Source organism: Panthera leo, chromosome B1, assembly GCF_018350215.1.
Source record: "Panthera leo isolate Ple1 chromosome B1, P.leo_Ple1_pat1.1, whole genome shotgun sequence".
NCBI lineage: Eukaryota > Metazoa > Chordata > Mammalia > Carnivora > Felidae > Panthera > Panthera leo.
This window is the reverse complement of record NC_056682.1, coordinates 134,818,121-134,890,209: the sequence shown is the minus strand read 5'-3', so window position 1 is coordinate 134,890,209 and position 72,089 is coordinate 134,818,121. Positions and strand designations below refer to the sequence as shown.

General features: G+C 38.0%; 1 protein-coding gene across 1 annotated transcript in view; it reads left to right on the top strand.

The window, feature by feature from the left end:
• Positions 1-71,742: 71,742 nt before the first annotated feature.
• ARHGAP24 (Rho GTPase activating protein 24) overlaps positions 71,743-72,089 on the top strand; it is a 512,696-nt gene continuing 512,349 nt past the window's right edge. Inside the window, exon 1 of the mRNA XM_042935991.1 lies at positions 71,743-72,089. This exon is cut by the window's right edge and continues 55 nt beyond it. The gene's annotated coding sequence lies outside the window, so the exon portion shown is untranslated.

Below are 72,089 nucleotides of genomic sequence, written 5' to 3'. Positions count from 1 at the left end.
CGTTCAGGATTAGTGTGGGGTCAGGCACAAACCTGTCTTGTTGCTGAATCACTGACGTTTCAGTCTAGGACTAGTCCTACATCATAAGCCTAGATTGAATCCAATTTTTTGAGGTTAAGATTCCCTTGCTATGGGAAATAAGGGCCACGGGAGCAAGAACTCAAGGGGGTCCTTTACTATGTCTAGGTTTCAGGCTATAGAATTGTATGTCCTTTGTAAATGATGCATTCATCTAAGAAAGGTAAAATATGCTCTCTGAATGCAGTAGTGAGCGCTATTCAGAACCAATTAGAGTGCAAACATATTTCAAAAAAGAGCTATATATTAAGAAAATAAACTCAATGAGTCAAACAGATTGAGCAAAAAAAAAAAATTAGCGTGTCCAGTTGGGCGATTATCTGGTTTTCAGACATCGGACACTATTTATTTTCCAAACCAGCAATGGACATGAAAATAAGCAAAAGGGCTAATAATCCAAAACAATACAAATATCCATAATATATCTGGGGACATTTAATGGCTACAGGGAAAGACATTACTTCTTTGGCTAATAATTACAATAAAACTCACTTCTTACTGGCACCAAAGCCCAGACGCCCTGGAAAAATACTAGGGTAAACAGTGAAAAAGATTGATGAAAGAATATTTTGAAATATCTACATACTAGTTTGTCTCAGAAAGACAACTGGCTAGTCTCATTGCAAATGAATGTGGCCAGAAGAGAGAAGAAAGCGATGAATTGTTATGAGGGACTGTGATGAGAAGTGACAGCCAGTAACAGAAATCCTCGCTAGGGAGGAGGCAGAAGAAATACCAATTAGCTGAATATAGCATCCAGAGGTTGTTTGTAGTGCTGGAAAGCATAGCTCAACCTCCGCTGACACCTTTACCATGTCGTATTTGGGGCGCTCCAACCAGCACAGGACAGGAGCCCGTGGTCATCTGACTGCCTCGACTCCCAGCAAAGCCTTCTGCATACTGCCTCCTTTATCACTATTCTATAGCCCTGCTTATATTTTCAGATTCTTAATTTTTGTTTTTGTAGTTTTAGAAGCTGCTCTGGGGAAAAAATAAATGTAGGAAATGCTGCTCATAATTTCTTCCTCTTGGAGATTCTCAGTGAACATTAACATGCCAAAAATACGTGAGATTCTAAGGAAGCCCTTTTAATTTTGCTTAACCCAGTCTGTCAAGCTACTTTGGTGCTGGGAACTTTCTATTTCTGTCTCAAGAGCATTCTTTGTTCTTAGGAAATGCTGCTGTAGTCACTGCAGATCAGACCAGATGTGTCGTGGAGTCACCTGTATCGATTAGGATTGGGTAACATAAGGAGAGTTTAATAAATGGACTGTTTGCCAAAGTGTGGGCTCAACTTATGTAAAGGAACAAGGGAGAGTGAGGAACATGGGTAGTAGCATCAGGGAGCCAATACTGTTCCCAGGCTAAGGAAACAACAGAGAGAGAGAGCTTGCAAGGCGAGAGGTAGCCTCCAGGAGAAAAATGCAGCCACTGTGAGGTGACCAAGTAGAAGGAGAGAAATGCATAGATGCCTGACCTTCTCTTCCTCCCTCCTTTTGACTCTGCTGTTGCCTCCTCTGTATACCAATGGCTGCCTTGTTATAAGCTAGAGGGCGAAGTGTTTCCCAGCACAATCCATGCAGGTCAGTGTCCCAGTGTCCCAGGGTGGAGAAGGGTGGGAATAGCCGTAAGGGGCAGAAAAGACACTCAGCACAAATTTCCATACATCAAGTTCAAGCTTCCTAACTTAAAGGCAAATACTCTGCAAAATATGTGTTATATTTAAAGAGAGGCACAAAGAGATATTTCCAGAATTTAACGAGCAGAAACATTGGGATGAATCAGTATAGTATTCCTTATCCATGCTATGTAAGACAGCTCACAAAGGACAGCTCCTGGTAGATTTTGAATCAAATAAATCTGTTGACTAACTTGGTTCATGCATGCAGCTAAATTAGTCTCAAGCTGTGTTTCATGTGAGTACTTCCCAGCAAAAATATCAGAAAATGTTGCTATCTTCCGTTCACTGATTGCTGAAAAGTATGCACAAAGTTGCTTTACTAGACTTTCAGAGTCAATCATGGCACTCCATGATAAAAATACAACGTGCACACTGGAAGCTGCAGGCAAATATTTTGATAAAGAACAATTCATTGACCTATTTAGAGAAATAATGCAGAGAATTTCTGTTTTGAACTATAGGTATATATTTTGTCATTCCAGGGAAGCAGTCTTTTAGAGTAAGCACAAGAATTTAGAGTCAGAGAGACAGGTTAGAGTCCTGATCCCCTCATTTAAATGGCAATACCCACCTGGTAAGTTCATCAGTCTCTGCTGGCATTATTGTTTTGGTTACATTATAACCTGATGATAATAGGAGCTAGTGTTCACAGAGCTCTCATTTTGTGGCAGGCACTTTATGCATAGTATCTCAATAATCCCTATAATAAACCTAGGGAAGGTACATATATTATTCTAATTTTCAGACAAAGAAGTTGAGTCACTTGCCCAAGGTCACATTGTTAACAGGTGCAAGCCCTTGGCACATTGCTTGGTAATGATAAGTGTTTGCTGAATGTTATATGCTTAAATTATTTATTAATATTATTGTTACTTTAAAAAAATTAAAGTTTATTTATTTATTTTGAGAGAGAGAGAGAGAGAGAGAGAGAGAGAGAGAACAAGCAGGGGTGGGGCAGAGAGAAAGGGAAAGAGAGGATCCCAAGTAGGCTCCGTGCTGTCAGCACTGACAGTGCAGAGCCTGATGCAGGGCTTGATCCCACGAACTGCAAAATCATGACTTGAGCTGAAATCAAGAGTCAGAGGCTTAACCAACTGAGCAACCCAGGTGCCTCTATTATTACTATTATTGTTAATATTGCTTGTCAACCTCTATTCTAGAAATAATAGGCAAATAAAGTGCATCTGGAATACAGTGAATGTGGCTACTTTGATTTTATATGCCTGACGATATTACCGGCCCCCATTAAAATAAAGTGCAATGATAATTGTTCTTTAGAAAATGTAATTATTTTGAAATTTTCAAATGTGTTACCCATTTACTTACTTTAGAGTGATTTAATACATGAAGGGACAAGTTATATCTATTTTTCTGTTTTGTTCCCTAGATTTTATATCCTTAAAAGGGGAATGTTTTAGCACCATCAAGGTTCCAGAGAAAAAGAAACACTTGACTGAAGCATTGACCTTGAAGATGCAGGTTTCTAGCATCTGGGAAAACACTAAATATCATTTATCCATTTACTCAGACATGCAAAGTTATTAAACTCCCATTATGTTTCAGGTAGACCAGAGATTTTGAAAAGATAGTACCAAAAATTGGTCATTGACCTGTTATATCGAAACAATATTTCAAGGCCTGCATGAGGCCCCTTAAAAAAGAGAACACCCTGTTTATTCCATAAGTTCTAGAATAGGTGAAACTAACCTATGGTGAAAGGACATGAAGGAAACTTCTGGGGTTCTCTAGGTAGAGATGTGTGTTGCATGCAGGATTTGTTACATAATTTGCAGGGGCAAGGCAAAATAAAAATTTGAGGCTCCTTATTCAGAATTTATTAATACTTTTGGCAATAGCAGAGCATTAAACCAAACACAGAGCCCTTTCAAACATGAGTCTCTGTGTGACTGCACAGGTCACACATCCAGGAGGCTGGTTCTTGATCATACAGGTGTATGCATTTGTCAAGCCACTGAACTGAACACTTAAGATCTACATGTAAATTATGTCTCAGTTGAAATGTGTAAAATTAGGGCACCTGGGTGGTTCAGTCTGTTGAGCACCTGCCTCTTGATTTTGGCTCAGGTGATGATCCCAGGGTTGTGGGATTGAGCCCACATTCAGTGTGGAGACTGCTTGGGATTCTTTCTCTCTTTCTCTCTCTCTCTCTCCACCCTCCCCCCACCCCTTTCACTTGCTTGCACATACACACACACACTCTCTCTCTTAAAAAAAAAAAGAAAGTGTAAAATTAAAATAGAATAAAAATAAATCAAGTGGAAGAAGACTGGAGGTTGATGTCTTGTTCCCAAGTAAACCATTGGTGCAATCATTTGTTCTTTGTCAAGCATTACCTGAATGACCATTCTGATGGGTGCTAGTGATTATCTCTCTCTCTCTTTATAGAAATAGGTCTATGCCTAAGTATGTCTCTGTATATGTCTCTCCCTCTATATGTCTCTCTCTATTCTTCTCTCTCTATATGTCTGTATATGTCTCTGTGTCTCTCTATATGTCTCTCTCTATGTGTGTATATGTGTGTGTGTGTGTGTGTGTGTATGTGTATGCTGTGACACACACACACACACACACACACACACACACACACACACAGCAATGCTTATGTAGATGTATAGGCATAGTTCTTACACTCAACACTGAAAGAACTTACCTTACGGTTGGAGGAACATTCTTCTCATCTTAAACTCTTGGTAAACCAAAGCTTTTATATCTGCTCATATACCCAATCTATGCTTTGCTGTACTCCTCATTCCAGCTTTCTACTCTGAAGGCTGACCTCAGCCATACTGATATTCGTTTGTTCTATCAGAGCTCAGGTCACTGGCCAGTGCTTCTGAGTTCCCAGCATCTGATTGCAGTTCCGTATCCTGGAGACTGATGTCCTTGGACTGCTCTAGGCCACCTGGCACTGAAGTACATCTGCTGTCCCCTAGTGCACGTGGAGCCTAGGTCCCCTGCTCAAATCTAAAAATAATATAGTACTTTGGGTAAATACCCAGTAGTGGAATTGCTGGATCATACGATAACCCTATTTTTAACTTCTTGAGGAACCTCCAAACTGTTTTTCCACAGTGACTGCACCAGTTTGCATTCCTGCCAACAGTGCCTGAGGGTTCCTTTTTCTCCACGTCCTTGCCAACACAAAGGGAATGAAGAGTACACTTATTGTGATGAGCACTGAATGATGTACAGGTTGTTGAATCATTATATTACACACCTGAGACTAATATAACATTGTATCTTAAATATACTGGAATTAAAAAATAGGTAAAAATGATGTGATATTTTTAATGTCACAGCAATACTTAGTCTGCATTTTAAACAATATCCTTTATGCCTAGAAATCTTTTAAAAGCCAAATGTTAAAGCTAAAAAAGTAGCCTGTTGATGTGTGTAAGGAGTCTCTTTTAGTGATGCTGTTGGATGAAGTTGAATAACAGCCTATAGGCTACATGAAAATAAATGCTATCATAAATGAGACGAAATGCACAATGCTTCTTCATTTAAGTGAAATATAAAGTAGTGAAGTGAGGGTGACGAGGCATGTACAAGTGGTATTTTTATTGCCCGTGGTCATATAAATGGACACTGACAATAATAAAGAAGGAGGGGGGGCAACGACCTGTCAGCCTGTGTCCTTGGAACCAGTGAATTCTGCATGCTGGGATCCAACCAGGCCGAAAGACAAACATTTGCTGAAACATTATATGGGGATTTTAAATTTTAGATGTATGTTTGGAGAACTTAAATGTTTTCTCCTAATCCAGAGATTCTATTAGTTTAAGATTTCCTGGGGATCAAACCAATTATTTGGGAAGAGGTTACTTTATTTTTTTAATTTGACAACTGATTGTGTTTTATAATACCCAGCCTATAGTTATTGTTGACGTTATTGACTATATAGTTGACGTTATTCACCAGTTCTTGGTTACTTACAAGACAGCAGCCATATTGAGGTCTATTTTAATAAAGATTACTCAATTTCCCACTTCCTGTCTCTGTTTTTTCTATGAATAAATCCTTTATTTTTTCTGATATGTGGTCTTCAACAAGATTATGGGCATATTACTGAATTTGAACTGCAGAAATCAACAAATGTTGAAGTGTTTGTCCAAAAAGGATTCTCCATCCATCATGGATACTGTTTATATCAACCATCTATTCACCTTTTTTATGTTCCTGGGTATATCAAATAATTCTTTTGAGAATGCTATTAGGACATTGTGTGAAAATGAAGTGTTTATGGGATTTCACAATTCGTCCACAGAAAGAGCAAAGGGTTATTCTGAAATATATAATCTTGATTTGTTTCATTGTGTATAATTTACCTGCTCAGTCAGACTTTAGATTCTCAGAGAACTAAGTGGTGCCTTCCAGTCCTGTTTTTATCCACAGAAATGCTTAACGCAATGACCAAAGGCCTGAGGCAGTGCCGGATTCAATACATTCTCATTAAATGAAGGACTAAATCTGGAGTTGATATTTTACAAAAACTGGGGAATTAAATTCATTTTGAGGTTCACAAGGTAAATGTGTTTCAAGATTAATCAATACTAATTTTCCTTATTTTTTTTAAACTCCTGGAAAAGCTATTGAGGTAATTGATTATTTCTACCTCCCTTTTTTAGTATTAATTTTTTTAATCTTTATTTTTGAGAGAGAGAGAGAGAGAGAGAGAGAGAGAGAGAGAGAGAGAGAGAGAATGCGAGCAGGTGAGGAACAGAGAGAGAGGGAAACACGGAATCTGAAGCTTGCTCCATCCAGGCTCTGAGCTGTCAGCACAGAGCCTGATGCAGCGCTTGAACTCACGAACTGCAAGATCATGACCTGAGCCAAAGTCGGATGCTCAACCGACTGAGCCACCCAGGAGCCCCTCCACCTCTCTTAGGTATAGGGAAAATTCCGATTCTCACTGAATTCACTATAAACTTCTGTGCTTCTTACTCTTGGAGGAATTTAACTCAGATAGACCAGGAGATATTGGTGAGCATCTAAAACCTAACAGGCACATTTCTGCTCCTCTCTCAGTTCTTTGCTTGATGGAGTGTATCTTGTAAATGATGGGTAAATATCACCTAACTGATGAGCCACCCCACTGTTATTTTTCTTAATAATTGTTTCTGTGAGTAAAGGTGATGTTTCTTTGCAATTACTCTGCCTGCAGAGATAACCATGAATATTTAATATTCTGGTTTCAGAAATGGCTTTAGTGATTTCGCTTGGGATTGTTTAAAATGAAGTGACTTCCTTTTGTGTGTAATACAAATAGGTATAGCCCTCACCAGTTTGTGATAATGCCCTGGTAGCAGTTGAATCCAAACTTTTACCGGGTAAAAGTTTGCCCTGGATACCAAGCACTGAAGGCCTGAAAAATTCTTCCCAAATATATCTGAGATTCTTCAAAGGCATTTCCCTTGTGCCCCCACATCAGTCCTGCTTGTTGATGCTGCCACTGCTGGAGGTCTTCTGTGGCTTCTCTCTATATGCAGAGACACACAGTCCATGCCATTGATTTAGGATTGAATAACACCACCACCCTTGCTTCTATTGCCAAGACCAGGGATCTGTAATCCCTGACGCTATCTGAGCTGGAGGCGAACGCCCGCTGCTGTGGTTGCCAGGCAGTGCGTAACCCTCACCTCTGCTGAATGGGACCCACTGTCAGGGTGGACAGCCAAGCTGTTGGCCACAACAACAGTGCTCTTATCCTTCCCAGTTCTGCCACGGAAGACTGGACATGGGAATGGCATCATCCCTCTAAAATATAATTGATTATGGGCATTCCTTAGCAAGATAGCTTAGACCTTAAGAGAGATGTTAGGAGGTTAGTGAACTGTTTCCTTAGTTAGCAATATTGGCCTTTTCTTTTCTAGGGTGTATACAAACCCACTGAGAATGTAGGTGGGGAGAGGTTCCAGGATTAGCTGTGTATCTGGAACCACATCTCTTCTCTCACCCTCACACTCTGTGCGAATTCTTCTCTACCTTTTCATATTTTCTCCTTCAGATTAATTCTTTCTTAAGTTCCTACTGACCTCGCTTAAAATTTTACTTTTGCTAGTCCCCTTTGCCTATGTCCCCAGTTTGCTAGACATGTTTATATGCAATCATACTTTGGGAGATTTATGCACCTGTGTAAATCAGCTGATACAATTTGATGTGGGTCTGGGGAGGAGTATGATGCAAAGGTGTCGCATAATTTAAAAATTCCAGTTTGCCCAACTCAGCTGGGATGGTCTTTATATGTGAAAATGTGAGCATTTACACTCTGATTCTTAGAATGTCTGATTTGATTGAAAAGTTCCCTCAGATGATTCTGATACACTGTTATGTGAGGACAGAGAGAGGGGGAATGAAGGGAGAGTGTGGGTATTGGGGGAGGGTAGCTCCCTTGTAGCCTATACCAAAGCATCACTGTCACTAATAGGATATAGTATACATCTCAAGTTATAAAATAATGTGCCTAACTTAGTTATACTTAAGCAAGGGTAAAAGTAGGTAAAACAGAATTCTCAGAATGGGTATGAGGGATTTGAGGAGTAAGAGTCTGGGAAGCCTCTGCTCATAGCTTCTCCAGGGCTTCAGTTTATACTAGTTTCACTGTGCTCTCTATTCTGGCTCCTGCAAACATCATGGTTTAATTATATAACTGTCAGTTTTCTGAGATCCTGTCTCAGGTGGGCTTTTATATTTTTCTCACTCTATAGGAGTGGTTGGTGTGATGATTTTTTACCCTCCTCCCCTTGAAAATATCTTTGAGATAGATATTTTAAACCTATCATTTAAGAGAATATGGCTGCAGCTATATAGTCCAGTTACTTTAACTCTATTGGTCAGTGGAAAATACCAGAATCAGCTCATAAGAGAAGAGGAGGCCACAGGGAATTGGGAGTGACCTTCTGGAAGCATAAATATTCTTCAGAATATGCTGATAATGGACACATCTGGTGCTTGAAGCTATAGCAAAGCAGGAACAAATTTGGATTAGTTAATGTCGTGTGGTGATTTGCAAGGTCATTAACAGGTGAGGTGAAGTCACAGAATTAGAGAACTTTGGAGCTAGAAGGGATCTTCTAACTCAGTGACTTTCCAACTGTGTTGGTTAAAACCTATAATAAGAAATGCATTTTATGTCATGACTCAGTGTCTACATAGGTATATCTGGAACAAGAGTTTTATGCACACACACACACACACACACACACACACACACACACTCAATAATACATACATACACTTACCAGAGGAAAGCACTTGTTCTCCACTCTATTTTTGAATCACTAAATTAATTATATATTTTATATATGGTTGTGAAAAGAAGTTGGAAAGTACAATTATAGATCACCTTGACGAGCCTTTAATTTTACAGAAGAATTGGAAAGTTCTAACAATTAAGTGAATTTCACAACCTGTATGTCCAGTTAGGCCTTAGAACCCATATCTTCTGATTCTTCTGGGGTTGCTCTGTTCTTGATATGAGTGTGTAATTAGTAGTGCATGGCATTAATTTTTATGTTTAGTTGGACAGTGTATATGTTAGGCTGCATAAGGATTATAATGAACTATATAATAGCTTTGAATATAAATATATATTAAGATACTATTGTTCAGTTGTGATACATTCGCTTTTATCATTCATGCAAAGAAGGAATAGGCAGAGGCTCAATAACGTGAAGAATGAAATTGGGAGCTAGAATTTTGGGTTCCTTGTCCCTCATAGTACTCAGATTTCCTTGATTCTCAATCAGTCAGCTCCATAGCACATCACTGCCCTGCATGGCCTTGAGAGGAATTAACTAGGGGATACCTTTTATGTGAATAGCAAAAGGCTTTCCCTCTGGAAAGGGGTTTAAGCATTCTGAAGTCCTAAATGGTCTCTTGTTAGGAGTTAGTGCCCATCAGATAATGTCTCTTTCTGAAGTGCTGCTCTGATACTCTCTCTGACCTCAATGAGTCAACTGTCTAGCATGGGGCCTATATTTTGAATTCCCAATAAGTGGTATTGAGGGTTTTTTTAATATATAGGTCTGATTCTACTTTTTATTTATTTATTAGAACAAAGCCTGCATTTTGAAGGCAAAGAATTTTTAAATAGCTTTAATATTAGGAAAGCTTGTTAACATTGACATAAAAGTTAACTCAATGTAATAATAACCTATTGTTTAAAGTTTTCACATTTTCCAAGTGCTCCCCTATCTCTGCCCTCTGTGGGACAGGAACCATGTCTAGAGTATCTCAGAGATTTGTCCATGGTATCTACACAGAGCCTGTTGTATAGGGTAGTGGTATTGAGTTTTAATGAACTCATATTGTGCCATTTCAACCTGGTGGCACCCATTATAAAACCAGGGGTTGACCAAATATTCTGCAAAGCGTTGTCATTAGACCATTAGTATCAGGTATGCATTGTATTTATTAGAAATACAGAATCTTAAGCCCTGCTACAGATCAACCAAACTGGACTCTCCGGGATGAGCCTGGGAGTCCACATCTTTGACAAGCTTTTCTTCTGTGCACATAGGGTGATATTGTGAGTTCCATGTGGGCAGGCATGATATCTGTTTTGCTTGCCATTCCATCTACAATAAGTGTCACATAGTAGACACTTAAGAATTATTTGTTAACTGAATGTTCTACCTCATACTTCATTATCTTCAGTAATGGGGTAACTGATCAACCAACACTTCAGAAAAGCATAGCGAGACAATGTAGGGGTTCTGGAGCCTGTCTTCCTCTACCATTTACCAGTTGTTCAACATTGAGGAAATTGTTTAGCATTTCTTAGCCTAAATATTTTTATCTAATAAGGTGGAGATGTTTCTACTACCTACCCAAAATTTGGTTATGAGGATTAAATGAGTTAATGCATAAAAAGCACTTAGAACAATGGCAGACATATGGCAAGTGCTCCTGAAATATGTCATGTAATTTTTATTATGTGCTAGATACATTCTTGAGTGTTATCTGTTCTAGTCCTTTACCTTGTTGGATTGTTTTCACAGATGAAGAAAGTAACTCCTAACACAGACAGAAACAGTGGTCCCTTTGAAAACACATTCTTTCCTGGTGCCTGAAATTTCACCATTAGACATTAGAGCAGAGTGAGCACCTGGGTGCCTCAGTCATTTAAGCATCTGAGTTTGGCTCAGGGCATGATCTTATGGTTCTTGAGTTCTAGCCCCACTTCAGGTGAGCCTGAGCCCCACTTCTCTCTCCATCCTCACTCACTGTGCCTTCTCTCTCTCAAATAAAAAAAAAAGAAGTTAGAGCATAACTTTGAACAGCCTTAAGACATGCAAATCTCTAGAATAAATTGCATGGTATTGATTATTGGAACTTATAATGATTTAGTTTTAATGTATTTTTTTTGTGGCAAACAGATGAATGGGATAAACACAGACATAATTATATGTAATTATATACACATATTTTTTCCCAAAGCACTTAATAATATACACTATGTATAATAGATGCTTAATAAGTAGTTATTGAATTAATGAATGGATGAATGAATGAACAAATAAAGAATGAATAGAAGTGGAGGCCCCAAGAATAGACTGCTTTTCTAATACATATGAAAGAAAACACTGTACAAGGAGTTTTATTTTTATTTATTTATTTTTTAAGTTTATTTATTTTGAAAGAGAGAGAGAGAGAGTACAGGGGAGGGGCAGAAAGAGAGGGAGAGAGAGAATCCCAAGCAGGCTCCTCAGTGTCAGCACAGATCCTGATATGGGACTCGAATTCACAAACTGTGAGATCATGACCTGAGCTGAAAGCAAGAGTCGGATACTTAACTGACTGAGCCACCCAGGTGCCCCAGGTAGTTTTATCTTTTTAAACAAATGAGGAAATCTGGTTATGCTCAAATTAGTTGAAGAGTAGAGAGAGAGACAGAGTGTAGAAGATACTAGTGTACTTGAAAGAGTCAGTTCTCAAAGCAGATGGACAGGAATGGGATAATTTTCCTAACTGGAAGGGTTATCTTTGCAAAGGTGTTTTTTTTTTTTTTTTTTCTGTGACTTTTTCCTTTCTTGTAAGAATAAAAGCAAAATATTTTGCAAGTAAATACAGATTCTAGAAAAAAATGTAGTGCATAAATTCCTCCATTTTATTTATATTTTTTGAGCTTAGAATGGCTTGAGTTAAACTGATTTATTCTCCTGCATGTGCCATTTGCAATTAAGGACTATTCAGCATCAGCCATCAACACCTGCTATTTGTCTTAGATTTTTTTTTTTAACCTGGCACTATTTTCAAAGGCTCTATTTCTAAATTATAGATTTCCTTTTAGAAAGGACACAGCCCTAATTTGCAAAAGGAGACACTGTGCAGTCTAAAAAGCAAAAGCTGGTGAGTGAATTTATATTTTAGTTTTTAAATTTTGTGCATGACAGTAAAACATATATGGAAAGACTCCTAGTCTCTGCATTAGATAAGGGTATGTTGCATTGCCAAAACTTTAGCTCTTTGTTGGTTGTTGAAATTTGGAAATTTTGAAATCAATTTATGCATTTGTCTGAGACCAGCTAAATTTAATCTGTTTGACAAGGATAAGTTACAAGTGACTTGTTTGATAGATCAACCGTGTGAGATGAAATGCAAATGAGGAAATGATGAGTGCAGGGGTAAAACTTCTGTTCTTTGCCAATAAGAGAAATGGCTAAGCACATTCTGAGTACACTTGCTGGGCCAGTTCAGGATCAGATTAACAATGCTAATGGCAAAAAAGGACCATCCTTTGTTGTTTTTAATTCAAAAGGCATTTCTAGGGTTCAGATGTAGTTTGGTACTGGGTGCTGGGATGTCAGAAAAGAGATCTACTGCTTCTCTGCAGTCCAAGGAATCAGACTCAAAAAGTGCTTTAAAAGATGAGCTCCCCAGGCAAAGGGTGAACTGAATTCGAAGTGGCTACAGTGTCTGTATCTGCTCCTTACAGATATACCTCAAGGATACCAGCTCTCAGTTCTATCACCTGGTTGAAATCCTGGCCACCTCCAATTGCCAACTGTTTAATCTACAATGCCTGGCTAGTAATGGTATCTAATTTATGAAACTTTTGTGAGAACAGAATGAGGAATTCCATGTATAGACTAAGGACAATGCCTCAGAATATGCCCTCTGTTAGCTATTGTTATTCTTCCCTTTGATTATTAGAAGTAGGAAATAAGAAAGTTCAACCCTATGCAACGGAAGGAAGCCCAAGAAATATTTTTAGCTCTAACTTTATTTCAGAAAACCTGCGCTGCTCAATCTCTGAAACTAAAAAAGCAGAACAAGACAAACAACAACAAAAAAACCAAGCAAGCAAACAGCAGCAGCCACAACAATGGTGATTTAAAAGCTTGAAGGCTAGACAGACCACAGTCTGTCCAGCTGCCAGTGAGGCTTTCTAATAGTGGGGGGCTTTGCTCACTGCAAGACACCTTGTACTCATGGGAGGTATGGTTCAGGAGCTGTTACTGCTTCTGCCTAGCCCACTTGCACAATGTAATTCCATCCCCTGTGCATCTGAGCACTGAGACACCTGCCACCTACACAGGAACATGGACAATATCTCTGAGACCAGACACTGTGACATATGGGATTGATGGGAGAAGGGGAGATAGACAGTTATTTTTGGCATGATTTTTTTTTACCATTTCAGCCATTTTTTAAAAATTTAAATTCAAGTTAGTTAACATAGTGTAATATTGGTTTTAGGAGTAGAATTTAGTGATTCATCACTTAAATTTAACACCCAGTGCTCATCCCAACAACTGCTCTCCTAAATGCCCATCCCCCATTTAGCCCATCCCCCTGTCCACCTCCCTCCATCACCCCTCAGTTTGTTCTCTGTATTTAAGAGTCTCTTATGGTTTGCCTCTCTCTCTGTTTTTAACTTATTTTATTTTTCCTCCATTCCCCTATGTTCAATTGTTGTGTTCCTTAAATTCCACATATGAGTGAAATCATACAGATTTTGTCTTTCTCTGACTGGCTTATTTCTTTTAGCATAATACATGCTAGTTCCATCCACATTGTCACAAATGGCAAGATTTCATTCTTTTTGATCACTGAGTAATATTCCCTTGTGTGTTTGTGTGTGTGTATGTGCATATGTACATATACATACATATATATATGTGTATACATATATATATGTATACATATATATATATGTATACATGTATATGTACATACATACAACCTGTTCTTTATCCATTTATCAGTCGATGGACATTTGGGCTGTTTCCATATTTTGACTTTTGTTGATAATGCTGCTATAAACATTGGGCTGCATGTGCCCCTTTGAATCGGCATGTCTGGGATCTCTTTCTTACTGATCAAAGCCAATTTCACTATGACCTACCCTATGGTAAGAGACCTTCAAGAGAGTTTTGTGAATTTCTGTTATGTTATATTGGCTGGCTGGTGATATTTTAACTGCCCAGTTGACATATACAATTACATTTATTAATTCAATAAAAACTCTTTAAAAAAGTCAAAGGCATATTTTTATATTAGAGTTAAATCATCTAAAAGACAAAGAATTTAGACATATTCCCTTTGATGAATCATATACCCCATTATGAAGACAGAATTAGGAAGCAGGTATAAATCCACATTTGTAGAATATGCAAATCTGTATTGCAAAAGTTCCCAGAAACTGAAGCAGCAAGGCAGGAAATTCACTACCAATCTCTAGTACTTTTGAAGATTCCATAGCAATACCTACTGACAAAGTATTCTGATAGAATGGATTATTGCTTACCAACTTCATTCTTATTCCGTATTGGAACTATACATTTACAGCCTTTGCATTGCCTCCCAGTAGAGTAGGTGGAGTATCTAACCTCACCCCACTGACTTTGGGTTTGGTGATGTGACTTTTTGGCCAAGGAAATGTTAGCAGATGTTACAGGAACTGAGGTTCCAAATGTGTTTGCATGTTTAGGTGTGGCTTCTTGTTTTTCTGCCATCCAGATGAGAAGACCATGCTCTGGGAAGCCACTGGTCCCAGGACAAGAGACATGTGGAACAGACTTAAAACTGAGCTTTTAACTGAACTGACCCACAACCTGAAGCAGATCTATCCTGGTCAATCTAAAGATCCACAAGAGAGCGATAAATGTCTGCTGTTAGTAATTGAAATATGGGAGGTTGTGTATTAGATGGCATTAGCAAACCTCTAGCTAATATATCTAGAATATCATTTTCCTTTTGGAACTCAGTTTTGTATGAGGTTTATAAATAATAATGGACACATATAAAGAGATGTGGTGAGGTTACCTCTGCAAAATCTCAATAAGCATTAAGGCTTTTGGAGGTAGGATTTGTGTCTTTTGGAAGTGCCCATGTGTTAAGATGAGTTTTAGAGAAAAATAGGAAAGCTCATTTGAAGAGCCTTATACACACACACACACACACACACACACACACACACACACACACAAATAAATAAAAACATTTTTTCTTACTGTTTATTTATTCTTTTTTTTTATTTTTTAATATATGAAATTTACTGTCAAATTGGTTTCCATACAACACCCAGTGCTCATCCCAAAAGGTGCCCTCCTCAATACCCATCACCCACCCTGTCCTCCCTCCCACCCTGCCCTCCCTCCCACCCCCCATCAACCCTCAGTTTGTTCTCAGTCTGTTTATTTATTCTTGACAGAGAGAAAGAGAGAGACAGCGTGAGCGGGGGATGGGTAGACAGAGAGGGAGACAGAATCTGAAGCAGGCTCCAGGTTCCAGGCTGTCAGCACAGAGCTGGATGTGGGGCTCAAACTCGCAAGCCCAACATCATGACCTGAGCTGAAGTCAGACATGTAACTGACTGAGCCACCCAGGCGCTCCCACACAAAGGTTTTTAATGGCATATTCAGTCCCAAGGTGGTGTCCGACATATTGATTTGGAAATACAGTCTGAGTTGTTACCTTAGATATCTGAGCATTAAAGAATGCAGAAATGTGGAGTAATATTTTAAATCCTTTTTCAGGATGTAAAAAGGACAATTTGGAGAGTCTAATGCGATTTTTCATTCCAGAAAAACTTTCTGCTTTTATGCCATGTCTATGTCCCTCCAGCAAACATTGTTATGATCTTTTTAGCAGAGGACATTTACACCTCCTGACACCGGCAGGTGCTAACCACCTCCCACTTGTACCGGCAGGTGGGGCTATAGAGCTAGTCATGCTCCAGCAGGGTCCGTCAGCCCTGTTTTGCTAAAAAAAAAGACTGCTTTGGATAACCACCTTTTATTTGGCACAACTCTGTTGGCCCAGTGATAAAACTGTTTGTGTGGCTGAGCCTTTTGGTTTCCCTATGGACTTTGTCTACCCACCATCACATCAGTCAACTTGATTGGAACTTTGTTATCCTCTCTAGCTTTTCAAATCCTCTTTTACTCAGGAATTGGACTCTTCTCCATGCCTACAGATATAGGCCACTCTACACATTTAGCATAAATAGTACCCCATCCACCTGACTCTTAGCTTCATCCATGCTTGTGCATATGCCACATATGCTGAGGTTCCCTACATTTCAAAATGGACCTTCTCATACCTAAGGTGAGTCTCTTGGTCATTTATTAGATATCCTCTAATGGATTACTGATTGCTACTGTTGGATGTTAGTCCTTCACCAGGATTGGTTATTACCAGCACCGCCCCAGTCTGTTTCCTCCAGTTTATGTCTTCATTCTCTCACTCATCAACCAAAATTGCTGATATTCTTCTTGATGGAAATTTATAAAATATAACTTTGGCTGGGGCACCTGGGTGACTTAGTTGGCTAAAGCGTCCTGCTTTTGGTTTGGACTCAGGTCATGATCTCACAGATCGTGAGTTCAAGCCCTGCATCCGGCTCTGCACTGACAACATAGAGCCTGATTGGAATCCTCCCTCTCCCTTTCACTCTCAGCCTCTCCCCTGCTCTCTCTTTCTCTCTCTCTCTCAAAAAAAATTATATATATATATATACATATATATATGTATATGTATATATATACATATATGTATATGTATATATGGCTTTTGTTTCCTTGATCTCCTTTTAGAACATCCCCCCATGTATTACTTTGCTAGAACTACCATAACAAAATAATGCAGACTGGGTGACTTAAACAACAGAAATTTATTTATTTATTTTCTCACAATTCTGGAGGCTGGAAGTCCAAGATCAATATGTAAGTTTCTTCTAAGGCCTCTCTTGTTGTTTGCAGATGGCTGCCTTCTCACTGTGTCTTTACATGTTTGTCTCTGACTTAATCTTCCATTCTTTTAGTCATACTGGAGCCTACTCAATTTTAACTTAATTGCCTCTTTGAAGTTTCTATCTCCAAATATAGTCATATGCTGGGGTATTGGGGGTTAGGGCTTCAACACAGGAATTTTGAAGAGACCTAATTCAGCTCATACACCTCATTTTTCCAAATAAAAATAATTTTTATTTTTTCATACTTCATTAAATCAGATTTATTTTGAAGCATTTTATTTCAATTTCAAGTAATGGTCATGTGACATGTAGTTTAATCTTTGATTATTTAGGATACTGATAAGAAGAGGGACCTAATTTTCTCAATTTCCAGTGATGGATGTAGTCTCCTGATTACTTATTTTGAAGAATCTGCAGAATTGTTTCAAAATTACCTAGAAAGTAGTGATTTAAATTATTTTTTATATCATTGCTCCATAATTTAGAAATGGACGGAGAAAGAAGAGTGTGGTGATAAAAAGAAGTGGGCATAGATCTTGGTAACAGCATTACTTAAGAGGGAATCAATCAAAGTTTTGCCACTCTTTTAAAGCCTCTGACTTGTCTCTAGGCTGTGAGTGTGAGTCTCAGGCCATGAATTCTCTCCCTCAGTCTCTTGTTCTCTGATGTGTAAACTCATTTTATCTACCTCTATTCCTCCACAGTTGCTTGGAATCCCAGCCTTTCATACTCCCTTACGTGCCTTGCTTTATTACCTTCTCTTTTCCAAATTTGAAGGCTCTTTTCTTGAGCAACTTTCTAGCCACTTATTTTTAAGATTTATTTATTTATTTTGAGAGCGAGAGAGCAGGGAGGGGTACAGAGAGAGAGGGAGAGAGAGTATTACAAGCAGGGTCTGTGCTGTCAGCAAGAAGCCCAACGTGGGGCTTGATCTCATGAACCATGAGATCATGACTTCAGCAGAAATCAAGTATCAGATGCTTAACTGACTGAGCCACCCAGGCATACCCATCCCCTTCTATGCATGATTAAGTCTTGCTCATATAGCAATTTTGCTGCATAAAAATCCATTCAAAATTCAGTGACTTAAAAAAATGCCATTTATTAAACTCTTGAGTCTTAGTGGGTGATCTAGATGGGGTTAGTGGAGCAGTTCTCTGGTCTTACATGGAGTCACTCACAAAAGTGTGATAAGGGGCTGGGGAAATGACATCCTCATCCCGTATGCCTCAACTCATTACCATCAGGTGTCTAGGCTCCACCCTTCCACAATTCCACAGAAACTGTTCCTACTGAGAATACAATGACCTACTTAGTTTCCCAAACTAATGAAAGATTTTCAGATCTAACTTACTTAACTGTATTTCAGCTTTGGTAATAATATGGCCATTATCTTCATGAAATATTTTTTTTTTCTCATTGGCTTCCAAGAGTTCTTTATGTCTCTATTTTTTTAAATATTTTTAGTCTCTTCTCACTTATTCTACTCTTCGCATCCCCTACTCATTCCCATTCTGTACACAGAACTTGTCTCACTCTGTCCTGTCTCCCTAAGCAGTGTGTTCACTCCCATGACGTCAGTTGTCAGCTCTACTGTCTGAAGCAGAGAGCTTGAGTACAAGGTAGAATAGAAGTTCCATTGTGAAAATTGGTGGAAAGCTATGCCTTAGCTAAGACACTTTAGAGAACCATATTTTAAGGAAAGGCAAGGCAGGTAAGCTGGAGGGGGGAGTACAAAGGGGTCACCCAGTGAAAGAGGAAGATCAAAGACAGAGCTTGAATATAAGAGAATAGAGCCTGGATCAGAGAGGTCAGGACAAATAAGAAGGCAGACAACAGGCAAGCAGGGAAGATGAATGGGGTGGAAGGTGTAGAATGTATTTGAATGATGGGGATAGTCACTGTTCCATATGGCTCATATTGACAGAGTTGTTCTATGTTGCCTGGAGGACAAGTTTTATTTAAAAGGTGAGGAATGTATTTATTCAAAACACATTTATCAGGCATTTACTATATTCCAGACTTTGTTCTAGGCACTTGGGATATGTCAGTAAAAGAAAGAGGAAAAAAGATTCTGTGTTATTATAAAGTTAATACTGGGGTTGGGGAGTAGACTGTAAAAAATTAATATAATAAATAATGAAAACATATTAAGAGGTTATAATTACTATGTGAAAAAAGTTTGAAAAAAATAGTAAGGGGAATCATGAGTGCAGGAGTATGTTAAAATGTAAAGGGTGATCAGGATTGTCTTCTTAAGGTAGCATTTTAACAAAGAGCCACATAAGCCACATGGATATCTTGTAGAAGAGCACTCCAGACAGACAGAAGAACCACTACAAATGTCTTAGGCCTACAGCCTTAAAGGTTGGGAAATAAAACTGCAGACAGCATCACAGAGGCCAGACCTTAAAAGCAGAGCAGAAAATCATTTAAGTTCTTATGTGTGCCAGGAAGGTACAAGGTAGGCTGGCAGTGGGCTTTTGGGCCAGGAGAGAGCTTGAGGTTGAAAAGAGGCCATGGTGGTGCACACTTACCAATTCAGCCCTGCCAAGGCTAGTGGTATGGATGCAGTGGGGGCAGTCTGGCTGCCAGGGCTAGAGGTGAGGCCAGCTAAGTCTCAGTGTGGTCCAATGAGGGCGAAGGCCATCACCCAGATGCCGTTCTCCTTGGTAATCTGGGAGTCTTTGGTAATTAAATTTTTTTAATGTTTTTTTTGTTTGTTTGTTTTTATTTTTGTTTATTTTATTTTTTTTTTTTTTGAGAGAAAGAGCATGAACGAGGAAGGGGCAGAGAGAGAGGGAGACACAGAATCCAAAGCAGGCTCCAGGCTCTGAGGCTGTCAGCACAGAGCCCTATGTGGGGCTCGAACTCATTAGCCATGAGATCATGACCTGAGCTGATGTCGCACACTTACCAACTGAGCCACCCAGGTGCCCCATTAATTTAAATTATCTTAGGGGACAAGGGAGTCAAAAGAGAACCCCCAATGTAACTATTTACCCCAGGAAACTGAATTTTAAATTAAAGGGGAAAACAAGTTCTCTGAAATTGGAAACATTATATTTGTTTTTTTTCACTTTTTTATTCTTGAACAGAAATTGTAACTTGAAAGCTAACTTAAACTGAGTTACGTTTTTAGACACATGACAAATATTATACTTGCCATGTGAATGGTTTGTAGATGAAGAGAAACCAAGAGTTAATTGAAAAAGTTATTCAATTTTTAATCATTGAAGGTGATGTATCAGCTTGTTGACAGTGTAATATTCATATGCATCTGCTATTTATCAAATATTTATTGGGTACCTCCCACATTTAAACAACTGACTAGATTACAAGCAAATTATGCAGCTTTGCAAGACACTAACCCTGTACTCAAGGGGCTGACAATGCATAATATGAAATTTTTTGTTACTGGAAACATTATTAAATAGTCTTTGAAAATTTGCTTCCAGAGGGACATAGACTTAAAGGTGAATTTTTTTTTAACAATTTACAAAAAATTGAATAAAAAGCATGGAGCTTCCATAAACCCTCTTACATAGCCCCCAAATTTCTCCTGTTATTAGTTAATATCTTGCATTAGTTTGGTGTAGGTTATGTTTGTTACAATTGATGAGTCAATATTGATACATTATTATGAACGAAAGCCCATTGGACTTCACTCTATGTGTCATACATTCTATGGGGTTTGACAAGTATGTAATGACAGGTGTCCACCATTATAGTATCACAGAGAGTAGTTTCCTGGCCCTGAAAGTCCTCTGTGCTCTGCTTATTCATTTCTACCTCTTGCTAAATAAACCCAGGCAACTGCTGTTCTTTTTACTGCCTCCATAGCTTTGCCTTTCATACACTGTTATGTAGTTGGAATCATACACTATAGAGCCTTTTCAGATTGACCTCTTTCCCTTAATAATAGGCATTTAAGTTTCCTCGTGTATGTCTGTGGTTCAATAGCTTATTTTTTTTTTTATTGCCGAATCGTATTCTATTACATGGACATACCATCATTTGTTCATTCATTCACCTATCAAAGGACATCTTGGTTGCTTTGACAATTATTTTTAAACTTCTGTTCTATGATTGATTTTTTTTCTTACTTAAATTTGGTCCTTCTATGTTTTAAATGGAAAGGGACTGATATAATGTACTAGAACTTGTTTGATTACAAGTGGCAGAAACCCAAACTGAATCAACTTAAGTAATAGTTTCATTTACCCTATGGTGATATAACACATGGAGCCTGAAGACAGGAACAAGGCTGAGCCTGGGGAACAAGTGGAACTTCTCTGAGGACATTTCATCTTGGTTGTAAAATCAGATTATATATCCGTGTATCTATCAATCGAGCTCTCTGTGCATACATATGTATGTATGCCCACATACATATGTCACAGGTTCTTCTTTTCAGATTGGTTTTTAATAATCGATAGATTTAACCAACAGCAAGAAACTCATCTGATTTTTCTCTTTTGGTACCCAAACCAGATTCCTGTGAAAACCCCCATTGGTTCAGCCCTGGTTTCCTCCTCTGAATCAATTTATCATGCCATGGTAACAGGGTCAAGAAAAGACCACTTTCCTGCAGTGACCAAGTAGAAGGGTTAATTGGGATGGGATGGATGATAGATGGTATGTGGACAGAAGAAAATAGTGCATCTAAAACACCTATGAAGTTTAACAAATCAGAATCCATATTTTATATTTAAAAAATTTTTTTAATGTTTATTTATTTTTGAGAGAGAGAGAGAGAGAGAGAGAGAGAGAGAGAGAACAAGCAGGGGAGAGACAGGGAGACACAGAATCTGAAGCAGACTCCAGGCTCTGAGCTGTCAGCACAGAGCCCAACACAGGGCTCGAACTCATGAACCTGAGATCATGGCCTGAGCCTAAGTCATACACTTAACTGACTGAGCCACCCAGGCACCCCCAGAATCCATATTTTAAATGCAGTTTGATTAGAATTACATACAATGTCTCTGATTATGGAAAAAAAGAACAAAGATAAAAGTGACAAAACATTTTAGGGATTATATTTTATTTTTACTTTTCTAGATTTTACAAAATTCTTTTGCTGTTTGTTTTCCTCATGAAGTGATCTGTTAAAAATTAACAGATTATTAGAATAGGTATTAGAATAATACCTATTGTGGAAAAAACTTTGTCAGTGTGCCTTTGAGATGAATAATTTAGAGTATGTGTCAGTTCCTTCTTTAGGTTGATGTTGGAGATAGAAGGAAATAAGACTTTTCAGTATTCTTTGGACAAATTCAACTCCCTTTATTATAAGTCTCTGTCTTGGTTTTCCTTACCTTGTTCATGAACTTGTCATTACAGTCAATTTGGAGGGAAATAAAAACAACAAATAAATTATGTTCCATCTTAAATCATTGGTAACATTCATCAGCTGATTAAATTGGCTGTATGGCTAAAAATATCAATGACAAAGACCATAAATATGTTGTGGTTTGTGTCTCAATACAGAAGGGTAGAAGTATTATTAGATAGGCATAAATGACATAACAACAGTCATTCATTGTCCCTTTATCGTTATTCATCTATTAATTCAACCAGTGTTTACAAGTGTTTACTATAAACTCTCTGTGAATCTTTTACTAGTTTGAATTCTCTGAGGCATGACTCCTGCCTTTTGTTGTATCTGTCTTTGTATCTTTAGTATATAGTGCTGCCCTTGCTTTAGAGTAAGGACACAAACAGGCATTGACTCAAACTGAACTGGGTTGACTGGGGCAGGCAAATAAAGGATGATTGAAAGGTCTCTGTTCTTATGGACCTCTGTTTAGTGGGGGAGACACGACAGCAATGTGTTCCCTTTAATTGAGAACATATTATATGCTAAGTACTTTTACATAAAGCATCTTTAGACTTGACAGCAACTGTGTGTGTGTGTGTGTGTGTGTGTGTATGTGTGTGTGTGTGTGTGTGTGTGTGTGTGTGTCAGGGTGGTGGTACTATATGGAAAAATTAAGACAGAAATCTATGTGTCTTGTCCAGTGATACCTAGCTAATAAGTGTTATAGCAGATTCACAACCACACTCTAAGAATTTTGTATTTAAATTTATTACTGACTCATATGGTGAGCTTGGTTGGCTTGTTTGTTTTCCATTTAAAGCAGTTCCTCTTCCTTTGTATGCAGTCAGAAAAATAATGCTATTGATTTTCAATAATGCACTTGAATTGTTTTTCCAGTGGGATTATGGGACTCATTAAAATGTTCATGCTGTCTCATTTGTGACTAATAGCAGACATTTCATTATCAGGACTAGGGTTCCTTAATTAGCAACCTCTTCCTCTGTGTGACACTAAATGGCTCTGTGGGGGTGGGGCCAGTGACCCTGGCATCATTAATGCCATGTGTTAGTCAACTGAGCTCTAGTGCACTATAAACTCAATATTCCCTACAGCATCTCTTTCATTTGAATAACCATCAGCTTCCAGATCCTAGTATTCTTTCTTACTAATAATTAGACTCTGAAAACACAAATGCCAGAAAATATATATTTTTAATATTCTTAAATTAAATATTAAAGATATATGTTTAGCATTTTTGTACACATAGTCCTGTAAAAGTATGTGTAGTCAGCAAAGCAATAACATTTTTAGAAATGTGATCTTACAGTTGAGAAGGGCTTTCTTAAACAAGAAGGGCTTTGGATCAATTCACTCTACAGGCAGCGAACCTGAGGCATTGTGACTAGATTACATGGAATCTTTATCATTCTCTTTTGTCAAAATACCTCTCTATCACTCAGTGATGTGAGCACTAACAGGACCTGCTATACTGAGTAATCATTCCCTTTGTTTCCTGCAATCACCTCTATTCACTGCCACGCTCTTTAGCAATAACAGATTTTTCTTAAATAGAGAAGCCTAAAGCTAAATTTATGTCAAAACTATTGCCCAAAGTGTGTTCAAAATCAAGAGCTCAAATGAGGCAGTGGAAGGCAAGAGAAAAGAATGGGTATCCTTACAGTTCAGCATCTTGGAAAATAAATGTCTTTAGACATCAATCATCATCCCTTATTGGACACTGACACAAAATACCGCTAAGTCTGCTAAGTGAAAACTATGCTTCTAGAATCCAGCATTTAATTCATCATGTCCAAGATTAAGAATCATCTTCATTCTTAAAAAATTAAGTTTACTTTGCATATTAATTTTTATTTGCTTCGGTTAAGGATTGTGAATTATTATACCTTTAGCCTTACTGAGGCATTGCATTTCTACTGTCATCATCAAATTGTAGTGTGAAATTTCAAGTGCTAGGATAAAGGAGACTGGAAAAAATTTAAGTTTGAGATTTTTATTGTAATTAGTATGTCTATGTTAATATTTGGATAGTTTAAGTATTTTTTCTAATAGAGAACAGAAAAATAATTACAAGTTGAAGAGTTTTGTTTTTCTAACCCAAATTAATGGAGAAGAAGTTAAAGGAATAGTTTCTAAAAATAAACTAGGAATAAACGTAGGAAGTTTCATAAAAGAAAAAAATAACCCAATAAATATTAAGCTTTCTTTGCAGTTGTGTTTATATTATTCCAGTCTTTAAAATGAAAAGTAAATATATGAATGGTTTGAAAAGACTAAAAATATACTTTCCATGTGTGATAACAACTGATTTTCATTTTAAAGCAGTCATTCTTGAATATATCCTCATATGACATTCATTTATAAGAAGGAATCTATTTTTGATCTCTTTGGGGGATTTTTAAACTAAGAGACATTACAATCCTTGTTTCATCTCTGTCTTTTGCTAATGATTTGCCTGTGTCCTTGATCATAGTTTTCCAACCCTACCTTTTACTATGACTGTCCTTCAGTTCCTCTTTGTACCAAAGTGTCCCTGGTCCCAGGGTTCAGATATTCTACAGACCAGGCTGAAAATTTCCATGTCATCGACTTAGTAAATTACATTTCTATAGATGGTGGGATACTGCCACCCAAAAGAGGGTAAGACATTAACTGCTCAATAAACATTTGACTCAATTACTGTTCCCTCCCATATATATGGAAAAGCACTTCATGCATTCATTATCCCCTGCCTCTAATATAAAAGCAAAACATCACCGGGCAAGTGTCTACTTACTTTCTTGGATAATCCTACTAATTGTAGCATGTTAGAATTTTGTTATACATTCTCTGAGTGGAGGGAAACCAAAATATTTTTCATATGAAGCCCCAGTTTACAAACATTTATAATCTGAAATACAAATATATTATTTGTCCATTTCTTCATTCAACAATCAGACATAGAACGTTCTAGGCACAAGTGCTGGGATCATAACGACAATTAAGGGATAAGACATGGTTTCTTCCTCTCAGAGCCATTAGTCTAGGGAAATGTCAGACTTGAACAAGGAATGAAATAACATTTATCACAGCCACTTAATGCACAAGGATTAAACACACCAAATTGCTTATAGCCTTTGCTATGGACAGAATGTTTGTAGCCCCTCCCCACCCCCATTTCATAGTTTGAAGCCTAAATCCCCAATGTGATGGTATTTGGATGTGGGAGCTTCGGGAGATAACTAAGTTAGGAGGGTGAAGCCCCACGAGCATGCTTGGTGCCCTTACAAGAAGAGACAGGATAGAGACATTCTGTTTCTTTCTCAGCAGTGTGAGAATACAATGAGAAAATGACTGCCTACAAGCCAGAATGAAGGCTTTCACCAGACATCAGGTCTGTTGGCGTCTTGACCTTGGACTTTCTAGCCTCCAGAATTGTGAGAAATAAATTTCTATTTTTTAAGCCCCCCACTCTATGGTATTCTTGACATAGCAGCCCTAACAGCCTAAGGCAGCCTTTACTGCTAAGATTCTTTTGGGACACAATCCCTTTACACATGGCTGTTTCACAGGTCTTTGATTAATAAGTACACAGGAGCAAAAGGAACCCAAGAGAATAAATAGTGAGAAAAGAAATTTCTGAGGAATATGCGCTGTCAAGAGCCTTCATTATCTGAGTCATTCACTTATTTATTGAAAATATATTTATTGAACACATTATATATCAGACACCATATGGGATTTGCATAGTGATGAACTATGGAGAGATGGTAACTCTCATGGGAAATTCAAGCAAAAAAAAATCCACCAGTAGAAATCTAAATAGGATGCAAAATAGTACATAAAAACCTCAAGTTGTGATAAAAAAAAAACCCAAATCTGGGGCTTATATATTAGATTGTAAGCAAAGTGAAGGAAGAGATTTCTGTCTGTTGTGTTCACTAGGCGTATCTACAGAAGCAAAACAGCATTTGACACACAGAAACTGCAACAATAAAATATTAGGTGAATGAATCTGAAAAATAACAGGGTTAGCTATATTAGTGGGATACTCAGTATCAGTTTCACCTCTGCTGTAACAGATTACCACAAATTTAGTGGCTTAATTAAAACAACACAAGCTTATTATCTTACAGTTCAATTATTCGAGGTACAAAATAGGTCTCACTCAGCTAAAATCGAAGTGTCAGCAGGACTGACATTCTTTTTGGAGGCTTTAGGAAAAAGTTTCTTGCCCCCCCCTTTTTTTTAATTTCCAGGCAATCACATTCCCTGGTTCATGGCCCTTTTCTTCTATGTTTGAAGACGCCAAGTCCTTCTTACATTGTGATCTCTCTTGTTCTCTCCTCTGTGGTCATATCCTCCTCTTTCACTTTTAAAAACTCTTGTGATTACATTGGAACATCAGGATAATTAAGGATAGTATCTTAATTTTTTTATTATTGAAATATTGTTGCAATACCATGTTATATTAGTTTCAATTGTGTATAGCACTGTGATTCGACAATTCTATACATTATGTAGTGTTCACCATGGTAAGTGTACTAACCATCTGTCACCATATAAAGATTATCACAATATTATTTACTATATTCCCTATGCTGTATTTTTTGTCTCTGTGACTTATTTATTTTAAAACTGGAAGTTTGTACTTCTTAATTCCCACCTTCCTCCCTTTGGCAACTATCAGTTTGTTCTCTGTATTTATGAGTCTGTTTCTGTTTCTGCTTGTTTTGTTTCTTAGATTCCACATATAAGTGAAATTGTATGGTGTTTTCCTTTCTCTGCCTGATTTATGTCCCTTAGCATAATACACTCTAGGTCCACCATGTTATTGCAAATGGCAAGATTTCATCCTTTTTTATGGCCAAGTAATATTCCATTATACATATATTTCATTACCTATGTATTTATATGTCATGTCTTCTTTATCCATTCATCTATCAACTGACACTTATGTTGCTTCTAAATCATGGCTATTGTAAATAACGCTGCAGTAAACATAGGGGTGCATATATCTTTTCAAACTAGTGCTTTTGTTTCCTTTGGGTAAATACCCAGTAGTGGAATGACTGGATCATATGATAGTTCTATTTTTATTTTTTTTAGGACCTTCCATATGTTTTTTTCACAGTAATAACACCAATTTACACTCCCACCAACAGTGCATAAGGGTTCCCTTTTCTTCATACCTTCTCCAACATTTGGTATTTCTTGTCTTTTTGATAATAGCCATTGTAACTGGAGTGAGGTAATATCTCATTATGGCTTTGATTTGCATTTCCCTGATGGATAATCCAGGATAATATCTTTGTTTTAAGTCAGTTAATTAACAACCTCATTCTACCTGCAGTCATAATTCTCCTTTGCCATGTAACATAATATTCCCAGGTTCCAGGGATTAGGATGCAGACATCTTTGGGGGGCCATTGTTCTGTATACCACAGTTTTCTCTGAGTTGTGATGTTGAAGAGCTAAGATCTGAAAGATGGAAGGAGCCAGTCACGCAAAGGCTATGTATGTGTGTATGTGTGTGCATGTGCATGTGCACGTGTATGGTGTGTGTACATGCGTGTGCACATAAGCTAGTGGGGAGGCCATGCTTGGGAGACATGGGGATGTCAGGGGAGACAACCCTTTAATATAGTCTGTGGGAAGGAGTTTGGATACTATTCTAGGTATACTTGGAAGCTAGTGGTTTTAAGCAAATGAGTGATTTGATTTGTAAGAGGGTCATTCCCAGGAGAAGTTGTAAGTAAGAACAAAATGGAGCCAATAAAGACAGCTTATATATATATATATATATATATATATATATATATATATATATATAATTTCAGGAAGCCAGAACTGTGATGGTTGGGTTTGTAAGGGATGAGAGCTCGAGGCCAAGTTGTGCACTTGGGGGCCTAAGGAATCTGCCTGGGGCAGCCTGGGGCTCATTGCCTCTGCTCAGCTGCAGTTCTGGTCAGGAGAGAAGGGTTGGAGCGAGGTGGGTGGTGGGAAGATTGTAGGGGCCTGAGCAGAGGGCAGCTGTTTTCTCTGTGAACACATTCTTTACAGGTGAGTCTTTTCCAGATATTTGGACAAGGCGAGGAAGACTTTGTAACAAGATCTGGCTCTGTGTCTGCTTTTAGCTTCTATATTTCAAAGAGGATAAATGAGAAATAGGGTCATGAGACCAGAGAAGATTCCAGGATCTGAGACACTGATAAAGTTGTGGCTACCTAGAAGTAGCCACATTTGGCAAGCACATAATTTTTGGAATTTCTTACTCAAAAGTTTTATGGACTGAGACAGTTTAAATGAAAAATTCGACCTAGAAAATTCTATTTTTTAACCCAGAAAGAAGGAAATGCAATTTCATTTTGTTAATGTCCACGAAACGCTGGTCCCATGGAAAATGTAGGAAGGAACTTTTCATTGTTTCTTCATTATAGGAGTAAATTATTATTATAAATTACAATAAATACATTTCTTATTATAAATTATAATGGCAGTCCAGGGGACTGGGAGTATCTCTGGTATGTTTTGAGCCCCGGGTCACTGGGGATGCTCAGTCAATGCTAAAGCTCTGGGCAGCACCTGCATGGTTTAATAAATTTTAATCATCATCATCTTCATTTTGTAGTACTTACTAAAATGTCTTCAGGTAAAGCATTTTATCAGTGAGGGGGTACATACAGTGCTCTTTGCTGTGTTGTGATATTAAGCATTTACTGTGGAGACTGAGGAGAAACTAATGCTGACGGTACCCTCTGCTATTAAGATATCCGAACCTATTTGCCGTGCCAAGCACGGCCTGGAACAGGTGACTTGGCAGAGTCTCAGCCATAAACAGATGCTCATTTGGATGCTAATTAAAATTTACAAACCATGTGCCACTGTTTTCTTTTTCCTTTTATTTTTTTGTTTTGGTTACACACTTTGAGAAGTTATTTGTTAAATATCTTCCAAGTGTATCCCTTAATACCTGATTAAAAGCATTTAAAAAGAATGTACTGTTGTAAACATAATGCATTGTTTTGTATATGCCAAAAAGGAGAACAGAGTATAAGGAAATCTCCTGCAAGATATTCCACGTGGGATTATTAAAAAAGAACACAAAACTTCATGCAGGGGTATTTCAGGTGTTTGATGGTAAGAGGTTCAAATGACACATCAGTCTGGGAACCTGTAGTTCTACCCCCTCTCTGCAGTTCTCTGCCTTCAAGTACCACGAGGAGGACTCTGCTTTCTGTGGCAGAGGAGCTATGGGGTCCATTTTCCTGGTGTCCTCCCAGCTTCTCTCCAGTGACTCATGGTTCTCGGAGGAAGCCCTGCCACAGATAGCGAAATAACAGGGTCATCCTGAGAGAGGGAACAAACCACTGGCAACAGCAAGCAAGGCACACAGCAGAGTGAGTAGGGACTTCTCTGGGAGACCTCATCGAGAGCGTTTATGTAGCACACAGTTGGGTTCTGCAGATGGAGGGGCGAAAGCTTTGGAGCAACTGGAGCCTCTTTACACTGCCTTGGTCTGTGGGAGATCAGAGCACACAGGCGGTAATGGAAGAAGCAAATGAGGCTTTGTTTGCTTGGCTCAACTGACAGGGAGCTGGGATTGGCAATCAATGAAGACATATTTTCCTTTTTTCACTCTCCTTGATCCATTTCTCTTTATTCAGTCCTCTTCTATAACCCTTGTTTTAAAATAAGCAGGAGTTAGGGGCGCCTGGGTGGCTCAGTCAATTAAACAGCCGACTTCGGCTCAGGTCATGATCTCGCGGTCCGTGAGTTCGAACCCCGCGTCAGGCTCTGTGCTGACAGCTCAGAGCCTGGAGCCTGTTTCAGATTCTGTGTCTCCCTCTCTCTGACCCTCCCCTGTTCATGCTCTGTCTCTCCCTGTCTCAAAAATAAATAAAACGTTAAAAAAAATTAAAAAAAAAATAAGCAGGAGTTAGGGGCACCTGGGTGGCTCAGTTGATTGAGCTTCCCACTTCAGCTCAGGTCATGATCTCACAGTTCATGAGTTCGAGCCCCATGACGGGCTCCGTGCTCAGAGCCTGGAGCCTGCTTCGGATTCTGTGTCTCCCTCTCTCTCTGCCCCTCCCCCGCTCATGCTCTCTCTCTCTCTCTCTCTCTCTCTCTCTCTCTCTCTCTTTCTCTCTCTCAAAAATAAACATTAAAAAATTAAAAAATAATAATAAAATAAAATAAGGAGTTACCATCTCACTTGTGCTTACAGGCAAAGGTAGAAAGAGGCTATTCACTGTGAATAAAAATAATGAACTTCATTGGGATTTTCATATAATGCAGGAAATAAAGAAAGAATAGAAGGTTGGTGGTGACTCCCAGGGAGAAAATCCTGCTTAGAAAGTTTTATGGGGTAGTAAAGACCTAAAAATGAGCATTTTAGTCATTGTGCCATTATGAATTCTAGCCCAAGTAGCAACCTTAGAACTCTCTCCAATCTTGCTCCAAGGCATCTGGTAGAATTCTTTCATTTATTAAATCAAAAAATATTTGAATTTCAGGCACTGTATTTTGGTGTTATGTATATAATGAGCATGACATACATGGGCTCACCCCTTAAAGATGGCATTTCTTTTTTTTAAGTCTATTTATTTATTTATTTTTTTAATATATGAAATTTATTGTCAAATTGGTTTCCATACAACACCCAGTGCTCATCCCAAAAGGTGCCCTCCTCAATACCCATCACCCACCCTCCCCTCCCTCCCACCCCCCATCAACCCTCAGTTTGTTCTCAGTTTTTAACAGTCTCTTATGCTTTGGCTCTCTCCCACTCTAACCTCTTTTTTTTTTTTTTCCTTCCCCTCCCCATTAAGTCTATTTATTTTTATTGAGAGAGAGAGAGAGAGAGAGAGAGAGAGAGAGAGCAAGCAGGGGAGGGGCAGAGAGAGAGGGAGAGAGAGAGAGAATACCAAGCAGGCTCCATGCTGTCAGTTCAGAGACCCATGTGGGGCTCGATCTCATGAACTGTGAGATCATGACCTGAGTCAAAATCAAGAGTCAGACACTTAACTGACTGAATCACCCAGGTGCCCCACATATCATTTCTTAACCCAGGCTTGAGGAGAGGGCTAGGTCTGAACTTTATCCTAGGCAGAAGAGTTATGTCATGTTAACTTTGGGACTATATAGATTTTACTGACCCCAGTTAAGGAATCATTCATAGTATCAAAATTATTATTAGAACTAGAAATACCCTTTGTTTGGTGAAATCTCCCAAGGGATGTTAAATGAGCATTCATGATTATAGAATAAATTTCAGAAGCTTGTATTTATGAACAAGGTATATATGTGTAAGAGTGCTATGAAATGAATCCTTTTTCATTTGAGAGATGTTTTCATTTTATTTTATTTTATTTTTTTTTTTTTTGAGATGTTTTCATTTTAAAAGCATGGTCCAAAGCACTTTGAGAATGTACTTTTATTTTCATGAAGAGAGAAATCTCTTTTGTTTGCATTTTATTGATCATTAAGAGAATAATAATTGCCTTTAAATATGTAGGAATACATTAATGAAGCACAAAATGATAAATGAGAATATTGGCAAGATATAAGATGATAAAAATGTGTATAAACATTAACTGGAAATTGTATTTGCAGTATGATTATAAGGATGTTTAATTACCGAGTCATTCATTCATTCATTAACTCTGATTGAATACTTACTCTTTACTAGGTAATGGGAGTATTCCAATGGGAAGACATGATCCTTGTCCTCAATAAGCTCATATATATTTCTCGGAGGCAGAATTTCAGGGGAACAATTGTAATTATTATGAAAATGTCACAGCAGAGGTCTCATAGACTCAGCAAAAAGAGGGTCTGGACCCTAACTGAAAAAAGTCAGGAAGGCTTTACAGAAGAGGTAATGGTAAATTTAAAACATTAAGAATGAATATGGTTTTAAAATTTTTTTAGCATTTATTTACTTTTGAGAGACAGTGAGAGACAAAGTATGAGTGGGGGGGAGGGCAGAGAGAGAGAGGGAGACACAGAACCCAAAGTAGGCTCCAGGCTCTGAGCTGTCAGCACAGAGCTTGATGTGGAGCTCGAACCTACAAACTGTGAGATCATTACCTGAGCCAAAGTCAGATGCTTAACCAATTTGGTTAAGCAACCCAGGGAGCAACCTTGGGAGCAACCCAGGCACTCCAAGAGTGAGTATAGATTTTCCTTGGTAAATAATCAAGGGAAGAACCACTGGGGCAGAAATCACATTCTGGAAAGAATATAGAATGTTGTAGAATCAAGAACAGCATGCTAAATAGGGAGCAGAGGACTCTTGGGAGAGTGGTGGTCAGTGAGTCTGGATAGACAGGTAATGGGTGACACTAAGGAGCTTTATGCAATATACCAAAGTTTTTATTTAATCCTGAAGAAAAAAAATTAAGCAAGGAAATAATAAAATCCAATTTTCAAGTCAAAATGATCTTTCTGATGGTAGAGATAATAAATAAATGGGAAGGTTTTGAGGAATGTGGATTAGTTTCCTGTGGCTGCTGTAAGAGATGGCCACAAAATTCATGATTTAAAGCACTACAAATATATTGCCTGCCAGTCTGGAGGTCAGAAGCCCTAACGTCAAAGTGTTGATAGGACCGTGTTCCTTCTGGAGGCTCTTAGGAGAGAACTGGTTTCCATGCCTTTTCCAGCTTCTAGAGGCTGCCTGCATTCCCCAGCTCATGGCTGCTTCCTCCATCCTTGTAGACAGCAGTGCAGCACCTTCAGGGGTCTCAATTACTCTCTCTCTGACCCTCATGCCTCCCTTTTGTAAGAACACTTATGATCACATGGGGCACACTGGATAATCCAGGATAATCTCCCCATTTTAAAACACTTAATTTAATCACATCTGCAAAGTGTCTCTTATCGTTTCAGGTAACACATTCTCGGGCTTAGGATGTGGACAGCTTTAGGAGGCCATTAGTCCACCTGCCACAGGGTGGTAGGAGAAGCCCTAAATGGGGCTATCCTTTAGCAAACAGTTACTCTAATCCAGATTAGCAATGAGGAGGGCTTAAATGAGGTCATGGATGACCAATTTCACTCCTAGGTGTTTCTCAAGAGAAGTAAAAACACAGGTCCACAAAAAGACATGGAAAAAATGCTCATAGCACTCATTACATCCAAATTACAGTCTAAATGTTCAGCAACAGGAGATTAGACAAACAAATTTGGCATATTCATACAATGGGACACTAGTTAGCGATACAAAGGAACACATTTCTGGTATTAGCAGAATGGATGAACCTCAAAACATTATGTCAAATGAAAGAAATCAAACAGAAATGAACACCATGTGACTCCACTTGTTTGCAGTTTTAGAATAGATGAAGCTAATCTGTGGTGAGGACAATCAAGAATGAGGCTGATTGGGGCATATGGGTTGCTCAAGCATCCAACTTTGGCTCAGGTCATGATCTCACGACTCATGAGTTTAAGCCCCGCATCAGGCTCTGTGCTGACAGCTCAGAGCCTGGAGCCTGCTTGGGATTCTGTGTCTCCCTCTCTCTGCCCCTGCCCCACTTGTGCTCTGTGTCTCTCTTTCTCAAAATTAAATTAACATTAAAAGAAAAAAAAAAAAAAGAATGAGGCTGATGGTGAGATTTCCTGGAAAAGGGGCATGAAGTAATGATAGAAATGTTCTACATTTGGATTGGGGTAGGGATTACTCAGGGGTTTACCTAACATCAAAACTCATCAAGCTGTATACTTAGGATCTGAACATTTTATTGTTTATGAATTATACATCAGTTCGAATAAAAGTGTATTAAAAAATAAGGTAGTAGTAGTGGGGATGAAAAGGGGACAAGATCAAGAGCTATTTTGAATCTAAAATTGACAATAACTTGTAAGCTACTGAATGCCAGGGGAGAAGAAAGAAAAAGAGAAATGAACAGAGCAACAAATTTCCAAACAGCACTAAGAAAACAAAATCAACCAATATGGTTTTTAGACACAGATTTCTGTTTTACCAGCACTATAAAAATAAGACACAAAGCGTTGACTAATGACTTACAAAAGAATAAATAAAAAGCATTTAAGAATTCATTTATTGTTCCTCTCCTTGCGCTTTAGTAAGAGGACTAAATATTAGTTATTAACCTCAGAGGGGAGCGGTGACTAAGTTTGGATCTCTGGTGTGAAAAATAGGGGTGATAGGATTCAAGCTTATTTGTAGTATATATAAATATATATACTTATATATATTATATGTATGTTATATATAATATATGTAAGTGTATATACATAGACTTTATATGTATATTATATATACATAATATACATACATAATATATACATAATATACATATATAACATAAGTATATAAAATAAGTATATATACACTTATATATATTTATATATACACTTACATATATATACTTATATAGAAATATATATGTAATTAACACTATATATAAGTATATTTTTATGTAGTGTATATATTTATACATACAAGTATATACACTATACACACACACACACACACACACACACTACATATATATGTAATTAACACTAACTTTGCTGTATTCCAGGACCAGTGTTTGAGGCGAATATATTCAGCAATTAGTGTTATTTATTCGGAACATGAACAGAAGATTTTTCTTGAACTTTCCAGAGCTTTTGCCTGCTGTGAACATTTACATGGTCATCAATACATTCAAAGTGATTTAAAGAATAAATTCAGTTAAGCTGCAGATTATCTTTAAAAGATGCTGTTATACTAAGTGTCATTCTAAAAATGACATTCTAAAATGTCTAAAATTATAAAAATGTCATTCTAAAAATGGGTTGCTTTAGAGAATCTGAATAATTATTTTTGGAGTTTAATGTAAACAGACACCATATGAATCTCTGTTACAACAATCCCATTGATTAGCTAACTGCTGGGTTCTTTACTTTGTTCTCTCTGCCAACCCTTCCCCTACCCTCCTCTCTCCTGTCCCTGTCTTCTAGACTCCTCTCTCCCACTGACTTAGTAGGTAATATCCAGTTCCTCATACCATTTGTATGCTGATAACTCAAATTTCTAGCTGTAGTCCAGACCGCTCAAACAAGCCTCAGACTTACATTTCCCATATTACCCAGAGGCTGTAGCAATTCAAGGATTTGCAGGTTGAAACAAACTCTAACAGTATCTATTGCCTATAGAGTCCGCATTAGTCTATAGATTTCAGTCTGGAGATGGCTTGAACCTCTGGTTATGTAATGCGCTCCTATATCTCCCCATCTTTTCATGCCTTCTCCACAATTTTCTTTGGGAAGCTTTAGTAAAATATTTTAGAAATCTGTACTTTTGTCCTGACCAGCTCAGTTTAGTTCCCTATACATAATAATCAGTATAACTACCAGATCTTTATTTACAATCTAGGTAGTTTACTATTTTAATTACTGAAATTTTATGTGTATCTGTGTCCTGAGGCAACTTAAAGAAAAGGGTATAATTTCTGAGCCTTTTGCACAATAAATTCATGAACACAAAAAGCTGTTTTCAACCAGGCTAATAAAAATAGACTAACTTTAATTGACCATGAGCCACAGCTCAAGCTGAACACCTGCATCATATTGACCTTGTGAAGTCTCCGGTGAAACATTTTAAGCTAAAATTTAGCCAAGCAAAGTTTTCTACAATTTTGTGGAAAGTTGAAGTTTAGTACAGGTTTATGAGAAAGCAGAGTTAAGAAAATGGGTTTAAATGGAAGGAATGGAAGATGTGCCTGTTCTATCTGGAGAGTTCTTTTGGTGATTCTCTTAAGGAACCATGATTTCTTCATTTGTGCTTTTGCAAAACCATTTGTGAAAAGAAGAGTCATGGCTTCTGTGAATTTTCTGTTATAAACCGGAAGAAACATCCCATTTTTGGTGTTAGCTTGAGAGTAAATGGTTTTGAAAAATCAAAAGGGAAAATGCCTTCATGTAATACTTTGAATTTTTACTGCACAGTCTGAATGGAATGGATAAAACATGAGAGAGTTTTTTTCTCCCCATTTTACTAAAATCTAAATAAAATATAATGCTTTGGGAAAACAGCTTAGTTGACTGGAGGTTAAAATTTATTGTCTGGGATATAATGCTGCATAATCTGGAGGCGTTATTATTCTGAGGATACACTAAAGACTGAGAAATGAGAAGCTGTCACTCAAGGGTAAACCTTTCTTTGAGGGACTTTGCAGGGACTTTCTATTGTTGGTCATCATTTACATGGTATGGTGCTGAGCAAGTTTTTTCACCTCTTCTGGGGTTTTCATTTATAAAATGAAATTAAAAATGATAATCATAGCCCCGGCCTCATGGGATTGCTGGGAAGATTAAATGAGATAAAATCTGTAAAATATTCAGCACCAAGTCTGACATACGGTCCCTGTCAAATAAACGTTAGCTTTATCCACATTACAACATCACCTTCATTTCCTACTTCAAAACTAAAGATTCCTTGTGAGAGTCTATTGCTAGAGGATATAGATTTTGATCTTAATGTCATTATTGTGTCAGGATTTTCACGTCAGCAAATGATTTGGGTTCAATCAGACTTTCAATTCAAACTCCAAAACACAAAAAGGAAACTGAAAAATCCAGGGAGATAACTTTGGTTATGGCTTGATCTTGGAGCTCTAATGATGCTATCAAAATATGGTTTCTCTTGGGAGTGTAACTCTATCCTGCTGTGTAGGCCTTATTTCCAGTCCCACTGAGGTTTCAGGCTCTTGTTCCTAGTCTCAAATGTAGTGGCTACAGAGTAAATGCTCCGTCAGAGTGGCTTCCCTTACCTCTTCCCCTTTCGCTCTGTAAATGTTTCTTGTATCCTTGAGTCTAGGCCCTTTTGATGGTTTGTCTCCCAGCCTCTTGTGTTCTAGAAATCGCTTTATATTCTCTCTTTTTATCTTTGCTTTCTGGCTTATAGCCTGCTTTCTTTCTAAGAAGCCAGTCTAGCTTTTCACAGTCTCCTTAGCTAATAGAACACAGCTCAAGGGCCCCGTCCCCAGTAGCTGGGCCCATAGTCTCTTCACTCATGTTCTTTACAGGAATGTAATGTATACTTTAACATGTTTAAGACAATCAAGCCCAAAGAAGTCCCAATTTTCATCTGTTATAGCACTTACAAGACTTTAGACCAATGTATTCTTTAATCTTATAATAAAAATTCTTACTTTCAAAAAACTTTCTCCATGGGAAGTTTGAAAAACAAAAGAAACAGAAATCAGAAAAACACAAGGAAGAACATGGAAATGGCTACTGACCCACCACCTAGAGAGCACCTTTTACCTTCTTGCTGTCCTTCCTTCCTTCTTTTCCCCCTTCGACCTTCTTTTCTTCTTCCTTCTCCTCCTCCACCTTTGTCTCCTTATTTGAGCATGGGTTCTCATCTAAATGATATTATAAGTTCTCCTACCCTCTGGCTCTTTCTTTTAAGTCTTTTCTGGATCTTCCTCATCTTTCTAACCTCTAGATGTTAATGTTCTCATGGCTCAGTCATTGGGCATCTTCATCATCTACTCGCACTACCAAGGTGATTTCATCCAGTCTGTGGCTTTAAATCCTAGCTGTGTGGTGATAACTCTAGTTCAAGCCCACTCCTTGAATTTCAGATTCATGTGTCAAAAGTGCCACTTGGCATTTCTGCTCAGATGTCAGTTAGGCCTGCCAAATAGGAACTGTTAATTTTTATGCCCAAATTTGCTCTTCTTGTGCCTTCCCATCACAGCAAATGGCAGCTCCATCCTTCCAATTATTCAGGCCAAAAACTTTGGTCTCATGCTCTGTACTATTTCTTTTGCACTACACATCTAAACCATTAGCAAGTTTTGTTTTCTCTACCTTCAAAATATTTTCAGAAACTGAACTCTTTCTCACTGCTGACTGATACTGCTTGGTTAAAGATTGTTGCTTGCCTACATTATGCAGGCTCTCTGCTTTCACCCTAGCCCCTCCTTGGCAGTCTGAGGGATTCTTTTAAAATGTTAGTGATTCTTTTAAACATCACTCCTCTTTTTGAGACTCCTCAAGGCTTCTCATTCACACAAAATAAAATCCCAAGTTTTTATGATGGCCTCAAATCCTCTGCTTTATGTGATCTGCATCCCCAGCCCAAACTTTCTCAGATCTCATCTTTCATTTTCTATTTTCCTTACTCCATTCCGGCAGGAGACTTCTCCGCCTCCTCCTAGCTCCTCAGTGGTCTCTGAGACAGCAGTTGAATTTTGCACTTGGGTGCCTGCCTGAGAACATCATGGGTCATTCCAGGGCTTTGCTCTATCTAATGGATACTTAACAGTGGACTCTGGTACCAGCTTACTGAAGATTGCCATCTTTCTTCTTCTCTTACTCTCCTTTGTTTGGTTGTGACACTTGCTCCCACAAAGAAAAATTATACCTTGGCCCCACTTGGTCTTCTTTCCCCCCAGAGTAATTTCTGCATACCCAGCTTTTAATATCTCTCTCCTTACTCCGTTTTAAAAACAAAGTATAATCATTGTGCTTTCAGGGAGCAATGGTAATAACAATAATAATATAAAATAATATTTCTATGGCACTGACCTACACACTTTGAAGGAACTCTAAACTGTCTTGGTTCCTTCCAGATTGTTCTAGGAGAAATCTAGAGTGGTCAGAGTTGGAAATTTGAATCAAAGTCTTTTGTTTTCTACCTCACTTACTCTGGCTCATCATGGTAATGCCTGTGTACTCTTGATGCCAAAAGTGGCAGATATATCACTGATACTTACTGAAGGTATTGTTGTCCTTCTGGAGCTGCCAATACCCAGGACCAAGGAGCCAACATTTCCCCCTAGTTCCCTGATGTTTGATATTAAAGGCATTGATGGTGCTGCTGTCACTGCCAAAGCTCTTAACCATGATGACAGCATCTTTCAATGTCCCAGTGAATTTATGGACTATAGCTCTTTAACTATTCCTGCTTTGTTTTTGCAACCCACTTGTGCTAATCCCGGATGTTGAATAACCATTTGGGTGGCAGATGGTGTGCACATGTTCATACACGCATAATGCACACATTCACTTGTTCCAACCAGGTGTCTGTCATGCACAAAACACGAGTATGGGCCCTGGAAATACAGCAGTTAGCAAGTCAGATGAAGTCTCTGCCCTCATGCAGTTTACCTCCTAGTGAGTGAGGTAGACAATAAAGCAAATAACTTGCTACTCTGCATCATTTCAGATGGTGAATGCTATGAAGAAAAATAAGGCAAATTAAGGAGGTTGAAATAAGATAGGTATTTGGGCCTTCTCTGAACTCATGAGCTAATATACAGATCACACTCTATGGTATCAATTTAAAAAAGTTCCCTATGCAGTTGCAATTGGTGAAGGCATTAGACCCTGACAATGTACAATCTTATAGCTCCCCAAAACTTTAAAACTTGCTTCAGACTCCCGTTTGGGAAGTCATAGGGAACGTGCAGTCTCGTTCTCTAAAAGTCTATTCTCTGAGTCCAATGACACAAGGACCACAAATGTGTTAGAGTACAGGTGGAGCCTTTGTACCCAATCTTCCCACTCTATTTTATATAAAGTGAAAGTGACTTTGGATGAAAGACTTGGACACAACTCAAAGCAGAGTTGTTTGTCCAGATTTAGGAGCTGTGGGGGCTTTTAAAAGCCTCGAGTCACAAGATGGAGTGGCAGTGACTAAGCCTGGCTAACTTGTAGGGAAAGGAAGGGCCTCTTTCATCTGCCCACACGGCAAGACCAGTCTGGAAGGCCCCGCATCTGCCCAGCCCTGCAGGATCCTCTGTTGGTCTTTCAAATCTGAGACGGATGTGCTGCTCAGCTGAGAGAAGGTGGATGGCCACAAGGCCTAAGGCAAATCAGAAAACTAAAAACCGATTCTGAAGTGATTTCTCCAAGTCATGTCTTTGATGGAAAAGGAGGTGGAGCAAGAAAAGCCCTTCAAGCTGCAGTAGTTTTTTTCTTTATGTGTTTATTCTCTGTGCCTTGTGCATTATTAAAATGAAATTATTCTATAGTGAACCACTTGGAAAGAACCACTTGTGTAAGAATTAATATTGACTTTCTAAAAGTGTCAGAATTCATAGACTCAGCACTGTCAGGCGAGGCCCGCTCGTTATAACAAACGGGAGATGCCGTTCTCAATGGTCATGGTTTGGCAACAGCAAAGAAAAATGAGGTTTAATTTTAACTGTGTTGCATCATAAAAAAGAGGACAGTTAAATGTATACAGACTTATAAATATTTAAGTCAGATTTTTTTCGACATCTTAAAGGAAATTTTACAAATATATCAATTTGACTCTCCAATAAAAGAGCTTTTGAAAGAATATAGTGATATTAATTTCTAGTAGAAAGGAACACTTTAAAAAGAGTAGTGGAACCCATTGAAGTCTTTTCCTCTTCCATAACCAGGACCACTTTAGTTCCCCGAGAGCACAATAGTGTAATGGTGATCAGATAAATTGGCGCTAGACTGCAGTCTTCTTGCCAACAGTGGGACCAGGGACAAGTTTTGTAATCCCTCTGTGCTTTCATTTTATGCACATAGAGATAATAATGGTATCTACTTAGTAGGGCTGTTACACATTAAACAACTAATAGACAAAATGTACCTATGAAACTGTTAAATAAATAATAGCTCCTACTGTGACTACTCATCATTATTAGCTTTATCCCTCACGTTGCATGATGTAAGAGACAGTTCTCCTGAAATCCCAGGACTCAAGAGCCTAAAGAAAATGAATTCAGAGACAAACAGAAAGAAATCTAGTGTGTCAATAGCACTAATGAATAAAGAGAAGTTGGAGAGGGAATTCCCTAAGTTTTTGAGTATTATTAAATGTAAGAGTTAATCACAAAAGGGCCAAAAGACCAATTAAGAGAGAAGGTGGTGTTTGATGGCTTCTATTTGTTCCCAGCTCTCTCCCTGAAGTACAAGTAAATGACAGTTATAGTTTGCACCTACTAAATTTGGTATGTGAAAAAATGCTCTCTTGTACTTGGCTTCGAATTGACTCCTCCTTCATCTTTATAATTTAGCAGGATCCCAAGGCCTATCAATTAATATTATTACTTTGGAGAGCTCCATTTTCCATTCTGTGTTTCTGTTTCTAAATGTGGTCATCGAGTCTCTCTAAAGCCACACCTACATTCAGATGCACAGAGAAAGTGCTGAACATTATAGAGTGGGCACCACCGAAATCAAGTTCCTTCTTTGTACTTTATGTAAATGTATTCAGTTTTCACAACTTCACTTTGAAGATGTTTATTATCATTCTTGGGGTATTGGGGGATTAGCTGGCTTGTCCGAGATCAGCCAAATAGGAGATGATGCCTGTTCTGTTGATGGGACCGATTTGTCAATTACAGTATGACTTTAATTCACCAAGTTCTTCAGAGAGCATAGAGTTTTAGAATCAGAAACTCTTACTTCATTACTTACTAACTGTTTATTTGGCAAGTCATTTAACCTTCCTGATCTTTACTTTCTACTGTGTTAAATGAAGCACAGACCAGCTGCCTACTTCAAAGGATTGTTATGAGGATTAGGTGAGATGATGAATGGAAAGTGCTTCAGAATCAGACAGCTCTGGTTTCAAATCCCTACTGTACCATGGAGGAACTTGGCCAAATTATCTCAACTCTCTGCACCTAAGTGTTCTGATCTGCTAAAAGAGCTGACTTATACCCCTTTTTTAAGGTGTCTCTTTTAAGGTATGATAATGTATGTAACGAACCTAATCCAAACACTAGAACACAATACAGACTTCACAGATGGCTGTGGCTAATATTTTTTTGTAAATTTAAAACATTTTATACATGTAATTCTAGGGGCCCAATCTCCTCATAACTCTGTATAAATTACTGAGAATGTAAATTTGAAAATGTGGTGACATTTATGAACATATGGCAAAAATAAAAGTCTAAAATTATCCCTTTATTTTGCACATACATTGTCATAATTTAAGACTTTTTTCCAAAGCATCTAAACACTAAATACATAAATTACATACATGCCCACCTCACTTAAACTCTACAAATGGGAACATTTTGACCTATTGCAAGGATGACTTACCATATTTGATAAAGGGTAGTTGTGTGTCTCTTGTAAACTGAAAACAGAAAATTTACATAGAAATTCAGATCAAGAGGCCCTGGGTGGCTCAGTTAAGCGTCCAACTCTTGATTTCGGCTCAGGTCATAATCTCACAGTTTCATGAATTCAAGCCCCACATCAGGCTCTGCGCGATGACCAATGCAGGAGTCTGCTTGGGGTTCTCCCTCTCTCTGCCCCTCCCCTGCTTGCACTCTCTCTGTCTCTCTCAAAATAAATAAATAAACTTAAAAAAATGCAGATCCAGCTGGTGGTAGACTGACAGTTGTTTTGCACATCCATTTTCCTGGTTTTCCTTTTTAGCAGAGTTTTGGCTGGGCACACAGCTGTTCAGCTAGAGTTTAAGCTTCCCCATCCTCCCTTGGCATGGCCAAATGATGACATGTCTGACAAAAAATATGAGCAGAAGTGAGTGTGTCCCTTTCAGGTCTTGTCCTTAAGGCACTGTAACTGTAGTCCTTCTGGATCCCTCCCCCCTCTCATCCTGAGCATGGTTACCATCACGCCACACTTGGAAGCTACATATTAAGGATACCAGAGTTGCTTTTCCAGTCTGGATTCCTGAAGAGCCTTCTGGAGTGGAGCTGCCCTATATTCCTGGATCAGATGGATGGTTCCACAGAAGGGACTTAAACATCCCCCGTGTTTAAAACACAGGGTCTTTTTATTATAGAAGCTCACATTTTGCCCTTTGCCCTTGCTAATACACAATTAAAGTCAGAGTCTGAAAACGGGCAACCAGCTTGGCCAGCTGTTCCCTTTCTCTGAGAGGCAGGGTTTCTGTCAAAGAGAAATGTACAAGGAAGAAGCAATGTTCATGGTATAAAGTTTTAAGGTTAAGTTTCATTTACAATTAACAAAAGTTAAATGAAGGCTTTTATTGAAATTTTTGACAGCTTAAAATTTCCTCCCATAAACCTGTAGATCTAAAACCTACCATAAACCACAAACTGTGGTTCCAAAGCACACAGCCTTTTCATTAATGCAGATGTTACCTTTATCTTATTTAGCAACATAATTCTGGTAATTTTGGCCTCATGTTGGCTGGGGAGAACTTACAGGCAGTGACTAATAGGCAAATAATTTAAGAAGTTGCTTCCTTAAATGTTTTACAGGCTTGAACCTTCTCTTTCTAAAAGATTACACTATATTTCAACCTGTGGGGAAAAGCATTTGCTCAATTAATGTTTTGAGAAAGAGTGTTTGAATAAATGATGCAGAAATGGTATTAATGCAGTAGATGATTGTTAAATATTCAGTGACCTTCAGTGAGAAGAGAAAATTATGCCTTTTACACTAAAAAATGAAAAGCACTTTCTCTTTTACCACTCTTTCCCAAAATGATTTAAGAAATCTGCTTCACAGTTTACAAAACTGGGTGAGAGTAACTTCTGGGAAAAATACATAATTAAAAAGACAAACACATAGTATATTAATATAAATTTATGATGCCGAGTAAGGATTTAAATCACGGGGGCCTAGCAGTCTAATTAACAACCAATGTTTTTGTTTTTGCCTAAATAAGTTTTGTGATTTTTTAATGGTGATGGAAGTCACCAAAACCATGAAATCCATATTTGTAAGAGAAAGGAAATATGAAGTATCAAGTTCTATCTTAAGTGCATCTTTTTAAAATCAAAGAGCCTAGTCTTCCTTTTTATCATATAAACCACATCACCAGCTTCTGATGCCCAGCTGCATGGAAGCTGCATGCCTTTGGGATATCCTCAGGATCTGCGTTTCTCTGGAACCCAGGGGCAGGAACTATCTGAGCCAACCTGAAGGCTGCCTTCCATCTTTAAATTTCCAGCAGTTCAAATTAAGAGCCTCAATCATCATAAAATCTAAGAAAACTTCTAGACTGCAGTGGTTTTCAATGCCAAATAACACCATGGTTATATTTTTAGGAGTGATTTTTCATGGTGAGAACTTTGCATTAGAACAGTTTTTCAATATAATTGATTTCTTGTACAATCCTGAGGGATCTGAAGAGCCTACAGGCTTTACGAGACTGCCGAGGAGTCCACAACCACAAAATGTTTAAGAAACCCTGATCTAGAGTATTGGGGATTAGTAGGTGTTGACTAAGGCTCAGCACTCCATTCAGACTTGAGGTGAGGGCTGGATTCTACTTCTAGCAGGGAACAGGCAGTATAAAAGTCAAACAGGATGCTGGAGTTCAGTATTTACTTAGGTGCCCATAGTACTACTGTTTAAGACCCTTCCATTTTCTCTCTCCCTGACCAACATGCACATTCACAGTGGCTAATAGAACACACACAACTCCACAGATAGTTTTAAAAACCTTGTTTTACACACCAAATGTCTCACCATTGACTTCCAAGTGATCAGTAAAATATTTCCATAAACTAAACTCAGTATTCATATAAATTCAAGAAAATGTAATTTTACAGGAAAAAAAAGGCCAAATATCTAATTGTTGATCCTACCAGTGAGAAAATTATTTGTCAGTCACCAAGACATTCTTCTCTATGTCCTTTTGTCTTCTGAGAATTTAGTGCTATCTTCATAGGTTGTGTTGATATGGACATATTTTAGGCTAAATAAACTCTACTATTGTGTTTTATAAACACTTGGGGAAAAACCAAACTTTGTTTATACTTTGCTGAGCAGTTTTTTTCATTTATAAATCCATTTATGTTTGAAAACAAAATCTCTTACACATCACCCAAATAGTTTACCTACCTATGAAAATCCATTCAAAGACAAAGCTGTTTTGATTTTAGATCTAAATCTATCTATCTATCTATCTATCTATCTATCTATCATCTATCTATCTATCTATCTATCTATCTATCTATGTATCATCTATCATCTATCTTTTCCTTTCTAGTAGAATGCAAACAGTCCTATTTCACATTCTTTTTTCTAAATTCCAGTTGAAATTTGGAACTTTGGGTTAAATGGAATGACTGGAAGGAAGTCTGATGGGGCTAAAGAAACCTGGCTTCAGATAAGACTCCAGAGCTCAGTAGCTGTAAAGATTTGACCACTTTACTTAATTTGGTGTTTCTCAATTTGGTGACATTAGAATTATACAAAAGCTTTAAAACATGTTTCCCGAGGCTCCCTCTTTCCCCCAAGCTTGGGTTCAAATTGTTTGGCATCTGGACTAGGCCTCCATATTTTTTAAATGTTTATTTAGTTTGGAGAGAGGGAGAGAGGCAGGGTACAAGCAGGGGAGGGGTGGGGAGGGAGACACAGAATCTGAAACACGCTCCAGGCTCTGAGCTGTCAGTACAGAGCCCCATGCGGTGCTCTAACTCACAAATGGTGAGATCATGACCTGAGCCGAAGTCAGCCGCTTAACCAATTGAGCCATCCGGGTGCCCCATAGGCCTCCATATTTCTTAAAAGCTCCCTTTAGTGATTCTAATGGACAATCAAAGTTGAGATTATTTGGGTTTCAATACCCCATATGATTACAAAAATGTATCTGAATTTTCTATGTTCTGTGGTAATTGTTAAGATTAATGGAAATAACTTAAAACTATAGAATTAATGATGATGAGACCACATGACAGAAGACCCTTGCTAAGCATCACTAAGCCTTGCCCGTGTTTCAGTTTTAGTGTATATTTCAAAATATCTAAAGAGCAAAGGTTTACAGTTACCATTGTTATTTTGTTGCTTTACTTGTTTTTCAAATAGGTCCTGGCTTATTTATTGTTTCTCTTAGGATAAATAATGGAAACAATTTTATAATATTGTTAATATAAAAACTTCTTTTATTATTTATTTAGACATTAAAAATCAGAACCTTATTTATTTAAAAAAAATTTAATGTTTATTTTTGAGAGAGAGAGAGAGGGAGAGAGAGTAACAGAGCACTGGCTGGAAAGGGGCAGAGAGAGAGGGAGACACAGAATCCAAAGCAGGCTCCAAGCCCTGAGCTGTCAGCACAGAGCCTGATGCAGGGTTTGCACTCAGGAACCATGAAATTATAGTCTGAGCCAAAGTCAGACGCTTAACCGACTGAACCACCCAGGCATCCCCCAAATCAGGACTTCCTTTATTATGAGGTTGACATCTTGGTTACCATGTAAATATTTTTACAATGAATATCTTGGATTTGTTAAGCAATTTGATAATGTTGCTCAAGGTTTTGCACTATTATTTTTGTTTCTTTGTTTTTATTGATTTTAGAGAAACAAGAACATGCTCTGTAGGTTACTGGCTACATAGGATCATTTGAGGAGGTGTCTTGTGTCAGTTTCCTTGGAAGCAGAACGTGAGATAGGGATTTGGATGTGCATGATTTATTGAGGGAGTGCTCACAGGAGAAAGGGAATGAGGTAAGTCAGCTTGCACAGGGGAAGAGGCTAAGCAATGATGTGTCTTTGAGAGAACTCCAGCCTCAGTCTGATCCCACAGGGAGCTCAGAAGCATCAAAAACACTGCAGAATTTGTCCCACCCTGAGACAAGGGGGACACCCTTCTGTATCCCAGTGGCAGTCAGATTTTGGATGAAGGCAACTCTCTGGAGAAGACAGACAGCTGAGCACCAAAGCAGTTAGATTGGAATGTGTACACTGGCTGGTAAAAGAGGCCTAGGAAGGATACCCACCACATTTAATCCAGCATTTAGTCTCCTGACGCAAGTATTCTTCTCCCCATTTGTCGTATATGTTAATAATTTCATTCCTTTGCATATTTAAGAGTCTTGAGCAGGATGAAAATTTCCTTTGAATGGGTCACATTTTAGGTTGACAGTTTGGTTTTCAAGGAGAAAAGACAGATGTTTATTGAGCACCTACTAGGTTTTAGTCACTATGAGGTACCATCATCCTCCACAAATATTTTCTTATAATTCAAGGGATACTTTATTTAAAATTTTTTTTAACGTTTATTTATTTTTGAGACAGAGAGAGACAGAGCATGAATGGGGGAGGGTCAGAGAGAGAGGGAGACACAGAATCTGAAACAGGCTCCAGGCTCTGAGCAGTCAGCACAGAGCCTGACGCGGGGCTCGAACTCACATACCGCCAGATCATGACCTGAGCAGAAGTCGGTGGCTTAACCGACTGAGCCACCCAGGCGCCCCTCAAGGGATTCTTTAGAGAGAAACATTTGGTTGTCTGAGAACAAAATATATTTAAGAGGGATATTTGAAAAGAAGGAGTAATTTCCAAGAAGAGAAGAAGCTATAAACTCTGAGGTCATGTACCAAATGTTAATATGTATCCCCAGTGCAACATTTTTTCAGGAAATCGATGCTAAACACATGAGTAAATAAATGACACCAGGTAATAGAATGATGGCAGAAAAGACCTATTAGTAGAGTATGGCTTATTCATAGTTTATCCCAGAGTTAGGGGAAGAAAAGAGAACCCAAAAGGTAGGGATTCGATTTAGACTGGAGCTGTGCAAGGACAGGATTTCTCTTTCACGAGAACTTTATTTTTAAAATTGAGAACCTACTGTTATTCTGAGGTATTTATCCTGAAAGATAATTGATTTAATGTGATACATGACAAATTACCAATATGTCAATATTCTGTAGATTCCTCCTCTATGAACCAAAGCTAGGACTTGTTGATTTGATAATCATAGTGGAAAACATTTGTTCATTTCCTTACAATCTTCCAGGCAGAATGCCCATCAGATTTTCATCAGCCTTGCAAACATTCTTCTAGCATGGGACATGATTTCATTAAATTGTGCTGGAACTTTCTTCCGGGGTTGCATGAAACAAACTGCAGGTGTGAGTCAGGGTGTTTTTTACTTCTCTGTGCTGCAGACTGCCATCCTTGTAAACTCCAGTTTGCTGTCTAATCAAAGGAAGCTTCAGAAAATCCACCTTTTTCCTGTCATCAACAAGTCCCTCTACTAATAAAAGTGACTGGTCTGTATCCTGGGAATATTGGTATTTGGTTGTTTTTCATCCTCACATCTCAATACCAGAAAGATCCCCAATTTGCAAAAATAAACACCCACTTATTTCACTTCCCCATCTCTATCATCTAGCAGCTGTCGAAAACCATGATCTTCTCCTTATGGGCCTACTCAACCATTTGAAGTTTGCACTATTTTCCATTCAAAACATTAACACATAAGCAAATGTTTTATTAAAAATTAGTAAAGTGCCAACCAGCTACAGATATGTTGATTTCAGAAATACAGACATAAGTATACTGGCAACTATGATAAGCTATAAGCTCCTTGGCATTTCTTTTATGGGTAATAGATTTACATTGATTTGCTTATCAACTCTACATAGTCACCTTGGTGCTATCCAGAAAAAAGCTGGAACTGTCTGGATAGGCAAGGTCACTGGTCATGGAACAGATTAAAGCTATTTGGTAATAAATATGTGCTTTGCCACAGTCCAGTGCTCCCACCTAGTGTCTCTCTACCTTTTCTCTTCTTGACCCATGTGACTGATGCATTTAACATGCCAAACACTATCCCATAGGTGGGGGACATCCACGTGGGGTAGAATAGCTATAACCCCAGTGCACAGTTGAGCTCATTTCTTTCTCATGAAAGAAGCATATCACAGTGGAATAGAAGATTGGAAATCTTAACAAGAGGAATACTCTTTAATCTACCGTATTACTTACTATTCACGATTCACTTTAAAATGTTGCTCCTTAAAGTGTTATAAGCACCATGTGGCCTGTGATATATATCCCAGTGCATCACAGTACTGTAGATGCTCAAACTAACACATCAGTAGGCCACTCACAGGAAGTGGTCAGCAGTTCATCACTGATTCCTGCAGCCACAAAAGGCAGGATGGTATCAGTGGGGGCATGGCTAGAGGGGGGTTGGATGACCTGATTCTACCTGTGCCCCCAGGGTTAAATCTTTCCAAGCTGCTTCAAAAGCACAAGACTAGATTAGATGATTCCTCGTCTTTGAACAGAAGCTAAAAATCAGTCTTAGACTCCAGTAACCAACTAAGTATTCCACAGAGATTAGCAAACTCTCTTGTAGCCTCAGAGAGGTGAGGTCAGTGAAAGTGCACATGGTGTTACTGATAAGAACAACTTGGTGAACACAGGCTCTGTGTCAGACACTCAATTGGGGATTATCCATAATCCTTTGAACAATTGAGAAAAGTAATAGTCTCCTTTTACAGATGAGAAAACAGACTTCAAATAACCAAAGTACTACATGGAGTTATACAGAGAACGCTCCTATCAAAGCCACACATTTTCTTTCTTTCATTTTTTTTAATGTTTATTTCTGAGAGAGAGAGACAGAGACAGAGACAGAGACAGAGAGAGAGAGAGAGAGAGAGAGAGAAAAGGAGACAGAGTCTGAAGCACAAACATAGAGTCTGAGCTATCACCACAGAGCCCGATGTGGGGCCTCCAACTCACAGACTGCGAGATCATGACCTGAGCTGAAGTTGGACACTTAACCGTTTGAGCCACCCAGGCGCCCCAAAGCCACACGTTTTTAAGTACACTTAGAACTAGGACATAGGTTCCTTCTCTTTGGAGCTTTTATAGTTTTACCAGTATCCTAAATGTCAGCAACAGGCTGCTGTAAAAACATCAGAGTGTAGCTATAGAATCTAATACCAGTAAGTAAAAATGATGTGAAGCAACTATATTATTGAGTACAAAATAATATAACAAGTTGTTATATTATTATAAAATAATATAACAAGGTCCTATAAATGTGTATTTTTAGCCATACAAATACATCAAAGTCTTCCCAGTGGTTGAGTGTGGGAGACAGCATTTGAGGTGAATTCCATTTTTTTCCCCTTATTAGAGTTTCTAAACTTTTCATAATGAACAACTGCGACTTTATTGCTTAACCATGTTGAGCCTCAGTTTTCTCATCTGTAAAATGGGGATAATAATGGTACCTACCTCATAGTGTTGGAAGGATTACATGACAAAATCTGGTAAAATGCTCAACCTAGTGCCTGGTAAACTGTATGCACTAAGTAAGTGTCTGTCACTGAGGAAAAAAGAAAATCTTATTTTAACGTGAGTTCTACTTTCTCTTTAATTGTTGTCTAACATAGATTAGTTTTAAAATCATTTAAATTAAAATTAATGTTTAAGGGGTGCCTGGATGGCTCAGTTGGTTAAGTGTCCAACTCTTGACTTCGGCTCAGGTCACGATCTCACAGTTTGTGAGATGGAGCCCTGCGTTGGGCTCTGTGCTGACAGTGTGGAGCTTGCTTGGGATTCTCTGGCTCCTTCTCTCTCTGCCTCTCCTCTGCTCACACATGTACTTGCACTATCTTTCTCTCTCAAAATAAATAAATAAACATTAAAAAAAAGAAAAAATAAACTTAACGTTTAAATTTTTTGAGAGATTACTATCATTCTGGAAGATACTTGTAGGCACTGGGAGGTATGCTCCAACCAAAACTGGACTATAGCCCATTTTTACCAAGGCCAAGGCTTCAAGTAGTAATGTATCTGCTGCCGTATAATTAATACATAAACTTTACTGAAATGCAAGTGCGATGGAAGCTCCAGCCAGAGACTAAACTGTGTTGTTTACGATGGGATGTAGGCTATGTCTCAGCATGTCCAGGAGACCGGTAAAGGCTATGTCTCCTGTATTTACTTGCCTGAAAGATGGAGAATTCTTTTAGGAAAAAACCTAGGGGAAAAAACAGTGCAGACACTCCAGTTTGAATTAGAGAAAGAAAAAAAAAGATTTGCAGAAGGTTGATTTTGAGGTGTGTTTACTATGCTTTGGCCAAGCAAGTGGGCCATTCAACTAATCAAGATTCAAGGAGATATGGTGCAGAGCTGGCTTCAGAAGAAGGCGGGGAGTCATACAGGGAAATTTAACAAGAGTCTACGGTCCCTCTCTGGAGCAGCAGCATTCATGGATCAGAGTCTATGAGCTTACTGGCCCCATCTATTTTAGAAAACAAAATTTGCTTTCTTGTTAGATAAATTCCAAAACCAGCTAATGTGGCCTCCAGGATCCAGGGAATGTTAGAATCCCAGACAATGCTAAATCAGCAAACCACACCACCCCCCCCCTTTTTTTTTCACTGATCTACCTAGGAAAAAATAAGTGCTGCACAAAATCCTCTGCTCATGTTTTCACTTTTCCAATGTCTTTTCAGGATGAGCCCTGACAGATAGTTGAATGATTGCCCTTTGGATAGTGCATGAAGATAGCTGAGCAAAGGGCCTGGGAATTCTGAAATACAGATCAGATGACATCCTTATAACTTAATTTTCTTGAGTTCTCTAACATTCTTTTATCTGTCAACATTACATATTAAAATTTTATCATGCCTGAAATGTTTATTCCTAAAGTCGAAATCACTCCAGGTTGCAATCTTAAATATATTGCTATTTGGTTTTATTTCATCATCCATCCTGATAAAAACTGGCATAACCTTGAGCCTGAATATTTACTGTTGTTGGATTAGTGTTTCTTATGGTGACACACCCATTCCATTGGGTAAAATTCGAAGCTGCAGCAGGCTGGGAGATATGACTGTCAGCATCCAGAAAGCGGGAATATAAATGACCACGATGCATGAACAGTCAGTTGTCAGGGCTTTCCTGGTCTCAGTAGGAATAGATTTTTGCCATAAACATCACAGGGGTGTCTCATCCTGGTTTATAAGCAAATTACACACATCCAGGTGTGCTGATCTTGTGATACACTGCTCAGCATCCTTTAGAAGAGGGATTCCAGCCTTCCTCTCCCAAAATGTTCCTGGAAGGGCCTAATACCTTGCACAGCTGTGCTCCATCTCATTTATATTCCTAAAGAGAGGAGATGGGTTAATAGCTGTATAGACAGAAAATTGTTTTCAGAAGGAGTTGGGAACAGAGCTGTAAAAGCATAATGTCTTCCAGACCAACTTTTTATCATTCAGGCAATCATAACAGACACTCAGTACTAGTCAGAGAGCTTTTCTCCCCTTTTCCGATACTTCTTTAGAAGCCGACTTCTTTTAATAATATGTCTTTATACTTGGCTTCTCAAGCAGGAGATCCATCTTAATATGCATAAAGTGAACTTTCTTTATCAATGGTCTTGTCTCAGATTTTCCTATATCTGTCCCTCTCTTCCATCTATGATAATTTTAGATTCTCAGATCTCATTTTCTTCTCACACCTCTTTTGTCTTTGTATCCACCTGTCCAAAATATCTTTATGACTCAGTACCTACCTACATCAACTCCACGGTAGATAGGATTTGTTGGTCTCCTCAAGTGTGTGACTTTCCTTCTACTTTTTTGCTTGTGTCTATGGAATCTGATCACATGAATCTGTTTAAAACTTTCTTGGCTTTATTTCAGGTTTCCTTGTCAAGTAAAGTTCCTCTTATTATACAAGTTCCAACTCTTCACTGACTTTTGAGAGACAATATGTACTTGTCATTCAGACCCAACCTACACCATTCATGCTTATAAAGTTATCCTTATTTCATTGAATTAGTCTCAATATACTCACCTTATTTTTAAGTTCTCTACTGACATTTTTCTTGGGTGATTTTTTTCCTCACTGGTTTAAAAATTTGAGCCCTAGCCTTCCAAATGGAGCCAACTCTCATTCTTAAGAAGAATCATCTGGATATTTTGGGGTCACAGTAACACACAAGGGGAGCTGTTTCTTCCATAGAATTTTGTTGAGAACTACATAACTAGCCACCACTGACTTCATTTATCAGACATTCAGCTCTTCCTGCTCCTGAGAAAAAAGAACCAATGGGATCCTAAGGAATAACTTAATACTATGATTATTCCACAGAATCCCCAGACACAGTGTCTTTGTTTCTCTCTTTGTTAAAATAGGTGTTACTTTCTACTATTTCAGCCATTTGTTGTTTCTTAGGCTTATATAGTAAAAGCTGTCTTTTTATCTTCCCTTTCCCCAATAATGTTACATATATCTTTTGAGCTGATTTTAGGATGTTTACATATATTTCATGGCAGATAAATAACTGACTAGAAACTTCAGCTGAAACTATCAGAAATCTTCCACAGAGCTACAGCATTAGACGAAAGGCTCAGGTAGGTGTCATTTCCAGTCTGTCTGATCTGTTCTGCTCAAAGTGGCAGTGTGTTAAGGAGTAATGTTATAACGAAAGTGCCATCAGAAATAAAATCACGTCCCTGGAAAGTTTTAGGACTAAAAGGAACCTGAGTATTCTAATTCCATAATTTTAGGATGAGGAAACCAAAGTGCAGAGAGGTTGCTTGTCCGGGATTTCAACAAGGAAGCAGGGCATAACAGAGTGCATATTGCTTCCATGACATTTAGTGATATCCCATTTATCAGTATTCATATACTCAACATAAGATCCTTTCCCAAATACTTAGGGCTTATTTCTCCCCACCCCCCTGCCATTTTATCCATATAAGGAAAGCTTTTTGATTGATTGATTAATTCATTGATTGATGGATTTTTGAGAGAGAGTGTGCCCACACATGCAGGAGCAGGGGAGGGGCAGAGGGAGGGGGACAAAGAATCTTAAGCAGCCTCCATACCCAGCATGGAACCCAACTTGATCTCACTACCCTGAGATCATGACCTAAGCTGAAATCAAGGGTCCGACGCTCACGGACTGAGTCACCCAGGCACACCCCTTTCTGACTTCTTAAAGGAAAATATTGGATTTTTTTTTAGATGTCTTTATTCATAACTTTACAAATACAAATTATTATCTGGTGCAGTATGATTAGGGAGCATAAGTTCTATTTGTTTAGTCACAGCAATAAAATAAGACCTGGAACTGTTCTATTGTTTTTTATCATCCCCCCAAATAGCTTTTCTCAAACTTTCCTGAATCTACTTATTCCTCCTTCCTTCCCTCTGGTCACACATTTAAGCTTGCCACTTCTAATCTCCTGTAGATTGAGAAATATTCAGGTAAATATTGTATGTTAAGTAATAATTACTAAAGCTCTTGGTGAGTGATCAGGAACATAATACAGGCTTTCATGCTACAATAGCCCTTTTTCTGTTTATTTTTTTAAATCTGGGTGATGATCTTGTGATCTCCAAGGAAGGGGAGAATAAGGCATTTCTTTCACTTAACCCTACTGAGAGGGTTATCAGTATTCACCCATAACACTTGGTTGAAGAGGGTTCCTATCCGTGTATTTTGAATGAATCCCCAAAACACTAGTATTTGAATTTACAGGCCTGAAAGAAAACTGAAATTCCACTCTTCCAAAAATATTTTAATTGATAATTTTGGATTACCTCTTATGTGCTATGATTTTCCTCAGACCAATTAACAACTCCATTTAAAAAAGAATGAATGGGTGCACTCATTTCAGAGCTGTAGTGTGATATGTATTCAGAGGCCCAATGCTCTTGATCTAGATGAAAGAAGCACTTTGTGAAGGATGCTGGCTTTCCAGGCTTCCCTCTGCTGAGCAGGTAAATGGAAATAGCAGAGAATGGCTGGCATAAACAGAAACACCACTGGACAGGTCTCTCTTTGTGAGTAATGAAGTACTATTCCTTCTAAATGTCAGGGTTCTCCAGACAGGGCAGATGCTTTTGGTGGTTTTTTTTTTTTTTTTTATTTTTTACATATTGGTTTCTCACATTAGAAAGAAATATCTCTCTCTGTCTCTCTCTGTGTATATAAATACCTATGCATTTCCAGATAGTGATTATAAGCAAAGCAAAGGAGGAAGATGTATTTCTTTTTTCTCTAATTTCTTTTTGTCCTTGGGTACAAATATTTCACTCCTCTGTTTACCCAAATATTAAAGTTAATTTCAAAATGGAGTGTCAACTCATTTTTGGCACTAGCTTTTCTAAAAGAGAATCTTTGTTTTTAATATTCTTTCTTTCTCACACAGGAACATTCATGTTAAGTGATACTGAATGCTATGAAGTTCAGTGATTACTTAGAATTCCTCATTTAATTAATTTCATGTGGTATTTCTGTTTGGCATTTAATTTATTAGATCTTGTATATTTGTTCTGAAATATTTTGTCATTAATATATTTAGAAACTTGGTTCTGTTTTACTTTAATGTGATCAGTTGTGGTCTTGGAGGCCCTGAACAGTCACAGGCTGAACTGAAAACCTGCATTTAGGCACTGCATCTCACAGCCAACTGAACATACAGTTCGAGCCTTATGTGCTCATCAATGTGCCTGGTAAGAGAGTGAATACATGTGATATTTTCAATCTGTATCACTTGTTAATAATATCTGCCACTTGGTTGTTTAAAAAATATATATTATCAACTATGATACTTTACTCTGGATGACAGTAATATTTTACTACTATATTTGGTGTTCCCATAGATTTTGTTTTAGAAAGAGAGTGACCTTATCTATCCAAGTTTTTAAACAGTTACATTAGGGCTCTGTGGCTCTTTTCTCTTATTCATCAATATTTCTTGTTCACAGTAATGCAAATGGGTTGAGAGAGAGAGAGAGGAGGGGAGGCGGGAGGGCAGCAGGGAAGGGGGAAAGACACAGTAGTGTGTGCTTTTTGAAATAAAGGAAAAATACTTGAACACAAAATGAACATGTACAAAGAAGAAAAAGACAAATGAAAAGTAAATATGATTTGAACTGTAATAGGAGATGGAACTAAAGTTCTATATTTTTCATGATAATAAAAACTTCCATGAAAAAATTTTAAAGACATGCTATGTATTTCAAGTAATAATTTTTAAAGTATTCAGGCTACTTGAATTCCTAGTCAAGTAATAAACTAATAACAGAATTTCAAAAGCCATCATTTTAGGAAAACATAATCTTAGATTTTCAAGTGATTATGATTCTGTTTCTTGACACAGAATCCAAAAGAGTTGACTGCTGTATACCTAGCCTCCCACTCCCTACCATCCCCAGGCTGGTCGCTAGTGTTAGGAGTAAGAGCAGAGACCCAGCAGGAATAAACACAAAGAAAATGGGGGCTTAGGAGGTGGACAAAACTATTTTCTATCATAGGTGGAAAACTTCTTGGAGAACTGTCAAAGCTTAACCTGAGGCCAGTCTCTGGGAATCTATGACCACCTTAGAAAATAGGAAAATGTCTAGACTGTCATTTCAAAACACATTAGTCACCAAAAACTTTGCATTTATTATTAAGATCTCACAAAAATAATGATTTCGCTCTGCCACATTGACATTGTTTACTCCCTATTGGCTTCTGACCTTATCCTTCCTTCTCATTGCTCAACTTGTGCTCCGGTTTTCCTGAATTCCCAGCAGTCTGACATGCCCAGAATGATCTCAGGTTGACTCTGACTCTCCTGTGTGACTCTGATTATTTTACCCATCCCTGACTTCCCCACCATCTAACTTTTGAGCCCAGGACTCCTGAACTTTGAACCTTGTATTGTTCCAAATGGCCTCTCTCCCTAGGATGAAAGGACACTTAATTCCCTGGGAGAAAAGGAGTATTTAGTTTTGGTCCTTCCCTCCTGGTCTTCCCTATTAAGGGTCACCAGCTAAATCCTACCTGCATTTCTGTGCTGCCATTTTTTGGTCACATTATTCACTATAGTATGCATTAGCTTTTTAGGTCCCATATATTTCATGGAATGTCATAAGAACTGTATACCCCTTTCTTTCATTCCTAGTCTCTAATACACTTATGCATGATTCAATCAGCCAAAAAATGGTTAAAGAGCCAATTATGTACTCATAATTGTGGTAGGCATTTGGGCAGACATTACAGGACAAATATGTCAGTGTTGTTGGCTTTAAGGAGCTTATTTTATTCAGTATCATTGAGATAAAAGTTAAATTTGTGGGAATGGACTGGCCCTTTTGACCAAAACACACACAGCTCTGCTCTACCACATGAGTAGAGAAAAGCCCCCAGGAGGAGAAGCCCTGACAGAGGGGATTACAGTTCAATCAGACTCTGACAATTTCTTAGCTGGAGTTGTTTCCTTGCATATTGCCTCTGCTACTTTATCCTGTGTCATGCCCCCACCTCCCCCAGGCCAATTGTACCGCTAAAAGCCCTTCTCATATTCACTTGAGCATAGTAGATACAGTTTTTCATATTCAAAACATATTATTAAATAGTAGGTAAAACAAAATGTTAATAAACAACAACAACAATCCTCATATTGTACTGCATGTTTTGCTGGTGATGGTGGTGTATATGATAAAAGGAGAGACCATGGAGTTTTGCAGAACAAGTACACGTCAAGAGGGTTGTAAGTCATGAATAACACATCATAGTTCAAGGTCAAGTCTTTCCTTTGCTCTTATGGGATCCAGTAGAAAAGTAGTCTCCCAATTCTAAGAATACTAGCAAAAGGAAAAAAGACATAACCCACGCTAAAATCTTTCACATTCTAGAGCAACATTTACCATAAAGCTTTCTTTGGGTTGGAAGACATATGCAGCTTTACTAGTCTCTCCTTCTCACTCCCTACCTGCCTGTTGGCCATGGAGACCATCTTGTTTTCCAGAATTCTGGAACCCATCAATGTGAATAACATTCTCCACTGAAAGACAGACAACAACGGATAAGATCAAGCCTTTTCTTATTTTAGCCTTCTAAACATGCCTTAGATGCAAAGGGAAATTCATTTCAAATTTCTCTTCAGGTTTTGCCTACTTTACAACTGATTTAAAGGCACTGAACATTAAATAATACTTTACCACATTCTGGATTAGGTTTTCAGTCCTGCTTTTCCAAATAACTTTAAATAAAAGATTTTTGGCCAAATCTAGAGTTAACCACACAAATATTCAGGATGAAGTGTTAATGTCTGCTTACTGAAGTTTACGTATGCAGACAATGATGGTGGACTACTGTGACAGGTAGTCTAGCCTTCATTGGCAGACCTTTTTTGGCTATTTGCAAATCAGTGTCTGCTAAACCATATTCTCCAGTAGGTTGCATGATCTTTGATTCTATTCTGATCAAGAACTATCTCTGCCATGATGTTCTTCTACTCTCAAGGACTCAATCTCCAGACAATTGCTTCTAGGCTCACACTGAGAATTTTGGAATGAAGGTGAGAGGGCCAGCTGTCCCTTTCTGAGAGCATTTTTCCCATGGTAGAGACTGGGGGCATCTGTTTTTCTGCCTGCTCGTTCTTCATTCCTACAATGTCCAATGCCCCTTGGCTGTTGACCCTTTCTTGGTCCTTTGACTATATCTATCTAGCTGCCCAGTCAACTTGTAAAGATATTGTTTGCATGGACTTTGAGCTTTTTGACACCTTCTGGTTTTGGATGTTTGCCCACTTGAATTGGACTCACCTACTGCCTACTTTTCTTGTTCACATAGAGACTACTTCTTGGTCTTGAAGTCCTTAATCTGCTGCCTCTCATGAATATAAAGAACAAGCTGATTTTTAGATGATTAAATGTCAAAATTTCCTGCAATTATTATGTCCTTTCCTATAATATCCTTGTAAAATCCAGCCTCTCCCTTGTGGTTGCAACTATGTTGCTTAGTTATCTCTATAGTAATTTTTCAGATTCATCATGTGAATTTCAGTCTTTATACACCTGTTTCAAAAATCTTAAAATGAGATGTGCTTGATTTGGGTATGAGAAGACTGATTACCATTTAAGAATGCATTACTGATCAGATCATTATTGGAATGAGGAATAGCGCTTACAGGGTTTCTTTTGAAAATAGAAATGAAGCATAGTATGCTTGGTGTCCATGGCAGCCAAACCTTTATTTGTGAAAATGTTGTGATGTTAATGTCGTTTTTAAATTAAGTTTTGGGAAGTTGGAAAAGAACATGGAATAGAAGAAAAATAACGGCATTAGACAGACTTAGTTTTTCAGGTCAGTACTGTTTGCTTACTCTCTAGGGTAAGACATGTCACTTAACATTTCTGAATATTGATTTCTTCCAGACTCCATACAGTAGGTTAAAGAATCAAGTGAGATGATATGTACAAAGAGATATACAAAGAGTCTAGCATAAACTCTTAGACCAAAATAGGTCTTTAACAAATATTACCAACCCATACCCTGTTATATCAAACCAAACCCTCTATTTTTACATCACCACTACTCTACACACAAATTTGATCATGCCAATTTCTTTCTTGGACCTTTCAGTACCTTAGTATGAAGTAAGAACTCTTAGAATGGAGATAAAACAGCATGGCCACAGTATATTATTTTACGCATTAAGGTACCTGAAACATAATAGTGTGCATGTTCTGGAGGCCATTCCTTTATACAGATGGTCATTCTTTCTGCTGGACTATCAAAGGGAGAAAAGAGCATAGGTCTTCTGAGTGTACAATATACATTGTTTGTTGGGGGTAGAAATTAACCTTCTATGTCCTCAGTTCCGATGCAACTCCTGGGTGGAAGTAGTGGACGTGGTCACTTGGGTGCATGTGTGGAGAGTTCAGGAGAATGATTTTGCCAAGTCTGTGTATCTCTGTGTCTCATTCCTTTGTCCCTCCCCCCCCTCTCTCACTGAATCTCTTTCACCTGCTCTCTTTCTTCACATTGGGAAACTCTTTCTAGACTAAAATTAAGAAGCTGTCTTTAAATCACAATGCATTCTCCCCAGGTCTATTGCCCATTTACAAGAGTCTTAACATTAGCCTGAGTCATATGCTTTGAACCTATTTTTTGGTTGTGCTGTTTTCATTGCTTTCCTTGTGCCATCCTCCCTTGCCTGAGGCAAATGAATTCATAGATTGAAGGCACAGGGAGAAAAGAATACTAGAAATAAAAATACATTGGTTAATATTTCAAAGATGGTATCTCATCATATAAGTGTAATCCACACAGAAATGTTCTAGGAACTATGTACCATGTGAACATACTAATGTGAGAAAGTGTATTCTCAATTTCAGTCAACGTTATTAGGAACATATTACCTGCTATTGTAAGTGTGTGGGACCAGGGTAGATTGCTTCCTGTCACCCCATCCACAAGGCTACTAAGGAGCTGAATCGAGGGCTCTTCCAGCTCTGTGCTGGCAGATGAGGATCCAGAGAAAGCTGAGGCAATGTAAGCCTTCAGGCCACTTCTTCAATTCAGGCTTTCTTCCGGCCTTGTTTTCCTGCTCTCTCATGAGCTTTTCCTTTCCTTTGTAATCACTAGTGGCCTTTTATGTCAGCAAGGATTTCTCTTCTCCCCTGGGGACTGTGGTAGAAGGGTCTCTGTAATTTTGGTCCTCATCCTCTGTCTCTGAAGTTAGTTAATAGATTTTTGTTGTTGTTGCTGTTTTTAGCAAAATGGGCACTCAGTCAAGGAAAAATCACTTTTTCAGGTCTGCTTCTGATTCTTTCACTATTTGCACTCAGGAAAGAACCTGTGCTCTAGTCCTACATCAATGGGGCCCACCTCTGAAGTTAGACAGTTGCACTGGGAATTATATCCTGTCCTGTTGCTCACACCAGAATTTAGGCACATAACAGGCTGAGTGAAGACTCACCTTCATTTAGGAGAGAAGATAAAGTCAGTTTTTATGAGAAAAGGTGGGACCCCTCTGGGAGAGATGCAAGAAGAGGAGATGGAACAAGGTCTGTGAGAGACAGGACTGCCAACCTGTTTCCTCTTTATTCTCAGCTCTGTAAGCCTACCCTGGGTTATTTTTGGACTGGTGTGTAAAGCAGAGATGAGTGGTGGAAAAAGATAAAAAAGGAAAGTAGAGGAATTCCAAGGATAGGATGGGAAATTCAGCCATTTGGCAAGGCAGCTATTGAAATTAAAAAGTTGTGTATAAGTTAGTTGTATATGTTAGGAACTACTTAATTGGAAGGTTGGACACCATCATGTTTTCTTGGGTCAGATACCACTGATACCTGACTCAATTTACCAGCTTTCCAAAGAACATCTTCCTGATTTTTGTCTTTGAATTCTCCATCTTTTCTAGCATTTGCCACAAATATTGAATGTATCGGCCACCTTGGTTCTATAATGCTGTATTTTGGAGACTCATGAAGGTCAAGGTCTCAGAGAGCATTTGGGGAATGAATGAAATGGGTGTTTTCTATAGGTTAATGTAGCAGAGACTTGAGGGAAGATGTCTAAGGCTGAATGGTAGGAATAATAAGAACCCCCATTTGTTAAATGCGTTCCCTGTGTCAGGCACTGTGGTTTTCACTTCACATGCAATAATTCACTTTGTGTTCAAAACAGTTCTGTGGAATACTATCATAACACTATTAACTCCCAGCTGGACAGAACACACCTATAAGATAAGTGCAGAGGCAGGAGCTGACATCTAACAAAGAATGGTGTACAGAATGGCCATTAACAAGGGCCAAAAACAGCAGAATCTGTTATTATATATATAATGGTAGGAGGTCAGCCAGCAAGTGAGAAATAGACTGTTGAAGCAACCGGTACCAAAGACTAACAAAAATAAGGATCTCCAGGCAAAATCCACGGTTCTTATAGAATAGGTGGTTCAGCTTATTGTTGGAAGTTTCTAAGAAGTCGTTTAGCACCGGTGACAGTCTCCCAGTATATTATTCCAGCTTCTTTGCCCCACCTTTTATAATTCCATTGGTGAAACATCTATTTCGATTCTGGTATGTGTGGTTTTCTAGATCTCATGAAATCATAATATTAACAGTAATCCAGGTTGCATTGCACATTGAACTATGAGCTTTGAATCTTTCATTTTTACACAACCCTCATTATCTCCAAAGGATCTCAAATAATTGGCAGTTTCATGAGTATATTGTAAAATGTTTGAACCTCTGTACTTCTAATACACAAACATCAATATAAACATTGTTCATGCCAGAGACTTTGGGTTCTGTGGTATGAAACTGGTGGTCAGGTAGGAGGGCAGTTGAAACCCTCTTGGAACATAAATATATTGAGGGTTGCTAATGAAAGGCTAATTGATGGTAATAGGAATTAGTCAATTTTAATATTGTAATTTATTCAGTGTCACTACAACAATTAAGAAAAAGAAAGAAAAAATAATAAAAATAATAAAAATTTTAAAAAATAAAGAGAAAGAAAGAAAAAGGTTTAAATCTCTAAATTCTATTTTGAAAAATCCACCATTAAGATAAGGTTGTAGCATAGCTTGTTTATTAACATTGTTAAAAATAATGATCAAGTTAATTAAAATTGAATTATAATGGTACCATCTAAGTAGACTCATGACAGCCATTTTAATGGGTTCCTTTGAAGGTAGCAATAATAATTAAGCCATTTTGAAACCAGCTCAGTGTTTTTATTTGGAATTCTTTGTGTACATTTCTCTCATGTCCCGTTGGTAAAACTGTAATAGCAGGATATATAGACTGTGGACTCTAGAAATAGCTGTGGCCCTGACTGCTCTGTGGTGAACCGTGCATGCTATTTGAGAAGAGTAGTTACGGTCAATGTATGTCATTCCTCTCAACTCGACTCTTCCACCTTCAAAGAGCACTGGTAACACTAAAGGAGAGGGAAGAATCTAAGGCAATGATTCCCAATCTATTTCTAACTCTTTGAGACTCTTTTCATGTCAAAATATTTAAAAGTCTCCTCACACATATGTAGTTGTTTAGTATCCTGTTGATTAATCAAATGTATAATGAAGCTTTATGGTTTCAGCAGTAATTTGCATTTTCAAGTCACAACTTCTGCACACCTAAGGGAACTAGCAGTGAATTCTTGTTTGAGTCTATGATTTGTTAGTTCTCAGACAGAGCTGCTGTATTTTGTTCTTCCTTTTTCCTCTTCCAGAATTGGGCCAGTGGTATTAGCAATCTGGAAAAAAGATAGGTCCCCGTGTTTTGTCAACTTCTTGTAAGTCAGTCTGAGCAGGAAGTTGGGAAAAAAGAGAGGGAATTACCATGGTGTAGATATCAACACATCTGACACCTACTTGCTCCTTGCATGAGGATGTTTTTCTTAGAATTTACTATAAATTTCTACTTTATGTATTTGTTTCTGTAATTGGAACAAAATAAAATTAAAGGAAGAATTAAGCTGGATATTTATCTTTTGCCCCTGATTCTGTGAATATTGAGACTTTATGTAATGAATAACTAAAAGCTTATTATTATATGGTAAATAAATTTTGACTTGACTGGGCTTAGGAGTGATCAATGACATTAGTAAACATTGCTCAATGTAGATAATTTATTAATCTTCTTATTGCAGCCTTTTAAGTAAATAATTTATTTTTTATTATGAAGCTTCATGGTTGCTCAAAAACCACACAAAATTCTGATAAATACCCATAGGTTGACTTATTAAGGCTACTAATGAGCCTTAATAAAGAGTCATGGTGTTGTAGGTTGTTATAAAGCTGTGTGTTCATGGACTGTGTGTTCATCTGAGCACATTGTGTTTCACCCTGGATAGGACTATTTTTGTAGGTGATCCCTGCATCTATTAAGTAAAATAATGCAATCATAAGGTCGCTAAACTTAACTTGATAAAATGTAAATGCAAATTTTTTACTATTAATGGGTTTGTATACATTATGATTTTTTTTAAAGAAGCATAAACAGTAATTACAAACTCAAATTGGGTATAACATGGGTCATTAACAACATTCACATAAAGAGTTGAATTTTTGGCCTATTGGATGTTATATTTAGAAATCACTTTTCTTGAAAAATAATCTCAGAATATGATAATCTATTAAAAGAAATTGTATGTAGACACTAAATTTAGACAAGCATTTTAGCTCTGAAGTTGATTTTTTCATTAATAAAATTAAAGAACATTATTGCTATAATCTTCTTTTCATTGAAATATTAACATAAGTCCTTCATTGAAAAAATTCTAAATTAAAATTATCTTTGTGCAAAATGCAACTAGATTCTAATCGTAATTTGATTTTAATTTTTTAAAAATACAATGGGGCATATCATGAAGAATTAATACGTCATTTTTTATGTAGCAAGTAGCTTAGTCTTAAATAGTTGTCTTATAATATTAATTTTATAAAAGTCTAATGAAATGGGCATTTGTACAATGATCCTCCAAAAAGAGAAGAATGATAGGGGGAAAAAGTTACTTTTGAATCACTTTTAAGCCTACAGATTATATTTTTCTAAATTTTGTCAGGTTTTGTCATAAATAAGTATGGGAAACTTTAACCTAAATGTATGTGGTTTAGAACTTCATAAGCAATCAAAGCTAAAGATTAAAATTAAAAGAATTTGTTGTTGTTTTAGGCTTTCCTGGTGTAGTTTTCAATCCAGAAAATATTTCAGTATTTATAAACTGATTTTCAGAAGATTTGATACTATCACTAAATTTGTCATGTATTTATAGTGAGTGTTTTTTCTATTATTATAGAAACCAGAGATTTCTAATATAGTTCAAAACCAGAGATTCTGTGCAATGCATGCTAAGAAAAACTCATGTGGTAAGTACCTGGGCAATTTTCACATTAAACAGGCTCATTGTCTTCTGGCTAAAAAACAATGCATTAAAATTTTTAAAAATAAGTGAAAAAAAAAAGGTAAAATATGTCAAAATGTCTTTACAGACTGGTTAAAGTCAAGGCTAGCTTCTGTTTAAAGTAGTGAAATAACATTACTATATGAAGAGTTAAGTCTTTTGTTTGTGTGTGAAGATGATGGCCTTAACTTTCAGAGGCTAGATACGAGCTGAGAATAAGCTACTGTATTGTAGGATTACTTCTGCACTACCTTAGAAGAAAGAAGACAGATTTACTCTAAACCTTTTTAATTCACTCATTCTCAGTGGTTAAATATAAGTTTCATGAAGGCACAGATCACATCTGAATTGACTTTGCATTTTGCACAGGCGTTGCATTTGGGAGGTGTTGAACATCTCTGGCCTGTGTAAAGGATCCATCTATGTACAAATTTGCTCATTTCTCCCAGTGTTATTTTTCCTTAAAAATTACCAACATTGGGCTTAACTACACTGTACTTCTAATTCCTTGTATAGTGCCATAGTATCCACAGCAGTTTACAGGGTAAAATTTACATTAATAATGAATGTTTAGGTACTGACTAACATCTAGGCTTTAGTCTTTAGGATCTGAGCCTCCACCCAGTAGGATCAATGGAAGTCCCCATCCCCAATGAGCCTCTTGCCTACCTCTCACAGGGTATAGGCATCTTATGTCTTCTCCTTGGGGGTTATTGATATTTTCTTGCCACATATTTCTCTGCTAGTGTCTGCCCTCTTACCTGGTGGCTTTAGTCTGCCCCAGGGTTGGACATGGAAGGCACATCTGAGTTTGATCTTGCTGTAGCTGCAGCTGACTTCTACAGATGTTGCATACCTCCTGCTCCCAGTTGAGATAGGAGATTCTTTCTCTAAGCAGACCTTAAAACTATTTTATTGGGCTCCCTAAAGGGTGCTCACATTCTCTGTCTTGTTTGTTTGTTTTGGAAATCCCCTTTCTTGAGGAATTTGGGATCATTTTCCCAAGTTGGGTTCAAAAGACCTTTGACGGGACTTAAGTGATGTCCCCTAGAAAAGCATTCTTCTTTCTTAAAAATGCATCAGTGTCTTGGGCTGAAGTTTTGGGACTTCAATTTACATCTCCTGGGACAATTTCCACTAGAATTTAGCAGTCTCTTTTACTGGTGTCTCCATTCAGGAATAAAGTACGCTGGGCAGAATCTTCCACTGAAGACGTCCAGGGCAGACTGAGAAAGCCCAGCATTCAGAAACCCTACCTTTGTTCTCCTCAGCCTCAACCCCAGCTTAGACTACCATACTCCCAGACTAACCTGTCTGCTCTTGCAAAGTAAGGCTTCACAAGCTTGCTTGCTACTGTTTTAAACTTTGAAAAAGCAAAGACATTTGAGACAAGAAAATAGATGGAGAGGATAACTTCGTAGTCTTATTTTTTTTTTTTGTCTGCTTAATAGCCCACATCTTCTTAAAATGTTTTTAATTTTAATTCCAGTATAGTTAACATACAGTGTTACATTAGTTTCAGGTGTATAATATAGTGATTCAGTAATTCTATACATTACTCAGACATGATATGTGTACTCTTTATTCTCCTTCTCCTATTTCACCCATCCTCCCACCCACCTTCCCTCTAGTAACCATCAGTTTGTTCTCTATACTTAAGAATCTCTTTCTTTGTCTCTTTTTCTTTCTTCAGTTCTTTTCTGAAATTCCACATATGAGTGAAATCATATGATATTTGTCTTATTCTGATGTATCTATTTCACTTAGTATTATGCTCTCTAGCTGCATTCATGTTGTTGCAAATGGCAAGATTTCATTCTTTTTTATGGCTGAATGATATTCCATTGTATGTATATACATATACATATATATATATACACACACACACACACACACACACAGCATTGTGTATATACACCATTGTGTATATATGTATATATATATGTATGTATATATATGTATATGTATATGTATATATGTATATATATGTACATATGTATATATACGTATATACGTATATATGTATATGTATATATACATATATATGTGTATATATATATACATATATATGTATATATATATACATATATATATATGTATATACATGTATATATATGTATGTATATATATATGTGTGTGTATACACACACACACACACACACACACACACACACCATATTTTATCTATCCATTTATCTATCAATGGATACTTGGCTGCTTCCATATTTTTGCAATTGTAAATAATACTGCAATAAACATAGGGGTGCATATATTCTTTCATTATAGTGTTTTTGTTAATAGCCCACATCTTGAACTGCCATTTGGTCATTGTCTTCCTGAAATATTCTCCTAGTTTATTTTATATATACATGACACTTCCATTAGCCATATGTAAATATTAACAATTTAACTTCTGTCTGCCTGTGTATAAGGCATAGGGAACTATTTTTAAAGTTATACATAATTTAGGTAGCCATAAGTAAACAATTCTTGGGAACAGAATGATTTTATTTCAATGGTAGTATTTAATGTTCTACAAAACACAAACTTAATGAGAAGATTCTGACATTAGCTTGCAATCTATAATAAGGCATGTGTATTGAGAGTAAGCCCATTTTGCTATTACTCAGGTACTCAAATGGAATTAAATTTTAAAATATTTTAAGTTTCATCCCAGTTTTATGTTAAGAGTTGAGTCTACAAGTGGAAATTTGCATGTCTGGAAGAATGCTTTACTTTATGGATGTGCATGTGTGATAGGAGTATGCATGGTATGAGTGTGTGTGTATGTGTGTGTGCACATGCATGTACATGGATGCCTGTACTCATGGGTGAGTAGAGAAAGGAGATGATGTGGTGAGCAGAGATGTGAATGATGGGAAAATGCAGGCTATTTTAGAGAAATTGAGTCAGCAACACAAGGAAACTCTAGAATAGTAAGTGAGAGATTTAGAAATGGCCACTAAAAGTATAATGAGATTTTTCTGGGAGCTGACTGGGCATGGGGCATCTGCATATCTTGGAAGGGAGAGTTTAGTTCTTTAATAGAATCCAGTAGACTCCTGGGTCTAGGTCTAAACAGTATTGAAGAAAACCATTTTAATTGGAAAATGAGGTTTGAATTTATGGCCCAGGCAAAAAGAACTTTACTTTGGTAAGTAATATGATTCAAACTGTTACATAAGATAGGTGCATACAAAGCAGTGAAGAATCAGTTAGACATATTAAAAATGTTAACAATCCTTATCTCTGAATGGTGATATCATAGCAATTTTTAATTTCTTCTTTCTATGCTTCTTTGTGGCTACTAGTTTCATGAGTTAATATATATTAATTTTGTAATTAGGCAAGAAACCAGCAAATATTATTTTGAAAATAAATTTAATCAATTTAATCAATTTAATACGTTTTTTTTTTTTTTTTTCTGTTGTTGTTGTTTTGGGTATGATCTAATCTGGCAGCCTAAGGGATGATGGAGTGTGACACAGGCTACCACCAAAATATGCCAATTAAATAGTGATGGTTGGTACTATGCTCCACTCAGGATCTAAAGAGGCATATAGCATGCTTCACTTTTAACGGACTTGACTTACAGAAGGCCTATGATGGAATTATAAAGGCAGGAAGGACTCTAATGCCACAGTAGCGCTTCTCTTTCGTAATCTCCTTCATTGTCTTGCTCATGGGGATTTAGTTGGATTCCTTTGGTCCCACCATTTTTAATAGTAATGATACATCTCCTTTCCCTAAATTGTGTGATCCATAGTTTTGGGGACAGTAGGCATGAAACGCCCTCAGTCTCTTCCAACCTTATTTAGCTAAGACAAAACTGGACTTTATCAAAAAGGAACTTCTACAAGGAAATGAAAACACAAAACCAGACATTTTGAAATAGATGCGTTTTAAAGCACAGCCTTCTATCTTAATACTGAAATCAGATCTTGGCATATTTCAGTACCCACACAAATTCTGCATTGTTGGTGAGAGCCTGAAGGAAATGTTAGGATTTTGGCAGTTGTTGACTATTCAGTTTTGTTACTATGTTTTTTGCCCTCTTAGGAATGTATTTTTCCCCAAAAGAAAACATAATTAAAGAGTCCCAGTATCTGATATTAATGGCCAAGTGGGTAACATGACAATACATTACTCTATGCTAAGGTCTTCAAAGAATCTGGCAAGGAATCTGGTGAAAAACTGAAAATTTTAAAGTAGTAAAGTGTACTAAAACATGTTTTTAATCTATATGTGTTTTATTTTATAACTGGAAATTTGTACCTCTTGATTCACTTCACCTATTTCACCTACCCCCACCCCATCCTTATATGTTTAAAAAAAATTTTTTTTAACATTTATTTATTTTTGAGACAGAGACAGAGCATGAACGGGGGAGGGTCAGAGAGAGAGGGAGACACAGAATCCGAAACAGTCTCCAGGCTTTGAGCTGTCAGCACAGAGCCCGATGCGGGGCTTGAACTCACGGACCGCGAGATCATGACCTGAGCTGAAGTTGGACGCTTAACCGACTGAGCCACCCAGGCGCCCCCCATCCTTATATGTTTAATAGTACCTTTTGACTCAGGTATTTGAAACATTAGACAACGTGATTGTGCAGACTCTTGTTGAGGTTCCTCTAAGTCAGTTCCAATCAAAGCGGCCTGACAGAAACAGTATCCAGGGGACTCTGTCTATGGACGCTCCTTTGTCCTTGACTCTGGCAGTACTGATACTCCAACTTGTCCAAGTGTAGTGAGACCATTATCTTTGTTCTCTCCTCCTTCTCCTCTTTCTCCTCTTCCTATTGCACTTTTAGGTCCCTGAAATCCCCTTGGTCCTGGAAGTATTTCACTTCTCCCTTGTAAATCTGAGGTCCCTCAAACCCTGCCTGCCTTTTATACTGACTTTCATATACCCTTCTTCTGAGGAATCCTTCTTCTGACTTAGGAATCTTAAGAAAGTTATCCTTCGCCCTTGAAACATTTGTGGGTTTTGTGGAGTTTATCACAAGCATGCTTTTAACTCAGAATTGAGTTGACTGCTAAAATTCAGCTTTAAGTGATGCCCTGGGCAAGTTCTCCCTTGATGCTCTGGGAATTGAATGACAGACACCATCTTCCCTGGAGTCTGGATCAGTCACATCAGCAGGCTCTTTTGGTTAGAGTCTTTTACATCTCTAAAATTTATTTCTCCTTTAAAGTCCTACAGTTTGTATAAGTGATGTCTACCAGTCCCAATTAACCACAAGTAAGAGAGGAATAACGGTCTGAGTCCACAGAAGCGTTTTCTAATCTGGGTTATACTCTCTAGTAACAAAGACCTTTGCTAAATCCCTAAGGCTTTCTAGAAAAGGAATACAGTGCCCTTGTCTTTCTGTAGAGAAGTGAGAGGGAAAGAGTGGAGCTTTGGTAGATATAAGTCCCCTGTGCTTAATCCTCAGGTGAAAATCTTCCTATCCTTCAGTTGTATTGTCTAGCTTAAGATAATCACATACATCACACATGTCAATGAAGTGATGGTAAATGGAAAGCATGGAGACCGAAGTCAGAAGATGAGAAGGGCAATGTTTGAGTATAAGGCTGTGTCCCGAGGCATGTCTTAACCTTTTGGATTAGGGACTAACCCAGTAACTACCCTGAGCTCAACTTTGTATTGTCTTCAGTCTAAATTGCTCGGGGTAATAATTGTTAGGTCCTGAAATAGGTTACTGACATGATAGTTTCCTTGTCTTCTTTAAATGTCACGATCTTGAATCATACTTATTGACACTTGTCTTCCTGAGGCTTTTGAGTCCATCAAGTGTGTGCAGATTTCATTTTGGTTAATTTAATTGTTTTTCAGCTTTCATCTAAAACTGCCCATCGGCATTTACCTGCCAGGATGTAGCTGGAACTCATAAAGCCATATGGGTTGATAAAGGTCATTTATTCCTACCAATTAGAAAATAAGCTACCTTGCTTCTGGTTAGGAATTCCAAGCACATTTTAAAAAAGGAAATGCCAAAAGAGAACCCCTCCTCACCCTGCAGAACTTAATTTGACTCATTAAAGGGCTGAGAATTCTCTAGCCAGAAAATCAATTTTTTAGCAGGGCATCAGGTTGGGATGGGGCAGATCACCAGGAAGAAAAACTCCAAGGAAGAGATAAAAGAGAGAGAAAAACAAACAAACAAACCTAAGAGTCTACATAGGCTTTTATTTTTGGTGTTTCTAAATTTGCACATATGTTCTTCTATATCACTGCAGATTTCTGATGAGAACACTTTTATTTTATGTCTTAAAGAAATCTGATGATGATTTGTAAGCAATCTAAAGCAGAGATCTTTATAAAGCTTTTTGAAATAATAATACTGGCATTCCAGATAACCTATATTGTAAGATCTAGATTTGAAATAGGCATTTTTTGGTGGTGGTGGGAAGAGAAGGGGTTCCATCAGCCAAAATTTTACTACCCTGGCCCTTCTCTCATACTGTGCAATTCTGAGAGCTCTTAAACCATGGTAAGGAGGTGATTATGCTTTCCATTTCTCCAAGGATCTGAAAGCATCCATCTAAATAAGCATTTCTAGGAATGCAGGTTTAAAGACTCAGGTAATTCTGATTGGAGAAATAAGATTTTACAGAGAGAGCTGAGGGAAGCAGGTGAAACCTACTATGTGGGGGTTTGGCCAAAGAAATGCAGGGCTCCTGGAAGGCAGGAGACAAGTATTTTTCATTCTTCTCCGCACCCAGAGTCCCAGATCTGGTGACCGATACATATCTATGATACGTAAGAAATGAAACGAGTAATGCCAGCTACGGGGGGACAGAGGCAGGGTGGGCTCTCTCTGGTGGGGGCGGGGGGGGGGGCGGGAACCGGGCGTCAGGCTGTGTTACTCAGCCTAGGAGATAACCTAGCGGTGAGACGCAAGGGCCAGGGCACCGTTCTTCCCTGACTCCCCAGTAGTGCGGCTCGAATCTTCTAAAGCTGCCAGTTGCCAAATGAAATCTGAAACCCTGGGCTGCGTCTGAGGGTTGGCCCTGCTCAGTTGTTCCAGCCTCTTGTACTGTATATTTACACATTCACACACAATCACTCTTTCTAACTTCTGGGACTCTTTGCGCAACTGCTAGGATTTCTCAAGTGCATGTGGCAACTCAGCCCAGCTCCGGGGGAAACCGGCGGGACTCCGGAGGCTCTCCAAGGTCCGGGGAGCTGTCAGGACTGCTGCGGGGACAGGAGAGGATCGAGACGTGGGCAGTGGTGGGGGGAAACACCCACAACTTTCCACCCCAGCTGCAGCTCTTTCGGCCGCTGCGTATTTCCTCTGAAACCACAGCTGCTGAGCAACCAAGTGCATGGGGCACAGCACGTCCCCTTGTTGTGGGAAGTAAAGTAGCTTTCCCTCCTCTCTTTTTTCTTTTCCCTTTCCTTCGGCTCGTCCTGGG